The sequence below is a fragment of the Mytilus trossulus genome, chromosome 13, assembly GCF_036588685.1.
Source record: "Mytilus trossulus isolate FHL-02 chromosome 13, PNRI_Mtr1.1.1.hap1, whole genome shotgun sequence".
Taxonomy (NCBI): domain Eukaryota; kingdom Metazoa; phylum Mollusca; class Bivalvia; order Mytilida; family Mytilidae; genus Mytilus; species Mytilus trossulus.
This window is the reverse complement of record NC_086385.1, coordinates 27,631,174-27,703,262: the sequence shown is the minus strand read 5'-3', so window position 1 is coordinate 27,703,262 and position 72,089 is coordinate 27,631,174. Positions and strand designations below refer to the sequence as shown.

Genomic DNA, 72,089 nt, shown 5'->3' with positions numbered 1-72,089 from the left:
CCCCTTCTCAACTTTTTAATAAGGAGATGTGGTATGATTGCAAATGAGTCAACTATCCCCCAAAGTTCAAACGTAGTGGATGTAAGCAATGATATATAGGCAACCATATAACCTTCAACAGTGAGAAAAAAACATACAGTATAGTCGGCTACAATAGTCCATGAAATGAAAAATATGAAACAGTTCAATTGAGAAAATAAAAAAGGACAAAAGGACAAAAGGTAATTGCAGTTACTCACAGCTAAATCATAGCCAATGAAAACTAATACAAAAATCATGGATCTAAGACTGAAATATCAATCAGTGCACATCCAACATCCAATGGATTTAGTGTAAAGACGTTATTAACAGTAAGAGAAAGACACGACCTTGTTCAATGCCAATTCATAGGTATCACCAGATTGTAGTCCCTTGATGTGTATATCAATTATATTTAGTATGGTTTAAAATTACTGATAACAAAATTAACAGTTATACCAATGAGATTTCATTGAGATTTACCAAACCTTCATTTGGTGTCAGCTCATTTTTTATGTTCCATATATGGGCATTATGCTGTTCGTTCTCTGCGTTCGTTTGTTCTTCTGTTGATCCGTCTGTTTCGCTTCAGGTTAAAGTTTTTGGTAAAGTTAGTTTTTGATGAAATTTGAAACTCAGTACACATATTTCATATTATATGATCTTTCTAATTTTAATGCCAAATATAGAGTTCTGACCCTCAATTTCACGGTCCACTAGACATAGAAAATGATAGTGCGAGTGGGGCATTCATGTACCTTTAACACTTGCTTTTAGGTGTGAGCCTAGGCTCCGTGTTGAAGATGGTACTTAGACCTATAATAGATTACTTTTACAAATTGTGACTTGGTTGGAGAGTTGTCGCATTGACACTCACACCAAATCTTCTTATATCTATATTATCTTTCGATCGGTTTAATTCGGTCTGGAGCTGGCATGTCAGTTACTGCAAGTAGTTCTTTGTTCATTTATGAATAATTTTCATTTTGCGTAGTTTCTTTTGTTTCCTATTCTGACATCAAACTCGGATTTCTTTTAAACTGAGTTTTTCTGTGCATATTGCTGTGTATTTTTTTTATTATACATTGATATTCTATAGTTGTATAGCAGAAGGGTTGAGATCTCACAAAGCATGTTTATGCCCCGCCGCAATTTTGCGCCTGTCCGAAGTCAGTTTGACGTCCATTTTCACACAACTAGTATATATTTTTTTTATTTAGGGACCAGATGAAGCCCGCCTCTGGTTGCGGGAATATGTTTGTTATTTTAAAGACCCATTGGTGGCCTTCGACTGTTTTCTGTTTTCTGCTCTTTGGTTGGGTTGTTGTCTCTTTGACACATTCTTTATTTCCATTCTCAATTTTATTGTTTGATTGATTGATTGGTTGGTTGATTGATGGATTGTGGGGTTTGCTCATTTTACTTCAAACAAAAGTCATGATCATTTGCGAATCCTTTATTTATATTGCAGTCTTTATTTCACCATTAACACATGACATGGGCAAAATCTCTTTGTTCTTACTGTACTATAATCTGGGTAATGCACAGCAAAGGTGTGCATTAACTACCTCAGATAGTGCACAGTTCAAATCTATTTTTACCTTTAGGGGCGGTTCCTAGATGTTGACAGGGGCGTTATTCTATCAAATTAAAAAAATATATCACCGAGTGTAGCGAGACTAAAACAATATTTACGATTTTAAGGCAAAACACGATACTTCGTCCAATCCTAGGGTGAACGACATATTCGTCCCCACCCCCGAATCCGACTTCTGCCTTGAAATTGCGGCAAAATTTAACTTTGTACAAACATCGTAGTTTCAAAATAGTAAAAAGAGATTTTTCTCATTCCTTTTTTTCATCTTAGCTTAAACATAAAAATTTTATTATATTTTTCGTACAACATAAATCTTAAGTGTTTTAAAGTCGTTCAGAGAGTTAAAACAATGTTTGGTAATTTCCGCCAAAAAAGAAATGTATCTAAGAATATCCGAATAAAAGAAATCTGATTTGGATTAGTTTTAGACTCAATGGAATTTAATATAACGACTTTTTCAATATCTATTCCTAGCTGGAGATCAATCAGACTTCATTTAGATGGACGTGTCTTAAACATTAATACAGTAGATACAAAGAAATTTGGGGGAGGGGGAGGAAAAGATTGGAAAGAGAAACGTATTTTCTGTTTATTCAACATTTAAAATTTAGGTAATATAACATCTTCCTCGGTTTATCTTTCTCTATTAAAGCACATCATTGATGGAAAGATATCCAAAAGCAATTAATCTAAACTCAAAAACCCTTTCAGTTATGATTTTATTTTCATACAACGATTTGAAGGTACTCAAATTGTCAAAGTCTTAATCGTCACTTATTAAATAAAAAAATGGGAATAGATTAAACAGAAACATTAAGAAAAAATCTACCATTAAATCGCAATTTTACAAAAAGTCTAAACCCCAAAAAAGTTGTCATTTAAAACTCACCAATGAAAGTCGTATTTCCCCCTTTCTTAGGATCCGTGGATTGCGGAAAATCGTCCACATCTAAAACGTTCACGTAAATTAATGACGTCATGTGTTAAAACAGTTATTGGCCAATCAAATCGGTATATAGAATTTAATCTGCACGCGCTCAGGATGACTCTTTAACCCGAACTCCTACGTCGTTCGGGTTAATAAGGGTCACCTAAGCTGTGCAGATTAAATTATATATACCGACTTGCTTGGTCAATAACTATAACTTCATTTCCATTAGCACATGACATGGGTAAAATATCTTTGTTCTTACTGTGCTTTAATCTGAATAATGCACAGCTAAGGTGTGCATTAACTACCTCAGATATACTGCACAGTTCAAATCTATTCTTACCTTTAGGGGCGTTTCATGGATTCTGAAGGGGTTGTTACATATATTCTATAAAATGAAAAAATATCAACGATTGTAGCGAGACTTAAAATGTTGAGTTGTCCAATTCAAGGATGAACAACCTATCGCCCACTCCCCCCCCCCCCCCCTCCCCCCCAAAAAAAAAGAATCCGCCATCTGACTCGAAGTTACAAAAAAGTTGATTAATGAAACATCTTGTACAGACATCGTAGTTTTAAAATAAGAAAAAAAAATGAATTGATGTATCGATTGTTGGTGTGTAATCGTCATTTTTAAGCGCCACATTCCAGCTATTTCGCGGCGCCCATTTTTTATTGGTAGAGGGAGCCGGAATGCCCAGAGAAAACCATACACCTTTGATAGGACAAGTAACAGTTTTAATCAATAAATATTGGAGTACAAAACCCCCGCACGGGCGAAGTTCACCCTCTAACCCTCAGTGTTGACTGTCTAGTGATTACAGTAGAAGAACTACTTCTTGGCAAACGAGGCCCCTGATGAAACAAGAAATGTTTCGCCCTCCTTTTCTATTATATAAACTGGGACATAAATTTTATTTTATTTTGTGTACACAATGTAATAACAGTCTCCGGGACAAGTTTGCAATTCCGCTGAGTGCAAAAGTTGTCACCTTAATTTTTGGAGTTAAGTCAAAACAAAGTTGATAACTTGGTTGGTATTGGTTCCCTGATATTTGTCCTAAAAATTTTTGGCTCTAGCACCACTGTTGAAAAAGTTATGCCCCTTTTTTCAACCATTTCCTCAGAGGAAAAGTACTTTTCCTCAAGGGAAATCAAATTTCCCTGCAGGAAAAAGATTTTTCCTCAAGGGAAATTGTTATTTCCTCAATGGAAAAAGATTTCCCTTAGGGAATTTGCTGCATAATTATTTCCTTCGAGGAAATTCTATTTCCTTAAAGGAAATTATTTTTCCTTAGAGGAAATTCGTTTTCCTCTGAGGAAATTTGCAGCTTCAAATTTTCCTTTGAGGAAATACTTTTTCCTGTGAGGAAATTTGTAGTTTCACATTTTCCTTGGAGGAATACTTTTTCCTGTGAGGAAATTTTTGACAAACACTTTTCCTTGGAGGAAAATTCAAGACAACAAATTTCCTCTAAGGAAATCATTGTTTTCGAGGAAATTTTTGAGCATCAAATTTCCCTTAAGGAAATGTTTTCCCTTATTTTTACTTGTTAAACATTTCTTCATTACACCATGTATACAGACAGTATGAATATAATTATTACAAGACTGTATAATTGATGCAGATAATATTTAAAACTTTAATAAATGTTTGACTCAACATTTTAATGACATTAAAAATAATACAGTTTGACTATTTAGATCTAGGTATTGTTTATACTTTTTACATAAATTTAACTTTGATTTATAATTTTTTTTGGAGCAAATGCTTCTGTTTTCTTTGTAATTGTTTCAATGCAATACATTAATAAGCAACCAATTTGAATGTCATTATATCATTTGTGGTGTTCTAAAGAATTTGTTTATATATTTGCAGATTAAATAATAAAATAAACACTTTTCTTGTTATTTTAAATTAGAACTTCTTCTGTTTCAGCTTGTGTACAGTTATTCAATCCACTACGTAAGAATTCAGTGAATACATTATTCCATTCACTAAACAATTCCCTTCAATTCTAAGAGAAATCATTTTTGCAAATTGTTCTTCACTGATCTTCTTCTGTATATTTGATATGAGGGAGCGATGTAAATGAGTGGATAAAACTTGTGTTCCTTTTTTCAACAACAAAATAGTATTTGTTCTGCATTCTCCTTTCTTTTGATTAAGATATGTTGTTGCTTTTATGCAATAGTGTTTTTGTGTATCTATGATAGAACTCCATTCTGTTTTATATGGTCATTATCATGTGATAATGTTGAAATTTCCTATTTCTTTTTTGCAGGAAAGCACACATTCCATTTCAAATTAATCCAATTATGCACTATGTAAATAAATTTCAACTTTAAGTTTCCTCTTCAGTAATGACCTATTGATCATGAAAACCAAGATGTCTGATCACCTATAAATACACAAAATAAACAAATAAAATGTTATAAATGGATAAATGGAGAGAGAAACAGCAATAAATGTTTTTCATGTGTATCTTTCCTTATTAAAATACATTAAGTAAACTTGAACTTGAGAAAAATAAATAACTGCGATGTAGAATAGAAAGTATAAAATGCCGAATAAAGTATTCACGAAAAATTAGTTGATTTACAGTAGTCAAGTCCATGTTTGCAGGAAATTTACATCATTGGTTGTCTGGTGGAGAGTTGTCTTGTTGGCAATCATACCACATCTTATTTTTATATAACCTTGCCATATTCCTATTGTGCCTGTCCAAAGTTCAGAGCCTGTAGCTTTTGTCAGTTAAGTCTGACACTAAAATTTAGTGGTTGTTGTTGTTGTTTCATACCGGTCATATTTATTTTTTGTAATTTATTTTGTTATAAACTAGGCAATTAGCATGATTAGTTTTACAGTTTGATTGTTTCAATGTTTCATCTTTAGGTCTTTTATAGCTGCCTACTTTGACTATAGTATAGGGTATGGATTTTCTCATTATTGAAGGACGTAACAGGCCTACAATTGCTTTCTCAAAGCCATCATAGTTTTCATATTCAATATACCACATCTTTGAATTTTTATAGTAATCATGATACTAATAATCATCTTTCAAGTTCAATAACTTCTTAAAATTAAAAGGTGCCTTACCATTTAGGTTTAGTTGGCTTCTGCAAATTTTACATTGCCTATCATTTCTGCTGTATATTATTTCTCTGTATCTTCTATAGTTCTTGTCCTATACATAAAAGAGTAAAAGTTGAATGACATCTTGCATCAAATTTTTTTCTGTTTAATGTACATTTATATGTATATTAATGTGTGTTTAATAAAAAACCTAAACCATGAGTGCTTGATAAGCTTCTTGCCCTTATAGGTGGTCTTTAAGCTTTAAATGAATTTTATTGATCGACTAAAAAACTATGAGCACTGTGCAAATAAGACCCCCACCCTCCAAAACAAACAACATGCACAAACAGTGGTATTCATTGACTTAAAACATGTATATAATTTGGTTCAATTTATAGATATCTCAAGTGACTATAAGTTTAAGGCAGCAATTTTTTTAACAAATAGTCAAATACATTTCTAAAACCTTTCAAAGTTTTTGAAAATGGACAAATTTTAAATAACTTTGCAAAACTAAAGTTCCTTAACCATGTTAACTCTGCATCTTATAAAAAAATATACATGATAAATAGGGAATGATACTCCAGCTTGCATATTATTCAAAGTTTTAAAGGAACATAACTGAAGAACGGTAAAAGTTTTACATGTACTACCAAAATTTGAAATTGATCTGATTAAAATTGTGATAAAAAGTATTGTTTTAAAGTTTAATAAAATTTGGTTGAGGGAAACTTAAGTTAGAAGGCTGAAACAATTTTTTCCATTTTTAAAGAACATAACTATAGAATTTAGTAAAAGAGACACTACCAAAATTCAAACTTAATCTGTATTTTGTGGTGATAAGCATTGTGTATTGATTTCATAACATTTGGTTGAGACAAACTAAAGTTTAGAGAACAGGAAACCAAAAATTCAGCATATTTTCCCCATTTCTAAAGGGGCATAACTCTGATACTCTAGTACAGTATAAACACTGACATCACCAAAATTCAAACTTGATCTGAGTATTGCGATAACAAGCTTTTGTAAAAGTTTAATTGAATTTGGTTGAGGCAAACTAAAGTACTGTAAGAGAACAAAAAACAACTTTGGGACAGACGGACAAACGATCAAGTGTTAAACATTATGCCCCCTCCACTTTGGGTCATAATAATAAAAAGGGTGTTTATGTCAAGATATAAAAACAATTCACCAAAGTTTCATAAAAATATCTATAATAACTATCCTAATCCCAAGTCATGATAGTACAATGACATAAATCAGATTTTTTTTTAAATTAAAAAGAATTATCATGTTTATGTTATACAAAAATAATTCACCAAGTTTCATGAAAATTGCTCAAAGCATTATTAATAGTATACGTACTGGAAAATCCCCCCTTTTATGAATAAAATCCCTAACTTTTAATTAAAAATTTAAAATCCCTAAAAATTAAAAAGGAGCTTAATTATCATGATTATATCAATAGATAATTCACCAAAGTATTATGAAAATTTTATGATTAATGTATTCTAATTCCAAGACTATCTAAGACATGGTTTGTTTGAATAAAACAAGTTGGAATAAAGTACCTGCTAGAATTCAGGAGAATTAGACCAAATCAGGCTATCTTCTAGATTATCAGACAATTGACTTTAGAAAAGGAATTTTCTTTTTTCTTATTTAGCTATTTGTTATCTCTGTCCTTAATATATATACTGAACTAAGCCATTTTTTCACATATTTTTTTTTTGTCTTTTCTCTCTTGTGACTTGTTATTTAACATAACAAAAAAACAAAGGCAATGAAAGAGAAACTGACAATGCCAAGGCAAAACATAAGATGCAGAAAAGAAAAACAAAACAAAACACTAAGCAACACCAACATCACCAAAAAACTAGGTGTTGAATTCATGTGCTCAGTCAGTCAGTGAGAGTTCGCAGATCCTGACCTACTACATGTATATCTATGCTTAGAAACCTAAAAATCATATAGTTCTAAACATATTTTGTAAATTTATACTTGATTAACAAGTGAAACTGTGAGCTACTGCTCACTGATGATACCCCGCCGCAAGTGGATAATATAAATAGTGTAAAAATATGCAAGTGTTTGGTAAACAGGAAGTTGTCAAGTGATGAATCTGAAAACGCATCACACGGTATAGCTGACTTATATAAATCCTGAAACCAAATTTCAGAAATCTTTGTATTGTAGTTCCTCAGAAAAATGTGACGAACATTTTCAACTTGGCTATCATGTGTAAAATCATACAAGTGTTTCGGTAAACAGGATGTTGTCAAGTGATCAATCTGAAAACGCATCACATGGAATAAATGACTTAGATAAACCCTGAAACCAAATTTCAGAAATCCTTGTATTGTAGTTCCTGAGAAAAATGCGACGAAAAATATTCATGGGACGGACTGACTGACGGACGGACGGACTGACAGAAAGAGGTAAAACAGTATACCCCCCTTTTTTGAAGGCGGAGGTATAAAAAGTTGTCATAAATAGCATAGACACCTTTGAGTTTTGAGAACCACATGTGTTAAATGTGCGAGTATCAGTGTTTTAAAGTCAGAACAGATAATAACAATTTTCTGTAATTGCCAAAAAGAAATCATGACTGTACTTAAGAATATTCAAATAAATAAAATCTGATTTGAATAAGTTTTAGACTCAATGAAATTCATTACGATTTTTGGCATATTTATTCCTATAAAGGGACTATTTGGGTATCGAATCTAAATTTGGGGTCGGGGTTAAAGATTGGAAAGAGAATCGTTGTGTCTGTTTATTTAACATTTTAAATGTATGTACTAACATCTTCCGCGGTTCATCTTCCTCTAAGCATATTATTAAGGGAAAAAAAGCAATTAATCTTTACTCAATAACACCGATTTGAAAATACAATATCTCGTGAGTATAAATCGTCACTGATTGCAAAAAAAAAATATGAATAAATTTAACAGAAACGATAGAAAAAAGTTACAATTAAATCGCAAATAATATAACAATTTAGGAAGAAGCCTAAATATAAAAAAAATATTTAAAACTTACCAACCTCTTACCACATCAAGGCGTGTTTTCTTTACTCTACAAGAAACTTTACTAGGAGCAGTGGATCGCGGAATATCGTTTGCATATTTCTAAAACGTTCACGTAAATTGATGGCGTCATGTGTTACATGTAACAGTTATCGGCCAATCAAATCGGTATATTGGATTTAATCTGCACGGCTCGTGTGACCCTTTAACACGAACTCCTACGTCGTTCGGGTTAATCAGGGTCACCCAAGCCGTCTGATTACAATAATTTTCCAAACGTTTATTGGAATCCAATAATTTGGCAAGGTGTTGCAACCTGTAATGTAAAGCGTTATGTAAGCCGATTGCATTGAGTGTGTAGGCAAAGGTAGTATCCTTGGTCAGCTTGCTTGCATTATAAGGTTAGGTATACTACCACCCTTTAAGGGCATACGATACAGTTTTGAACCTGTATTTACAAGTTGATGAAAGTTTGCATATAGGCTATTTTTTACCTGATTAAATCAAATATGTAATAAAAAAAAATATACCTTCATGTGCTACTTTTTGAACAAAATGAGGTCGAAATTCTGTATATTTGCTCAAAATTCAGATTTGTGTCCGTATTTTCTTTTTCGAAACAAAGACATATTTATTTTTTTAAAAGATAAACACTTATTGTTTTTTTTTTATTAAATAATCGGTAAATTTCTGTATTTTATAAGTATCATTAAAAATTATACAATTTTTATTCAGAAATAACTCATATTTATCAAATGTTCACGAATAGAGGAAAAAAACGTCATTTTTGTGCTGCATGTTTATCAAAATCAAAAAAAATAGCGCTATTTACAAATTTATAAAATTGGGTCACATAATCTCCTTGGAAAATGAAGCAAATTGCCGTTTTAAAAAATAGGGGTCCATGCACTCGTTTTCAAATTAAATCAGTTTGAATGATAAAACTTGATTTTTTTCTCCAGTAGACATCAGCTATCCAACCCCCTTTACACATTGTGCGGACAAAAGTATTGCCGTAGAAATTTGTTTATTAACTTTTCTGTAATGATGGGGCAGGATGGGTAGCTGAGGTCAACTTGAAAAAAAAAATACAGGGACTCCAATGTGGTTTTAAGCAGAACAATTACCGGAAATCTATATGGTAGTTTGCAAAATAATAGTCTTTTTTATAATGTGATATGTACTATGTTGTCAAATAATGAAAGCTCGCATCTTAATTAATAGACATAGAATTAAAGAGAAACCGTATGATAAACAATAAAAATCTCCCAGAGACAAACTAAACTAGTATGATGGTCTGGATTCGGGGTTCTTAATTTATGTATTCTTTGATATTTTAGGCCATATTTCTCTATTCTTTATACTTTTTGCCAATTATCCTCTTCTCTTTATATTTAAAACACCAATATTCTCGTATTTTATTTATTTCTTGGTCCATTATTTATAGTTTTTGTCCACTATTCTCAATTCCATAATCCCCCATCAACGCCCTAGCTCTAGTTAAAGTCACCATATAGCCTTCACAAATAAGCAAAACTTATACCGAATAGGCTCCGAATGGCAAAATACTTGAACGCTTATCCAAGTTTGAATTGTGAAATTGCAGAAATTTTTTTTTTAATCTATTGATCAAGGAAAATTGTTCGTAAAATACTGGCCATCAATTCTAATAATCTTAGATCAACCTTTCTAAACTTCAAAGTAAAGTTCACGCAAACTCATTGTTCAAATTGTTAAAGATTTTTGCATTCGTCGACATTTTCTTCGATTATTAACAGTAGTTTTGATCTGACAACCGTTGTGCATGTATACTTTAACGACCGGGCTAGTTTTTTTTGTCAGTTTTAATAGTAGTTACCTCCCTTGTTAGTGTGATGTTGTCATCAATCTATTTATTTGTACCATCTTTATATAATATTATATTGTACAATTTAAATTTGTGATTCGTTTAACATCTAAATATAAAAATGTATTCTTTATCAAAGATATAAACAAGGTAATTTGAAAGTCTTTGATTACTTTATCACCGTAGTTCAATTCAGAAGTCATACGGTCTATTTTGTCTACATTATGTTGAAAGAACACCGCGGTGTTTACATTGTCAATATATTAACTATGAATGACCGTGAAACAAGAAAGGAAAACATTTTACATAACACATCAAGATATAATTGAAATTAAATCAAAAACTCTTCTTTATTAAAATTAGTAAAATCAAAAACGAAAAACGGAAAGGTCCGTGTATATCTGCGTCCATTCGTTTTTCGTTTTGAAATATCAAAAACAAAAAACAAAAAACGAAAGTGTTTTCATTTTTCGTTTTTAATTTCATAAAAACCAAAATGAAAAACGAAAGTGTTTTCATTTTTCGTTTTTGATTTCTTAAAAACCAAAATGAAAAACAAAAGTATTTATGTTATCTTTCCAACACAGTTTAATTGTCATTCAAAAAATGACAATGTTGTCATTTGTCATTCATTTAAAGGTCGTTAAAGTATACATGCATAGCGGTTGTCAGATCAATACTACTTTAATCGAAGATAATGTCGACGGATGCAAAAGTCTTTATCAATCTAAACAATAAGCACGGTGGGTATGGTTGTCCTGCGAGAAAACGTTCTGTGCTGGTGATTTGGTCCTGTCAGGTGCTGGTGGGTCATGATTCTGTGCTGCTGGGTTTGTTTACATTGTATCAGAACGGCAATAAAACGACTGTTTTGTTGCTTAATTTTTCTCTGATGCGTCATAAGTACCATGCAAATTATATTACAACAATATTATATTGCACAAGTCGTGCAAGTTCGTTAAACGGAATTGTCCTGACGCTGTGCTGGTGATAAAAAAACGGTCCTGGTTCTGTGCTCCTATGTCCTGGTTCTGTGCCTTTATATTTTAGATAAAAGTGGCATATATATTCAAGATCATTGATGCTGTACTGTTATTGACTAATTAACTGTTGTCTGCTTTCTTGAAATTGACATTGTTGTGAATCTGTTTACTCTTATTATGAGAGAAAAAATACCCCTATCTTTTTTTTTTTTTTTTAAATTAACTGTAATCTTATTTATTGGCCTGTTAATGGAACCCTTCTTGCCCCCTTTTAAGATAAGAAAATATGTTTACGATTTTCGGGATTACGATCATTTTGCAAGATCACCAAAATACGTTGTAATTTATACAATACTTATATAAAGTAGATGATGTGGTATGCTTGTTGTCAATGGACAAATTTCCATAAGAAACCAAAGGAAGTATGTGTTAACAATACGTCATCGTACGACCTTCAACAATAACCCATAAAATATATTAATTTTAATAAGATTGTTGAACGAACGCGTTCAATCTTAGGATTTTATTCTTGTCAATTTTTCCGACCGAGCAGAGCGAGTCGAAAACAATTAAATAGACGTCTTTCAAGCCAAAGTTAATATGTTTGCTATACACACATATGCTTTTATTAAACTTGGTTATCAATTGTTAATAAAAAATACAGTCCTAGATAATAAAAAATCATGAAATATTTGGTCTAGTAATAAATAAAATCACGTAAAAAACAGTAGTTGTCGTTTGTTGGTGTCGTTCTCGCTTCTCGTTTTTTTAGCTCACCTGGCCCGAAGTGTCAAGTGAGCTTTTCTTATATCTTGGCGTCCGTCGTCCGTCGTCGTAACTTTTACAAAAATCTTCTCATCTGAAACTACTCAGCCAAATTCAACCAAACTTAGCCACCATCATCATTGGGATATCTAGTATAACAAATGTGTCCGGTGACCTTGCCAACTAACCAAGATGGTCGCCACGGATAAAAATAGAACAAAGGAGTAAAATGAAGATTTCGGCTTATATCTCAAAGCATTAAGAGCAAATCTGACATGGGGTAACATTGTTTATTAGGTCATTATCTATCTGCCCTGAAATTTTCAGATGAATCAGACAACCTGTTGTTATGTTGCTGCCCCTGAATTGGTAATTTTAAGAAAATTTTGCAGCTTTTGGTTATTTTCTTGAATATTATTATAGATAGAGATAAACTGTAAACATCAATAATGTACAGCAAAGTAAGACCTACAAATAAGTCAACATGACGAAAATGGTCAATTGAACCCTTAAGGAGTAATTGACCTTTATAGTAAATTTTTAACAATTTTCATAAATTTGTACATTTTTACAAAATATTTTCCACTGAAACTACTAAGCTTAGTTCATTATAGATAGAGATAATTGTAAGCATCAACAATTTTTTGTAGAGTAAGATCTACGAACACATCACCATCACCAAAACACATTCTGTCATTTTGGAGGATCCTTATAACTTGCTATTCGGTGTGAGCCAAGGATTCGTGTTGAAGAGGGTACTTTAACCTATAATAGTTTCCTTCTACACACTGTGACTTGGATGGAGAGTTGTCTCATTGGCAGTTATACCATGCACATCTTCTTATATCTATATATTCTTTCGATATTTTTGATTGGGGTCTGGAGCTGGCATGTCAGTTACTGCTAGTAGTTCTTTGTTAATTTATGAATCATATTCGTTTTGTGTAGTTTCTTTTGTTTACTCATGATTTTGTCATCGGACTCGGATTTCTTTTAAACTGAGTTTCTCTGTGCATATTGTTGTGTGTTTGTTTATTCTACATGAACTAGATGTAATTGTATAGCGGGAGGGTTGAGATCTAACAAAGCATGTTTAGCCCCGCCGTATTTTTGCGCCTGTCCCAAGACAGTAGATTCTGATCTTTGTTAGTTTTTTTATGTTTTTTTTTTGTCTAAGTTAAGTGTGACGTCCATTTTCACATTACTAGTATATATTTTTATTTAGTGACCAGCTGAAGCCCGCCTCTGGTTGTGGGATTTTCTCGTTGTGTTGAAGACTCATTGGTGGCCTTCTGTATCTGTATCTGTATATTTTCTGCCAATATAGGCACACCTTCAGTATGAAGTCAATATATCCCTTCACCAATAGAATGTCATACAGTAGTGAATTACAATATCCAATCACCAATAGAATATATATAACGATGTACACTATTTACAAATGTCGGTATATCTTTATACACAAATCACACACGTTCTCGTCTATAAAATCTAAAAATGAGTCCCTAATAGAAAATATGAGATTTGCAGTCCACACACAACCTTTTTTCATTAAATAGGGCTATGATTTTAAATTATTTTTTCTAGATCTTTTCTGATCTAAATTTAAAAGTTTGTATCTGTGTAAATGAAGCTTATATATTAATGTTCTACAAGCAGGCTCTATATGGATGTTAATAAAAGCACAAAGTTCACTGGTTAGAGAGGTACCACAATAATTTACTCGATGATATGGATTGATAATAACATGGATGAAGTCTACATCTATATCATGCATATTAATGTTTAGTAGTTCTAGCACTTTGATATATTGTTCTCGGAGAGATTTCAAGAGAGACATTCTCTCAGCTTCTTAAGGTGTACATGAAATCAGAAAATGTGAAATGGTTTCATCCTCTTTACCGCAAACTCTGCAGACGGCAGATACATCATTTTGATTAAATTTTGCTCTATTTGTCTGTAAGATGTAATTGCCAGTTGCAAATCTGGTCCTAATGGGTAATTTGATTATGTCTCTACAGTTTGATGTATTTGTTGTAAGAATTGGATGTATTCTTTTTGCCATATATTCACCCGATATGTATTTTAAGCTGGAGTATCTCTCTGATTCTTTATTAATTTTGTCATTCCAATAGGTATGTATATTTTTGGTGATTAAACTTTTCCATTGCAATTTTCCTAAAAGGTATTTAAAAAATCCTGACAGTCCAAAATGTCATATTTCAAACATATTTTCTTGATTTGGATGAACCAGCTATTACTTTGGTTTGTCTTTAAATGTAGTTGTCTTTCTGCTAGTCTCCATTCAATGGTAGATCTATCTGCTCTTGTAATATTTCCATATAGAGATAATGCTTTGAGGTGTAGCTCAGCCTCCATAGGTAGAGATCCACTTAAAATGTATACCGCAGGATCAGCTGTATTTTTGGCTAATGACAGTATTTGTTTTATCATTTTCTTATGGAATTGATGTATAGAATCCAAAATACGGCCAGATGGAAGTAAGATTTCAAGGCCATAGGTTAAAATAGGCATGACATAAGTATATAGGATCGTTATAGCTGTTTCAGGATCCAAACCATTCTTTCCATGTAGACCTGTACCCATAAGACTATAGAGTGATCGTCTCGCTTTTTTCATGTTCTCCTCAGCAGTAAGTTTTGCAGATTTTTTTTGACATTTTTGTATTAAAATGTGTGTGGAATGTTCTACAACTGGCATCGGATTTTTATTGATGTTCCAAAAGTTTTCATCGATTTCAATAGATTTAGTAGAGGTACTAATTGGTATGACTACACTTTTTGTTGGTTGCAACGTGTAGCCCTCTCTCTTACTGAAGTTGGCAGCAATGTCTATCAACATTTGAAGTTCCATAGGGTTGTTTGAAATTATGGCTACATCATCAGCACAAGTTGGGGCACAGCATCCAATGTCACCTATATGTCCACCCAGTCCTGTTCCACTTAGAATATTCAATAGCGGATTAACATAAAGTTTATATAAATCAGCACTAATGGCTCCACCCTGTCGTACACCCTGTTCTATCTCAAACATCTGTGAAGTGTTGTTTCTCCATTTAACGCATGAAGTCGCATTTTTATATACGCTATCTATTAATATAATAGATTGGTCTGAAATACCGGCTTGATATAATCTCCGTATTAAATTTGAATGAACAACTACATCAAATGCAGATTTACCATCTAAAAGGGCTATATATGTTGGAAGTTTTAAATCTTTGCTCTCACGTTCAAACTCTTCAATCATAAGTTCACATAATAGAGGGGTGGTGTTTTCTGTAAATCCTCTTTGGAGTGGATTCTGATTTTTCCGGATAACTGGATTCTCCCTTATCTTGATTATTTTCTCTATAAGCTTGGAGTATGTTGGAGTTACGGTAATACCACGGTAGTTTTTAGCACTTTTAATATCACCCTTATTCTTATATACTGGGAACAATATTCCAATTTTGAGAATGTCAGATATGCAGCCACATTCAAATGATTTATCAAAAAGTAATTGTAAATATTGTTGAAGTTGTTTTCCACCATGTATGATGTTTTCTGCATTAATGCCAAAGTAGTCAACTGCTTTATTTCTATTTAAATCAGATATTGCTTTTTCCATTTCTTTGTTTGTTATTGGGCAATGTTTGAAACGCTCTTTGCAAATGTCTATTATAATTTTAGCTTCATTTTCAATCAACTCAAGATATTCATTGTCATGATTTGGATTTGGTATTTTCTTTGCCAGTTGATGGAAATGTGTACTTCAGCCTTCTATTATATCTTCATTATAAAATATTTCATCATCAACAATTAACTGGTCAATAAACTTTGATAATTTTCCTCTTTGATTTTTAATGATCTTGTGGAACATTTTACGATCCGCTGTTCTAGCATCAACCAATTTTTGACGTTCACATAGCCTTCTTTTAGCAACTTCCAGTCTACATTCTTTTCTTAAAGCATGTGTTGTTTGTTTTTTATTTTTCAAATATAAGTTATCAGTCTCTTTCGGTCTACCATTAATTTTCCATTTAAAAAATGCAATCTTTTTGTTTTTGAGAGCGACTTTAATTTCTTCATTCATAACTTGCAGTTTTGGTCTTTTCCTGCCAATTTTTCTAGTTTGGATCAGAGCTTGAGTAGACTGTTTAATGATTTCATTCAGTTGAGTAAATGCATTGGTTATGTCTTCAACAGATTTAATTTCTGAGTTCTTATTTGAGAGTTTGGAGTTGATGTTGTTTTCATACTTTTCCTTATCAATTCTATCCCAGTTAATCTTTGGTTTTAAAAAATCATTCAGCGATTTTTGCTGAATTAAATAACGGCGATGTTGAAGGACCATTTTAATTGGATAATGGTCTGAGACATTAGCACCTATGTCTAGTTTCTTGATTTCAAGAACAGAATGTTTATATGAATTCTGGTATAGAAAATAGTCAATAACAATGGTATCATGGCCATTAGAGTGTATAAATGTGCTGCCAGTAAATTTTGTTTCTAAAGAATGATCTTCCATAAATTCAGTAAAAGAGGCCTTTCTTTGTGAGGATGGACCATTTATGATATCTTCATTAAGATCACCACCTATAATAATTTGATGAGTAAGTTTGTAGGTGCAGACTATTTCATTTAGAAGAGCTATGCAGTCTTGAAATTCATCTATATGGTCAGAAGTACCTTTACAAGGCAAATATACAGAAAGTATGATAAGATTGGGTTCACCAGATATTTCAATTCCTTGTATCCTCTCATTTCCTATGGTTAAAGGTGTTATAAGAGTGTCTAATTCTTTTTTCCATAAAATAGCAGTGCCACCATAGCCCCTTGGCATTTGAATAGGGGGAATCGGGTCCAATGTATCAACAGCTTTGCCAACTTCGGCTGTGTTCTTTGGTTAGACTGACTGTTGTTTCTTTGACACATTTTTTTATTTCCATTCTCAATTTTATTGATTGATCATTTGATTGATTGATTGATTGATTGATTGATTGATTCATTCATTGATCATTTTACTACAAGCACACATTTGTATTGTAGTGTTAATTTCACCAATGAAACTCGTTATTTATGTTTGTCTTAATATTAAATTTCTTTGTAAACTCTAAAATTACCGTCTGATTATAATAAGACACGCAAGAATAAAAATAAATATTTGGCCATCAATGTCTCAACCTTTTTTAATGTGAGTAACTTCATTGTTCACTTAGATTTCGATTTTGATATTGTTTTTGCAAGTTTCCATAATAGATAATTGTTTTGCATTAAACCCTATGGGAAAGCACATTAACTAAATTTTCCAAACGTTTATTGGAACCTAATGATTTGGCAAGGTGTTGCAACCTGTAATGTAAAAAAGTTACAGCCGACTTCACTGAGTGTGTAGGCAAAGGTAGCATATCCTTGGTTAGCTTGCTTGTATTATTAGGTTAGGCAAACTACCCTCCTTTAAGAGTAGACTAGTTCGACAAATAAACAATCAATCTATCTGTAGGACTAGGCTCCTTCTACAGGAGAGTGGTATACCTTACCTAGTTACTTCATAGTTCAGCTAACAAACAAGCGATCCAAAGATATTACCTTTGTCTACACATTCAATGTAATCGGCTGTAATGAAAATGCGGAGTTTGTTGGACCAGGCTCAAGCAACCAGTCGGTAGCAGTCAGTTTTCAAATATATAAAAACAAATATTGCATAAGACTCAAACGTACTTAAAATGTTTTTATTAATATATAACCACTATATCATCAGTTTTTAAAATATAATTAAGCAGTCAAAGACACTTTTCAATGAATTTTAAAATTTCATTTCTGGTTTATTTAAAAATTGAATGCTTTTTTTTGTTACTTCATTGAGGTGTAAAACGATGACCGAAACACATTTTGTATGAAAAGCGGAAGCGCTTCATTCTGAAAATATACGCACGGTCAACGCTTTTACAACCCTATGAAGTTACAAAAAGAAGCATTCAATATTTATAATTACATGTTTTAGCTAGGATCATGAAAACACGATTTTTATCAAGTTTTTATTAAATTCACCTTTGCACTTTATTGTGGGACCTCGTGTCATCATGCATAATGCTTTTTGTTGTGTAATGTAACATGAGATGTGCAGTTAGCCAATCAAAATAACGAATTATAATGAAACATACATCTTATGTTATTATTAGTTATATAAATCCAAAATCAATCGCTTTCGATATATTACACAGCGTACTGCCCGCTTTACATTTTAAATAGTCAACACTTGGAGTGTTTATAGAATCGTAAATAATTATGTTTTTTTTTAATGATGGCAAAATTGCACTATTGGGTGAAACAGCTTTCCTTATTATCGGCACCCTGTCAAATAGTTCATGAAAAGTAATAATAATTCTGCATTAAAAGAAAAGAAAGTTGCACTCGTGCTTAAACTTTTTTTTGCCACACAAAACTTCTACCTCTGAACTAGTGGATTTCGCTTAAATATGACTGGACAAAAGGTTTATTTTTGTATTCAAAGTATGGTGGGAAAGTAAATTATTTATTAGCTTAAAAACGATTGATCCGTGCTATAAATTAACTTGTAATTTTGATCAAGTAGGCCCTAGATCTCTATCTTACGTTCTCACCTAGAGCAGATAAAAGTATTGCCGCAGAATATTTTTATTAACTGTCTGGTAAGGGTTTTTGTAGGGTATACGACCTCAACTTTAGACCTACTTTAGAAAAAAAAACTAAGCAGAACAACACCCTGGATTTTTCTACTGTAGACCCCACCTACCCAGCTTCCCTTTGCACCTAGTGAAAACAATTTTTATTACATTTTTGGTATGAATGGGGTTCGGTGTTCGACCCCAACTTTGGACCTATCTTTGAAAAAAAATAAGCTAAACAGCAACCTTGATTTTTTTCTCCAGCAGACATCAGCTACCAAGCTCCCCTTAACACATTGTTCGGACAGAAGTATTTCCGTAGACATTTGTTTATTAACTTTTATGTAATGATGGGGTAGGGTGGGTACAAATGTAACTGTGGTCCACTTGAAAAATGTTTACAGGGACTCCAATGTGGTGTGGTCTATGCAGAACAATTACCGGAAATCTAACCAGACTCAAGCTAGCGACCAATCCTAGCGACCAATCAAGCTAGCGACCACTTCTAGCGACCACTGAAGAACACAATGAGAATAAACTTGTCAAAGAATCATAATGTGGTATATGAGAAAACCACAAAACGACATAATGAAACAACGTTCTGTTAAAACCAATACGGTTTATATTGTTTTTTAACCTTTAAATAACTAGAGATATCCATCATATCAAGTCAGAAGGGACACTACAACAGCAATGTTGTCTGTAGCCTAATGTACTGACTAGTTTGCTTGCTAAATGACTGCATCAATATAAATTAGTAAAGAGAGAACGTCCCAGAAAATCGTAAAAAGTCAAAATATCGTAATACAATAGAACAACAAAGGAGATAGGGTATCTTTAATCAGCAAATGCACAGCGAAAAATACACAAAAACCAAAGGAACAATCTTTTTTGGCGAACTATTTTTATTCCCCTACACAAACACATACTTTATGTAATTATATATTATGTATTTATAGAATGGAAAGTGCGCTCCTCTACGTATTTTACTCTTTAGAGAAGGGCATATACTATATTTTGAGGTCTTCTTTACGTTATCTCCGTTTTCCAAACTCTTAACCTAGATGGTAAACACAAATCGAGGATTGCAAATAAACTATTAAATACTGATCGTATATCCCTAACTCATAATAGTTATTTAGTAATTTACGGATACGAAATGAGAATAAAAAGTAAACGAATTGAATTAGAAGAAGAAAAAAAAACAGTGTTTGTCTATGATAATTTGCTCGCACAATTGTTTTCCATATTCAGAGAACCGTAAATAATTTTAAAAAGAACATATTTTAATAAACATGTGTACTTAGTTTCAACTTGATCTGACTACAATGTCGTCTTAGATTCAATCTAATACAGTATAAATGGATGGATACACGGACAAACGAACGAACGAACAAACCTACAGATCAGATAACATTACGGTCTTTACTGTTGTAGGCGTAGCATAGAATAACTATTTAATGTGAGTTGACTTAAACTCGTTCCTGTGTACAATGTATTAGCTTTCAAATAAACGAAATAAGAAATATGTTATGTTCGAAAGAATTACTATATACTGCCTTTTTATGCATTCGGCCGCCTCAAATGGTCCGAGTACGATACACAGTTATCGTATAAGCTTTCAAATAAACGAAATAAGAAATATCTTATGTTCGAAAGAATTACTATATACTGCCTTTCTATACATTCGGCCGCCTCAAATGGTCCAAGTACGATACCCAGTTATCGACGAATATAGTCCTTAATGTGGACAGTGTGTTACTTGCCATTTTTTTGTATACCCCTTCCAAATGTATTTCTTCATGTTCTATGCCTCAAATAGCAAGTAAGGGGGATTAAAGCATACTGTAAAAAAAAATCAATTTTAAAGTAATTTAAAAGTAGTGATTTGGTCCGATTAATTAGAAAAGGTTAAAAAATAGCACATCGGAAGCTTTCAAAAGACTTCAGAACCCCCTTAACATAAAATAGTCCATATTTGGAGTTAGAGCCAAGGATTTTTCTTTAATATTTGGATGTTATTGAAAAAGTGTAGGTGGGATTCAATTCCCAGAATGGTTTTAACCCCAAAAAACTCATTTCAGTGGGCCCTGCTCTGATTTATTACCTTTCATTTGAGCCATATCCGCTAGCAAACTTTAACGTATGGAGCTTGCGAGGCTTGCCGAAAGAATGTACGTTGGACATGAAAAAAACAACATCGCCACGTGTGGGAAAAAAAACTTTGCCGTAGGAAACTGAACAGAAAGACTGAAAAATGAGCCCATACCATAACTGTATAGGTACCTCAGACTTTGGATGGCCAGTGAAATCTTCAGGTGCACTTTCCCACCGTGGGATTGATACGAGTTGAAGATATGGATAATAGCTTTCTATCTAACCAACTGCGGTCAAGAACTTTGCCGTAGGGGGGTGGGAGTAAAGCGACTGCTGCCACCACCCATAATGGACCAAAATGAGAAATTGAGTATGTTGTTGTCAGCTTCCGGTGCACTTTCCCACTTGCGCATTTTCATGAATAAAAGGGTCTGGGACAAGCTTTCAATCCCACTAGGTGTGGGACAAACTATGCCGTAGGGAACTGTACAGAAAGACTGAAAAATGAGCCCATTTTTGTCCATTACGGGTGGTGGCAGCAGTGGCTTTACTGCCATCCCCCTACGGCAAAGTTCTTGAACGCAGGTGGTTAGATTGATAGCTTTTATCCATATCTTCAACTCGTATCAATTCCAGGGTGGGAAAGTGCACCTGAAGACGTCACTGTCCATCCAAAGTCTGATTTACCTATACAGTAATGGGTATGGGCTCATTTTTTCACTCTTTCTGTACAGTTTCATACGGCAAAGTTTTTACCCACACCTAGTGGGATTGAAAGCTTGTCCCAGACCCTTTTATTCATGAAAATGTCCGGGTGGGAAAGTGCACCAGAAGCTGACAACCCCATACCCAATTTCTCATTTTTGTCCATTACGGGTGGTGGCAGCAGTGGCTTTACTGCCATCCCCCTACGGTAATGTTCTTGACCGCAGGTGGTTAGATTGATAGCTTTTATCCATATATTCAACTCGTATCAATTCCAGGGTGGGAAAGTGCACCCGAAGACGTCACTGTCCATCTAAAGTCTGATGTTCCTATACAGTAATGGGTATGGGCTCATTTTTTCACTCTTTCTGTACAGTTTCCTACGGCAAAGTTTTTACCCACACCTAGTGGGATTGAAAGCTTGTCCCAGACCCTTTTATTCATAAAAATGACCGGGTGGGAAAGTGCACCAGAAGCTGACAACCCCATACCCAATTTCTCATTTTTGTCCATTACGGATGGTGGCAGCAGTGGCTTTACTGCCATCCCCCTACGGCAAAGTTCTTGAACGCAGGTGGTTAGATTGATAGCTTTCATCCGTATCTTCAACTCGTATCAATTACAGGGTGGGAAAGTACACCTGAAGACGTCACTGTCCATCCAAAGTCTGATGTACCTATACAGTTATGGGTATGGGCTCATTTTTTCACCATTTCTGTACAGTTTCCTACGGCAAAGTTTTTACCCACACCTAGTGGGATTGAAAGCTTGTGCCAGACCCTTTTATTCATGAAAATGCCCGGGCGGGTGGGAAAGTGCACCAGAAGCTGACAACCCCATACCCAATTTCTCATTTTTGTCCATTACGGGTGGTGGCAGCAGTGGCTTTACTGCCATCCCCCTACGGCAAAGTTCTTGAACGCAGGTGGTTAGATTGATAGCTTTTATCCATATCTTAAACTCGTATCAATTCCAGGGTTGGAAAGTGCACCTGAAGACGTCACTGTCCATCCAAAGTCTGATGTACCTATACAGTAATGGATATGGGCTCATTTTTTCACTCTTTCTGTACAGTTTCCTACGGCAAAGTTTTTACCCACACCTAGTGGGATTGAAAGCTTGTCCCAGACCCTTTTATTCATGAAAATACCCGGCTGGGAAAGTGCACCAGAAGCTGACAACCCCATACCCAATTTCTCATTTTTGTCCATTACGGGTGGTGGCAGCAGTGGCTTTACTGCCATCCCCCTACGGCAAAGTTCTTGAACGCAGGTGGTTAGATTGATAGCTTTTATCCATATCTTCAACTCGTATCAATTCCAGGGTGGGAAAGTGCACCTGAAGACGTCACTGTCCATCCAAAGTCTGATTTACCTATACAGTAATGGGTATGGGCTCATTTTTTCACTCTTTCTGTACAGTTTCATACGGCAAAGTTTTTACCCACACCTAGTGGGATTGAAAGCTTGTCCCAGACCCTTTTATTCATGAAAATGTCCGGGTGGGAAAGTGCACCAGAAGCTGACAACCCCATACCCAATTTCTCATTTTTGTCCATTACGGGTGGTGGCAGCAGTGGCTTTACTGCCATCCCCCTACGGCAATGTTCTTGACCGCAGGTGGTTAGATTGATAGCTTTTATCCATATATTCAACTCGTATCAATTCCAGGGTGGGAAAGTCCACCTGAAGACGTCACTGTCCATCTAAAGTCTGATGTACCTATACAGTAATGGGTATGGGCTCATTTTTTCACTCTTTCTGTACAGTTTCCTACGGCAAAGTTTTTACCCACACCTAGTGGAATTGAAAGCTTGTCCCAGACCCTTTTATTCATGAAAATGCCCGGGTGGGAAAGTGCACCAGAAGCTGACAACCCCATACCCAATTTCTCATTTTTGTCCATTACGGGTGGTGGCAGCAGTGGCTTTACTGCCATCCCCCTACGGCAAAGTTCTTGAACGCAGGTGGTTAGATTGATAGCATTTATCCATATCTTCAACTCGTATCAATTCCAGGGTGGGAAAGTGCACCTGAAGACGTCACTGTCCATCCAAAGTCTGATGTACATATACAGTAATGGGTATGGGCTCATTTTTTCACTCTTTCTGTACAGTTTCCTACGGCAAAGTTTTTACCCACACCTAGTGGGATTGAAAGCTTGTCCCAGACCCTTTTTTTCATGAAAATGCCCGGCGGGTGGGAAAGTGCACCAGAAGCTGACAACCTCATACCCAATTTCTCATTTTTGTCCATTACGAGTGGTGGCAGAAGTGGCTTTACTGCCATCCCCCTACGGCAAAGTTATTGACCGCAGGTGGTTAGATTGATAGCTTTTATCCATATCTTCAACTCGTATCAATTCCAGGGTGGGAAAGTGCACCTGAAGACGTCACTGTCCATCCAAAGTCTGATGTACCTATACAGTAATGGGTATGGGCTCATTTTTTCACTCTTTCTGTACAGTTTCCTACGGGTGGTGGCAGCAGTGGCTTTACTGCCATCCCCCTACGGCAATGTATGTGCCTGTCCCAAATCAGGAGCCTGTAATTCAGTAGTTGTTTGTTTATGTGTTACATATTTGTTTTTCGCTTATATTTTGTACATAAATTAGACCGTTAGTTTTCTCATATGAATTTTTTTACATTGTCATTTCTAGGCCTTTTTCAGCTGACGATGTGGCATGGGCCTTGCTCATTATTGAAGGCTGTGAAGTGACCTATAGATGTTAATGTCTGTGTCTTTTGGTCTCTTGTGGAGAGTTGTCTCATTGGCAATCATACCACATCTTCTTTTTATATCTACTGTTTTTGGTATGACACTGGTGCTTCTTGAGAATTTTTAAATTTTATTGTTGTTTTACAATTGGCTTCAGGTGCTGCATGTGTATAATTCTTTACTTGTCCACCACAATGTTACATGACTCATCAGTTATATATTTGCAACTAATCAATTTGAGATTCTGAGTCCTGAATGAAAGTTGTCTCATTAATATGACTCCCATATACAATTTAAACTAAAGGTGAATAATTTGACAATTATGAACATAGTGAATGATTTGTTTGAAGTATTATACCATCAAATCATGCATATTAACTGTGTTCCAGGTAACTGCTCTGACCATTACAAGTTTTCCTCTGGCTGTAGCCAAGGGGTGGGGCATTAAGTTCTACCGTTATAACGTATAACTATAATACATCATAAAATTGGTTTCTGTCCCCTTACTCTAGATTGCCTATACCAAATCTTATGAAACTTATACACCATGCTTATTACCTCACAGACAGATCTATCAAGTTGAAATTTGGGTGGTGTGACTGTCATTTGATTCTTATACACAAAGCTTGTTACCACAAATTAAATATCAAGTACGAATTTTTGTGATGTCACTAACTATTGATTTTCACTTTTGCTGCACATACACTTTAAAACAGACATTTATAGTATCAATTGATATCAAAGTTTTAAAAAATGTATATGTAAAGCTAAGTTTTCCTACCCTCCGTTTTGATAGCAGAGTAATCTTAAAGGCTACACAAAACAGTTGGTGGACATATTTTCTATTTTTAATTGTTAAAAATGTGTAACAAAAATACCAAACTGCATGACATAATGAAAGCTATCAATAAAGGCAACAAGTTTAAAAAATCTGCTACACAAAATGTATATTCTTGACTAAGTACATGTATTTTCTGATGAAAGTAATGAGTTAAACCTTGTTTTATAGCTACATTTGTAGCTAAACCTTCAGCTTGTATGCCAGTTGTTTATATTGACAATATTCAGTGAGCAATACATTTTAATAAAATTGCATGGATAAAAATAAAACATGTTTTTTTTAAATTTTACAGGATAGATTTTGATGGCAAGAAGTCAGTTTCATATTTTATACCCTTCCATGATAAAATAGCACCACCTGTAAGTCACAGTACTATTTTGAAGTGAAAAATCATTTATATAGATACAAGAAGATGTGGTATGAGTGCCAATGAGACAACTCTCCATCCAAGTTACAATTTATAAAAGTAAATTATTATAGGTCAAGGTACGGTCTTCAACACAGAGCCTAATTAAGGCTCACACCCAACAGCCACCTATAAAGGCCCCCAAAAATTACTAGTGTAAAACCATCCAAACAGGCAAACCAATGGTCTAATCTATATAAAAAAACGAGAAACACTTATGAACCACATAAATATGGACTAAATTTTCAGTATATTCATTTTCCTGTTTAATTTCTAGAAGATCTCTTACCTATAGAGTATTTAAAGGAGTAAACTTCAAATTATTCAACTAGATTAGGTCACGTTACTTAATTTAAAAAAATCCTATCCATCTATTTTCTGCTAAAACTTAAAAATGTGTTACATGGTGCTTGTTTTCAAGTAGACACTTATACTTTGTATTGTTTAATAAGAACATCAGCAGTAGGTACTTATGTATAAAATAGATATACACTGTATTTAGATTATTGAAATCTTGAAAAACAAGGAAGAGGGAAGAGATTTATACATACACACATTATGTGTGAGTATAACTTGCCGTTTAGTGTGAGACAAGGCTCAGCTGTACTTTGACCTACAATGGTTTACTTTTTAGATATTGTGACTTGGATGGAGTGAGGTCTCATAAGCACTCATCCAACATCTTCTTGTTTCTATTTGTATCTAATTTCAGTTTTAATATTTTCTTAGAATGTGTCTTATAAGTTTCATAATATCAAAGCTTAAAGTGCAAGTGATTTATTGCAAAGACCTTGACTGTTGCTCCATTTTCCTGTACCTAACAATTATATAATGTTTATTTATATATTTATAGTCTACTACCCATTTCCATATTTTCAAATCAGTTATTTTCTCATTGATGCAACTTTGAAAATGTAGTATGCCCCTTTGAACATGACAAATTTCGTTGCACATTGCTTTTTAAGGAGAAATAGATATTGGGGGTTTATACCAACTGCCACCACCTTATGACTCCCTTAAAAATAAAATACAAACATGCCTGTGATAAGAGTTGGGTTGTAAAAACATGATGTTATATTGATTTGACCTTTACAACTACAACTAGTGTTGTTAGACATGTTAGAGGTTGATAATTTTAGCATTGATGTACTATTCATATATTTTGTTCTTGTGCAGCCATTACTAGCTGATGATGATATCCCACCTCCACCACTTCCTAGAAAACCTTTACCAGGGAGACGAACACCATCCGTTCCATCAGGTCCTCCAGCGGTACCAACATCTAGTAGACCTTCTCAACGAAAACAACAACCTCAAAAGGTAATGAAGGACAAACCAATGAACATGTAACATATTGAAACTTTGGCTATTGATAAATAATACTTGGTGAAGTTCTGATGGACAATTTGTTTTAATATTTTCACTCTTTCATTTATTCGATTAACAGTTTAATCTCATCTAATCCAATGGATTTAGTAAGCTATTCTTAGCACTTGGTGTCCGTCGTAATTTTTTCTCCCTACTCAAATATTTTTTTTTAATGGTTTTGCAAAAGTCTGCTTATACATGTTATAAGACATTTTTAATTTGTTGAACACTTAATTTCATGGTTCAGCTGTACTGACGAAATCCATTAAAATTAGTATTCAATGAACGATAATGAATCTAAAGTATCTAGCCAATACGTATCTATTTCAAAACAGTGTTTCTCCCTTCATTATTCCCCCACAATAGTGGAGGGGGCATTAAGTCTCACCCTTGTCAGTCTGTACGTACAAATGAACGTCCATCCGTATGTCCCAAATTTGGTTTCTGTTCTCTAAATTTAGCTTGGCTCAACAAAATGTAATGAAACTGAAACAACATTGATTATTATCACAATATACAGATCAAGTTTGAATGTTGGTTCCGTCATTGTAACTGTTCTAGAGTTATGCTCTTTACAAATGGAAAACTTGCTTAATTTTTCATTTTTTCCCCAAAAATATCAATCAAGTAATTTTTAGAATTGGAGTTATCTTTGTTTGTCCATGATTATAGAGGAATCAACTAAAATCAATGCTTTATACAATGCAATGTTTCATTTTGCCTTCCACTGAAAAATTAAAGCAAATTCTACCCTTCATTTCTAAAAGTATTTTAAAGTCTTCTTTCAAAATTAGAGTTATCTTTCTTTGTCTAGAATGGTAGTTGAATCATTGAATCAACTACAACCAATGCTTTATACAATTCAATATTCAATTTTACTTCCTACTGATAAATCAAAGCAATCTTTATCATTCAGTGATTACAAACACTTTGATTCACTGCCCTTGCTGAAATAAATCCTGACAATTTTTTTAATCAGGATATCTCAAGATTATCCTGGGAAATCCTGAAAATATCCTGTAAAGCATTTAGCCCTTTTTTTTAGGGAAAAAGTTGATAAGAAAATTTCAGGAAATGCCAAATCAAGCAGCGTTAAACTAAGAGAAATCTCAGGATATCTCAAGACTTTCATAAATAAATATAATATAGACCAGGATATGTCAGGACTTTTCCTTCAACAGTATCCTACTTTCGAAACTTTACAAATTATTTCATCCATCTGTTTTCTGCTAAAACTTAAAAATGTGTTACATGGTGCTTGTTTTCAAGTAGACACTTATACTTTGTATTGTTTAATAAGAACATCAGCAGTAGGTACTTATGTATAAAATAGATATACACTGTATTTAGATTATTGAAATCTTGAAAAACAAGGAAGAGATTTATACATACACACATTATGTGTGAGTATAACTTGCCGTTTAGTGTGAGACCAGGTTCAGCTGTACTTTGACCTATAATGGTTTACTTTTTACACATTGTGACTTGGATGGAGTGAGGTCTCATAAGCACTCATCCAACATCTTCTTGTTTCTATTTGTATCTAATTTCAGTTTTAATATTTTCTTACCATGTGTCTTATAAGTTTCATAATATCAAAGTTTAAAGTGCTAGTGATTAATTGCCAAGACCTTGACTGTTGCTCCATTTATCTGGATGGATAGAGGTCTCATTGGCACTCATCCCACATCTTCTTGTTTCTATTTGTATCTTATTCAGTTTTAAAATTTTCTTAGAATGTGTCTTATAAGTTTCATAATATCAAAGCTTAAAGTGCAAGTGATTTATTGCAAAGACCTTGACTGTTGCTCCATTTTCATATACCTAACAATTAGAGAATGTGTATTTATACATTTATAGTGTATTACCTATTTCCATATTTTCAAATCAGTTATTTTTTAATTGATGCAACTTTGAAAATGTAGTATGCCCCTTTGAAAATGACTAATTTCGTTGCACATTGCTTTTTAAGGAGAAATAGATATTGGGGGTTTATACCAACTGCCACCACCTGATGACTCCCTTAAAAATAAAATATAAACATGCCTGTGATAAGGGTTGGGTTGTAAAAACATGATGTTATATTGATTTGACCTTTACAACTACAACTAGTGTTGTTAGACATGTTAGAGGTTGATAATTTCAGCATTGATGTACTATTTATATATTTTTTTTCATGTGCAGACATTACTAGCTGATGATGATATCCCACCTCCTACAGTTCCTAGAAAACCTTTACAAGGGAGACCAACTACATCCGTTCCATCAGGTCCTCCAGCGGTACCAACATCTAGCAGACCTTCTCAACCAAAACCACAACCTCAAAAGGTAATGAAGGACAAACCAATGAACATGTAGTATATTGAAACTTTGGCTATTGATAAATAATACTTGGTGAAGTTCTGATGGACAATTTGTTTTAATATTTTCACTCTTTCATTCATTCGATTAACAGTTGAATCTCATCTAATCCAAGGGATTAAGTGATCTATTCTTAGCACTTGGTGTCCGTCCTTATTTTTTTTATGGTTTTGCAAAAGTCTGCAAAAAAAAAATTCTAGCTAAAATACACCAAACGCAAATTCACTTTTTATATACGGAGAGCAAACCCATATTAAGAATAAGGTACTATATTTTAGATCTTTAAAAAATTCCCAGTGAAGATTTTTTTTTCTTTTTTATAATTGCTTCTTATAAGTGAAATTACAATCAACACAAACAGATTCCACCGTTTACAATATTAGCGGGAGTTTGACGTTGCAAAGCATACGTAACCAAGCAGAGTAGTCAATGACATCATTATCGTCCAATGAAAAATAAGCATGAAAAGTACGGGAAAGATGATTATGAAACTATTAACCGGTGTAATAGTCTTTGAAACTGTTGACTGGCAAATGGTTCTGTGGAATGAAATAGCACAACTATTTCATTACTTTTTATATAGAAAAACCACACTGAAGTATAATAATCAATTTTCCTTCCTACTGATAAATTAAAGCAATCTTTACCATTCAGTGATTACAAGCACTTTGATTCACTGCCCTTGCTGAAATAAATCCTGACAAATATTTTAATCAGGATATCTCAAGATTATCCTGGGAAATCCTGAAAATATCCTTTAAAGCGTTTAGCCCTTTTTTTAGGGAAAAAGTTGATGGGAAAATTTCAGGAAATGTCAAATCAAGCAGCGTTAAACTAAGAGAAATCTCAGGATATCTCAAGACTTTCATAAATAAATATAATAGAGAGCAGGATATGTCAGGACTTTTCCTTCAACAGTATCCTACTTTCAGAAACTTAACAAATTATTTCATCCATCTATTTTCTGCTAAAACTTAAAAATGTGTAACATGGTGCTTGTTTTCAAGTAGACACGTATACTTTGTATTGTTAAATAAGAACATCAGCAGTAGGTACGTATGTATAGAATAGATATACACTGTATTTAGATTATTGAAATCTTGAAAAACAAGGAAGAGATTTATACATACACACATTATGTGTGAATATAACTTGCCGTTTAGTGTGAGACAAGGCTCAGCTGTACTTTGACCTATAATGGTTTACTTTTGAGACATTGTGACCTGGATGGAGTGAGGTCTCATAAGCACTCATCCAACATCTTCTTGTTTCTATTTGTATCTAATTTCAGTTTTAATATTTTCTTACCATGTGTCGTATTAGTTTCATAATATCAAAGCTTAAAGTGCTAGTGATTTATTGCAAAGACCTTGACTGTTGCTTCATTTTCCTGGATGGAGAGAGGTCTCATTGGCACTCATGCAATTATTATTTATACATTTATAGTGTATTACCCATTTCCATATTTTCAAATCAGTTATTTTCTAATTGATACAACTTTGAAAATGTAGTATGCCCCTTTGAAAATGACTAATTTCGTTGCACATTGCTTTTTAAGGAGAAATAGATATTGGGGGTTTATACCAACTGCCACCACCTGATGAATCCCTTAGAAATAAAATATAAACATGCCTGTGATAAGGGTTGGGTTGTTAAAACATGATGTTATATTGATTTGACCTTTACAACTACAACTAGTGTTGTAAGAGGTTGATAATTTCAGCATTGATGTACTGTTTATATATTTTTTTTTCATGTGCAGCCATTACCAGCTGATGATGATATCCCACCTCCTACAGTTCCCAGAAAACCTTTACAAGGGAGACCAACACCATCCGTTCCATCAGGTCCTCCAGCAAAACCAACATCTAGCAGACCTTCTCAACCAAAACCACAACCTCAAAAGGTAATGAAGGACAAACCAATGAACATGTAACATATTGAAACTTTGGCTATTGATAAATAATACTTGGTGAAGTTCTGATGGACAATTTGTTTTAATATTTTCACTATTTCATTCATTCGATTAACAGTTGAATCTCATCTAATCCAAGGGATTAAGTGACCTTTTCTTAGCACTTGGTGCCAGTCCTCATTTTTTCTCCCTACTCAACTACTTTTTTTTTTTTTTTTTTTTTATAGTTTTGCAAAAGTCTGCTTATACATGTTATAAGACATTTTTAATTTGTTGAACATTTAATTTCATGGTTCAGCTGTACTGACGCAATCCATTAAAATTAGTAATCAATGAATGATAATGAATCTAAAGTATCTAGCCAATACGTATCTATTTCAAAACAGTGTTTCTCCCTTCATTATTCCCCCACAATAGTGGAGGGGGCATTAAGTTTCACCCATGTCAGTCTGTACGTACGTCCATCCGTATGTCCCAAATTTGGTGTCCGTTCTCTAAATTTAGCTTGGCTCAACAAAATGTAATGAAACTGAAACAACATTGCTCATTATCACAATATACAGATCAAGTTTGAATTTTGGTGCCGTCACTGTTACTGTTTTAGAGTTATGCTCTTTACAAATGGAAAACTTTCTTAATTTTTCATTTTTTTTCTAAAATGTCAATCAAGTAATTTTTAGAATTGGAGATATCTTTGTTTGTCCATGATTATAGATGAATCAAATAAAATCAATCCTTTATACAATCCAATATTCAATTTTACTGATAAATTAAAGCAATCTTTACCATTCAGTGATTACATATATCCTGACAATTTTTTTAATCCTGAAATCCTGAAAATATCCCGTAAAGCATTTAGCCCTTTTTTTAGGGAAAAAGTTGATGGGAAAATTTCAGGAAATGTCAAATCAAGCAGCGTTAAACTAAGAGAAATCTCAGGATATCTCAAGACTTTCATAAATAAATACAATATAGACCAGGATATGTCAGGACTTTCCTTCAACATTATCCTACTATCAGAAACTTTACAAATTATTCATGTTATTTCTGAATGAAAAAAACGAAATAAAGTCCTTGATGATCCCTGGTATTGGGACTTTAAGAGATAATATAATCTGTATCACAAATTCAACTAAATAAGATAGAAAATCTTTGTGACTGAAATTAACTGTTGTTTGTTTAAGTAAATATTCACATGAAGATAGTGTTTTAGCCAGGAATTGTGAAGGGTGATAGAATAGGGGGAAAACTAAAATTATTTTGTCAAATATTTTTGAAATACACAAATTATTAAGGACATACATAAAGCCAAGGTTATTGATGTAAATTAAAAAAATATTAAACATATTTTGAAAATGACAGTAAATTTATTAACACAGTTACTGCAGATCTTCCTTTTCATGGAAGCATAAAGAGTTGCAGTTTGACAGTATTTTGACAGCAGGGTGTCCGAGAAACTCCAAAGCTTGTCTGATATAACAGCCGTTTTACATGTTTACCTCAGAGTAATTTTGGACTAAGCCTAAGCAGGTTAAGATCATAATTTAATTAACACATCAATAATAAATCGCATTCCGAACTATTTTGGAAGTGTGCATATAGATTTGTCATTGCCGGATATGCAGAATTGATTGGTTTTATTTACAGTGCCGGTGATACATTTTTTAAAACTGGTAAAACCACAGGAGTTTGAAATCCTATCAATAAGGGGCTAAAAATATACCAAAGTCGACTATCATAGTAGAGTAGCCATTTGTACCCAGTTGTACCCATTTTTCAGAACACTGTGTGCTAAATATTTAAGGAATGACTGTAATATTTTTTCTGTCTATGAATAAATAACATAAAATAATGTGATGCACACTGAATAACGCGTGCACCACATTTTTATGTTCTTTTGAATAGACAGAAAAAATATTACAGTCATTTCTTATAATTTAATTCTAAATCCATTTGAAACCGTAGAAAACCATGAAAACACGTTGATGACGTCACGGTCACATGCCTAAATTATGTATATGGACTGATAACAAAATAATGTCAGCTAATCAGAAGACGCGTTACATCCAAAATTAAATTATGTAACTATACTAAATATCCCCAATAAGAGTAATCATTTGTACCCAGTTGTAACCAGTTACAAAATGTATCTGCTATATTATCTGCAATCATGTATCGTTGTACCCATTCGTAACTCGTTACTGTTAAAACAAAAATATTGAGTAAATTCACCATGTACCATTTGTACCTGGTTACAAATGTAAGGGGGAAATATTCAGCACTAATATTTTGACATATATGCTCTCTTAACTCCTGTGGTAAAACTGTCACTGCCGTGAATGGTACGTTAGACTCTTCCTTTCCCTAAAGATGTAAATTTCTGATTTTCTCCAAGTTCACATATGTGCCTTTCTATTAATTGTCGTCCATTATAAAAATAACTTAAAAAAATATTAGATCAATGATAGACAGGCCAACGACAGACGTTTCTGGACGTATGTAAAATGTAAACAAATCTTAACTTTGACCTTGAACACGTGGTTTTTAGTAATTGTACTGAACAGTTCGGCCCTAAAAATACCATCCTTGATAGTCCACTTGTTCATTCGCATGAACCAAGTGCCGTTTAAACTATAAAAGGTTATTTTTATTACACTTAATAGAAACTGCATATTAAAAAATATTTGTTTGCGACACCCTTGATTAATTTCATAATACCGTTACGGGGAGGTCAACCTTTGGCCGATATAATTTGGGGCGAGATTGTCACCTCAATGTGAGCGTAATGTAATTGATAAAGGTTGCAGTCCTGTAATTGATTGCTCCATAGGCTTACATGCAAAACAGCTGATCTTTGAAAATAAAACAATTAAAAATGCTACATAGAACATTTTTTTCATGTTCATATCATGAATGTACTAATGTGAAGTTGTGATTTAATCGAAAAAAAAGATGGTCATGCCACGAAGAATAAAAAGTAACGTAATCCTGAAGTCAAATCATTTTTTTCTTCTTTCTGTTTGCTGTTTTTACTAGGCCGCACCACTTCAAGTAAACATGATATCCTTCCACTTTCCTGGATTGATATCCTCCAAAAGATGCAAGATTTTTTTAAAAGTCTATATATATATGTTTTAATTCAGCATAAACCTATAATCAAACAGAAAAAAATGAGTTCAGAAAAAAAATTCAGAAAAAAATGCACTATTTTGTTTCCCTCCATGTTTTGACATGCACCGAAAACTGGAGTTGTAATACAAGTCTGGTACCTATGACAATAATTACTTGTCTTAAAAAAATAAATCATTTACTTAGTTTCATTAAGTAGCCATATTTGAACAAAAAAGTGCTATTAAAAGATATGTTTGGCTGTATTAATAAAAACAACCCCACTATTAAAGCAGTACCCCTTTCTGAAAACAGGCAAAATTTGGAAATCAGTCATGTCTATCGAATGATCTGTAAATCTCATTCTAGTCTATATTTATGAATGTTTTCTTATTATTTGGATACTGTGAAACGAGAAGAGTATTCTTATCTATTATATATTTTTACCCCTCTGTTTGATCGAAGCACATTCAATAGTTTACCCCTCCCCCTTTTTAGCTCACCTGGCCTCAAGGGTAAACATGGTCTGATACAATTAAGGCAGATGGGGTGTCTAAATTATAATCCATAGAATTTTTTGATAATTTGCCAAAATGTTGTTTATACAAAATGTAACCTGCTTGTTTCAAAACATTAATTAAAAGAATGGGTCACCGAACTTATTTTCACACTACAGGTTGTGCAAAATTGTCAGATTTAGTATAGAATATGCATGGAAAACCCAATTTTCCTCATTAAAACGAAAACTACACCATAGAATTTTTAGATAAAATACGAGAAGATGGCTGCAATATTATTCTTTCAGATAAGAAAAAAAAATGGTAGTCACCGAAATCGTTTTCTTGCTAAATTATAAAATGGGTAAATTCCTAACACATTCTATTGTAAAAATAACACAATCTGAATTATCTGCCATTGCATTTGAGTTATCTCCCCTTATTTGGCAAAGTTGGAAAAAATTGAATCAAGCAAAAGTATTCGGTTAATGGTAAAAAACAACCATGAATATGATAAAACATTGCATTTTCTATATCATAATGAAAAATCTTACACATGAATTACCTTCTTATCTCAAAATTTGCACATTTTATCAAAGATATAGACCTTGTTTTCTGGTATTTCAAAATCCAAGATGGAGGAAGACACCCTATCTATCTGAAATAGCATCTTTCAGTTTATATCTTCAACTAAGTTAATTATAAAGCCATATGATCTTGTACAAAAGGTTAGGGGACATACGACCTTGAAAAATGGCAACTGGAAGTGACATTGAGAAAACCGGAAGTAGCTATTTTTGGCACTTTTCTCATATCAAAGTACTCAGAATCCATATATTATGTAATTTAAATACATTTACTTATCACTAAAGACTATGGGTGACTTTCTTTCAACCGGAAGTGGTCAATTATATCCCGGTTTACAGGCAAAAGTATATAGAAACTTATATTTTTTGGAATCAGTGTGAAAGAATCTATCATATGAGACCAAAAGTAACATTTACTTAACCGGAAGAAGCATATGATCTCCTTTAGTTTACTTTCAAGCATATCAAAACCATTATTTATAGCATCAGTCTGAAGAAACTACATGTAGCTTTTTTCAAAAATTCTTTGATTTGGAAAGACTTTCAATTGTTCTCTGAACAATTAGTTCTTAATTAAAAGACCTATTGTATTTGTTCTGATTATTATTTTTTTTTCCGCCTCATTTTCACTGCATGAAATGATGCATTTATTAGAAAATTATATCCATATAAAAGCTAATATATATTTAAAATTTCAAAATTTATCATTAGTATAATCCATTTGAAAATATCTTATTTATACCGTTTTTACTTTAATTAAATATTACCAATAAACTTTTAAGAATGAAGCCAATTTACATATACTTTTAAGGTTGTTTAAATGTAAAATTTATTTTCTTTTAAATTGCAGAACCTATTTAAATGAGAAATTTAAATTAGGGAAAATTTAAGTAAATTTAATCAAATTAGAAATTTAAAGCAGAACAAATGTCTTTATTTTTCTGATTTAAACCATTTACTGTGAATTAAATTTAAAGTTTACAAATGCAATAATTAAAATAAACTTTTTATATACTAAATTAAACATTGTTAAATTTTCGTAAATTTGAAAATTATTCATATGTAATTGCCATTCAATTTAATATTTAATATCAATTTATTACCCGCAATAAACTGTTCATAATGTTCTAAGAAACTTCTTTCTTCCTTTTTGTTTGTTTGTTTGTTTGTTCGTTTTTTTTTTCGATTGTTATAAGCGTTAAAAAGGGGAAAGGGTGTGTGCAAATATGTTGATAGTTTGATGATATACAAATCTACAAGATTCACAATTAACAAGAGTGTTTGTATTTTTATAAAGATGGTTAAGTGAGACTTAGGCCATAACCTTATGCACAAATTCGCTGTACCATATGGCTGTAAAAGTTTCAAGCTTTCAAGTATCTTGACTTGCTACATGCCTTTATCATGTTTATGTCATTTATCGTTTTTTGTTCCGTAATGAGGTAACAAAGAAAAAAAAGAGCTGCATTTTGCTTCACATATTCTAAACGCTAAAAAACGTTAAAAAAGACACCAACACTTTGACTCAGCAAAAGGTAATTCGATCAATCAGTAATCAGAAGACTCTGGACTATGAATCTTAGAAAAGACTGCCCTAACAACAGGGTTTCCCATGGGTCAATTATTTTTTTCGCCACCTCTTTCGCCAAAACAATATATTTTTCGCCACTTTATTATTTTTTTCGCCATGTGACACAAATATATCTTTCTTTTGAATCCCCCCTCAAACCTAAATAAGATTACTTTGTCCCATTGCTGTCTAAGATTATTCTCTAAAACTATTCTTACAGTCGGTATTGTAATAAATAAATACTAAACATTTACCTTATAAAAAAACCTTTAGAGGGAAAATTGATTATATTTTGAACAACTTAAAAAAAAAGGGGGACCACTTACTTTTGAAATTAAAGAAGATATAAATCCTGGAATATAAAATAATCTTGGTTACCTGAAAGATGTCACAGTTCTTTGGGAAAGTTTTTTTTCAAAAATATTAATATGTGTCCTTTTGTACTAAGAAGTGTTTTTTACAACAACAAAAAAGTTTTTTATCACTTGACATTGATCCCTCGTGTAAGGTGTAGTCATACCATTGAAGGGTTATTTTCATTTGAGGGATTGTTCCCAATCTTTTGAATAAGTTTCCTCATAACGACAGTTTTTTTTTCTAGACAATTGTAAATGTATACATATGTATTAAAACTATGTTTGAAACACGTGTGTCACTGAAACGACTTTAAAGTACCCACTCAAATCAATTATCGATATCAAAGTTAAATAATACACTTTTAAATTAGAGACCTTTCTTGCTTTTGAACATTTTTCTTCATAGCAAGTTGTATTCTTTTCTGGACTATCATTAAAGGGAAAATTCACGATTGTTTACTTATGGTTTAAATATGTTCATTATGACATAATATATATATTCACAAAGTGTTATCGCTATATGTGCAGTAATAAAGGAGAAATTCAATAATTAATGAAAACATATTAACTACTTCCTCTAGGTCGTGACGTTTTCTCCTGGTTTTTGCATGCCGGGATTTAAAATACAATCATTAAAAGTCTTGATTTTTAACTATATTTTAACGTAATCGTAAGCGCGCCGATGACTAATGCTATATCTAATAACCATCCGATAATAAGAAAATAAAACGCACAGACGTGCAGTTGTACACATTCATGAGATAATTTCTATATTTCCCTAAATATTTCGATTTATTTTTGTAGACAGCACAAGAAATTTTTATTATTATTATTTTGATTTAACATGTTTAATATATGCTTTTTCTTACTGATAAAGTGAATAAATTGAAGTATATAACTTTAAACTGTTAAGACAATATATAGGTTTACGCTTATTGACCTTTTACTATCTACGTTATTACTAAGTTGATGCGATGTGTGTATTATTCTCCGACAAGACTTGTGAAGGTAAAATGTTATTTGAAGATTGGTAATTAGCTTGGCCTCTAGGGCATTCCGTGCCAGGTGCGACTGTCTATTCGGATCAGTGGATTATAAGACAGGAGGTCGCGTTTAATACACAAATTTAAAATACATGTTCAAGGTGTTGACAAATACAAGTGAATCGCCGTGGAATTATTTAATTATATTTGATGCTATTATTTTATTTGAATTCAAATTAGTAACTAAACTAAAAAATGAACCGGTTAAAGTATGGAAATTAAATTTAGTTTTCGGAATGAAATGATATACACTCTTATGATTTATTTATGTTTTTTAAAAAGGGAAAATAGAACTAGTTTTACAAAAGCATTTTGATGGTCTTATAAAGGCAAAAAATGTACGGGAACACTTAAATGTAGACATTTGAAAGCCATGATCAAAGAAAGGTGTACCTGTATTACATTTTTACTTCTAGCGTTTGGCATTAGATTTTATAACACAGTTTCAGATTTAAGTGAGGTCGGAAGGGTTAATCTTATGAAAAATAATTATCTGATATCATTTGGATTATGGAAGGAGCTATACTATAAAAATACATAAATTTATTACCAATACACTCGAGATCAAAGGTTGTTAATTTTGCTGTTCAAGTTAACTTTTACTCACATATTTTTATATTTTGATTTGAGCGTGCTTGTTTTTATATGACAGTTTTTTTCAGTTCTCTTATCTCGTTAGACGAAAGCAAACCTGCACAGTATATTCTGCATTTGTATAGTCCGAAGATTACAAATTGATATTCTTATTTCACATGTAAAATGAATGAACAGTTATTAAAATAAACCACTGTTTTCTATAGTGAAAATGAAGTCACATATGTGAGGATAAAAATTAGACGAATTACTTGTATGAAATAACGGGACTAAAAATTATATATAAAAACGGAAGAGTAGGTGCTGAAATATATATAAATAAAAGTAAAATTGAAATTAGATAATAGTGGGATAATCTATACGTATTCTTGCGATCACTCTTAACAAAATTGTTAGATTTTGTACACAGGCCGTATATCACGGACAGTTTTATATTGGTATGGTATATTTTATAAATTTTACCTGTGTACACCTGGTTCACTCGCGATCATTGCGTATTAAATTAAACAAGCCTGCCAGGAAGTCGACCGTTAGAATACCCGAATATGTCACATTAATTACCTGTATTAAGCCATGCTGATTACAAGAAGACAAGTTTTTGAACGTGGGTCAAGTAAGGTAAAAACCCAAAATAAGCTAAAAATATACGTTAGAAAAAAAAGCATTTAAAAAAACTTTTACATACCAAATAAATCTGTTTATAATAAGTATCTCCGGACTTTTTTTCACTTTATTGAGACATACTTTAACATTATTATAGCATAATTCATACAATTGATACTGTATCGGGGTGCCAAAATGTAAATTTATTGACCAGCTAAAACCATTGTACGATATTATGTCATTTACAGCTTTTAACCTGACCTGAGTATTGTACGTTGAATATTTAACCCTCTTAAAAAATTAAGATGTTCTTTAAAGTATTTTTTAATATTATTCTTATCAATCTTAGTGAATCATTACTTGATTTGATGATCTTGAAAACTATGTAGACTTCTTCAGCTTCCTTTACTTGGTCGGGTAGAAAATCCATCAGCTTGACAAGTCATATTAACACTGATTGACGGACATGTCATGCCGTGTACAAGGACTTTGTGGTAATAAGATATCCGTGGTCATTAGTTTTCAAGATGGCGTCTTGCCGAGAATTTAGAGTCGATTTTAAAAATCTAATAACTCACTTATCTAGACAAATAAAGCTTTAATATTTTGAGAATTTTCTTATTTATTTAGGATGGACATAATATCAAATTTTTATTTTTTTGCGAATTTTCCCTTTAAAAGAAGGAGAGGAGTCGTCAAAATTTTGCTTCAAACACGTGCGTCGCAAAGTGGTTAATAGATCCTTTTTAAAAGTGACATGTAACGAACGCCTTTCAACCATATCATTTTCTCATTACAATAAAAACCTTTATTAATTAGTCCTTTGATGTCGATAGGCATACAATGCAATCAGCCGATTATTGATTTTCTGTCGAAATCTTAACGAATTCAAGGTGAATTCCGAGTATTGTCTAACCAGGTAAAGACCGAGAAATCCGAAAAAATTAAACAAACAAGATGGCTGAAAATAAATTGTTATATATATTTCTTTCGCCAAATTCTTTCGCCAATGACGAATTTTAATCGCCAAAATTCTCATTTTTTCGCAAATTGCGAAAATGGCGACCGCCATTGGAAACCCTGCCTGAGAACATTTTCACATCAAACAATTAGAATCACGAAATTGCAACAATAAACACCAAAATCGAGCAGCACACCTATACCATATTTCCGATACTCAAGAAGTATATATATTTTGCAATATAAAACTCTGAAATTATATTTTTCTTATTTACACAAGAAGCCCCGGAACAAGCTATTTACAAGTATAAATAATAAAGTAAATACATTTTATGTGGTCATATTCTTTATTATACACATTCAAATAGCTACATGTTTGAAGAAGTGTTACATATTTGGCATTACATTCTGATCAAACCTTATTTTGATAAATACAAATCTAGACAAACTGAAAACGTGTTCTTTATATTTATATATTCATTTTTTACATTAAATTTATGGTTTCTTTTTTTTCGAGAAGTCAGCGTATTGATGACGTGTATATATATGTTCATTATTCGCCATACCCTGTTCCTCGTGAGAAGGGGCAACCTGCAGGATAAGCAAATCTATTTATAAAAACCACAAAAATAAATGTATTGAATTTTGTAAATTGATTAATAGTTTTAGTGGACAAAAATAATAAGACAAAACAAATGAATAACAAATAATAATCAATGACAAACACATGCTACATTTCATTTAAAAATAAACATGTACATTATTGAAAGAATAAGCGAACAAAAGTTTACAAAAAATAAACAATTGTGTACAAAAGTGAAAATATGTTTGTGTGCGGCGCGTACGTGCCAATCCGCCGCTTCCCTATCCCACCAAGCATATCAAATGGTTTTAAGTTAAGGGAGAATAACCCGTGGTTCTTACATGTTTAACTGAAACTGAATATAAACACAATTAAACAAAATAAAACGAGACGGCAACATTAGTTCAAATTAATTCGTCGTAATAAGTTAAACAAGACCATGTATGTATGCCAAAATGTTCATTAGTACACGTATCTGAAATGACTGATGGTCAAAACTCCATATCACCTTATAGCCAAACATCCACTCCAGTCCCTTGGGCTTTTTGAGACACGGTCTATCTGATGGCTCCCCGACTGTTCTTTTGGATTTTAATCTCTTCCCCTGAACATTTAACGTACGATCGTATTTTCTATCCAAACGCTGTATCAGCTGTTTGAACTCTGTCGACACCAACGACAGAGGACGTGTAACGAAGATAGAATCGTCCTCAGAATCGGAATCTTCTGAGGACATGGTTTCAATCTCCAATGCTTGCATGAACCTTTCTTCCTCCTTTGGATCATTTTTTCTTTCTTTTAGGGTTTTTCTTCTGTTGACAAGTTTCTGTAAAAAAAGACACATATGTACAGTATACCCAGAAGATGGTGAAATAAGAATTTAAGTAAATACCACATGATGTATAATTTGGATTATTTCCCTTGCATTACTATCAACAAGCGAAATTGAAATCGCTATAAATAATGAATAATTAAGTATTGGTACCTTGTACAGTTGTTGTTGTATATATCATAGGCGTAACACGGGGTCCCTTAACTCGGATTAAAGAATACAGTGGGATTTTAGGGAAAATGAGTCCGCCCTCTTTAACAGATTTTAAAAAAGGCGCTCTCCTTTTATTCCGAAAAATCCGGACCCGTCTCTGAATAAGCGATTTGTTAAAAGGGTAATTTTCTCATTTACCAAAAAATATATACAGATGAAAACCATGAATTAACCATAATATACGGAAAAGTTACATGAACCTTCAAATCTCTTAATCAAACTGCCTACAACAAATTGATTACGTTTAATTCATTTGAATTCATCAAAAGCATCAAACATATAAGTTTCAATGTGTCTTTAATCAATCTTTATTGAAATTCCTATCTTAAGAATAATGATCACCGATGTTTATTCCTAATCCAGATGACTAAAACTGTCTCAAGTGTTAATTTAGCACATACCCTGCCATAGAGAAACCATTTTTCTATTATGTTCTTCCTTTTTCCCTGTTAACTCCATTATCTCTTTCTGTTTAACAGAATTGAAATATGTTTCAATCCTACCTAGAAAAAAAAAGAACTATGTGAAAATATCAAACCAAAAATTAATACTTCACTGCCAAAGCCTAAATGAAATAATAAAAAAAAACCAGAATAACGCCTCGAAAACCTGTACAGTTTGAATGATAGGTCCATACATGTTACTCATTGATAAACAAACTGAGGAGGGTTGGGATCCCGCCAACATTTCAGGAGTCAGTGATTCATTGGTTTTTATTTGTGTATATGTTACATATTTGTTTTTCGTTCATTTTCTGTTCATAAATTAGGCTGTTAGTTTTCTCGTTTGAATTGTTATACATTGTCATTTCGGGGCCTTTTATTGCTGATTATGCGGTATGGGCTTTGCCCATGGTTGAAGTCCGTACGGTAACCTATAGTTGTTAATTTCTGTGTCATTTTTGTCTCTAGTGGAAAGTTGTCTCATTTGCAATACCACATCTTCTTTTTTATATGAAAATACATTTTGACTTTAATTCTAAAATATGTAGATATAACCAACAATAAAATGATATCAGATATAAATTATATACATATATATGGTGTTTACAATTGTTTCGAATAAATACACTGCAAACCTTTAGAAGAATAATAGAAGATTTTTTTAAAGTTAAGACGCAAACAAAAAACAAACGCTTTCAACGACATCTTTGGAAAAATTCTCAATTATATTCGAACATGCATATACTGATTAAAAAGTGAGTACATGAATTAATAAATAAAAGGAAAGGAACTGCGCTTCTATTGCTGTTTACCATCTCGACATCAAAGTGATGCCTTCAAGACATAGCTAGCCAAATCTGAGGCAAAATCTTACTTCAAGTTTGAAACGGACCTTTTTTTTAACCAAATGACGGTCACGTGCCACATCTCAGAATTAAAAAAAGCAATGTAGTAATGCCAATTAATCAATTAGGGTAAAGAAAGAAAGAAATCGGATACTGTCATAAATTGACGGCCATATGATATTCATGGAGGAATTTGGGGATGATCGAATCATTCTTTTTACTTTTTACTAAGCGCGTTTATTTGATATTGTTTTTTTTTGTTTTTGTTGCTTTGTTTATTTTGGTGTTTTTTTGGTGTTTGGTTGGATTTTTTTTCTTTTTTTGGGGGGGGGGGGGTCGTTTGAAAAAACGTTATTCCCAATCCACCATACAATCATAAGTTTAAGAAAACAAGTGATAAAACGCATTTAATAGGTAACTTTGATCGTCTAACGACTGTTACAAAATATTAGAAGTATAAGTGCTGCAGCTATAGATGTACTTACACCTGATCACGCCCTCTTCAACAGTTTGATGCTGACCCTTCACATAGATCAAAATCGCCTCTGTCATTGCTTTATTTTTTTCAGAATTGCATCTATGAATATAAGAATATGTTCATCATCAATTTCCTTATTTTGAAACTATACTCATATAGTTCGTTTATTATTACTTTAAACATACTTGTAACAGAAAGAAAAAATGTGGACTAGTCTTCCTTGTCCTTAATATTAAAAAAAAGAAATTGTCACTATAGGTGCATTTACGTTGCATACAGGGGACACTTAATTAAAAGGCGGGCTATACAGTTCATAAAAGGCAGAAACGTTTTGATTTGATAACAAAATATTTAAAAAAATTAATAAATAAAAAAAATAACATCCATCCGGACATTGCTATACTTTTGTTTGGTTTGGCAACATATATATGTACAGCGACTCCTTGGACGCAATATAACGACCATAAACAATCGGTATCAACATCATTGAATGAGGAATGATAAAACTACATTTGGTTTCATTTTGCAGGGAGATTATGGGAACCAAATTTTATAAAACTGTAAATAGTGCAATTTTTTTAATGTTGATAAGTATGCAGTAAAAAAATACGTTTTTTTTTCTCAATTTATGACCATTTAATAAATATGCGTTATTTCTGAATAAAAAATGCATAAGTTTTTAGGTTACTTATAAATTACAGAAATAACGAAATATTTAACAAAAAACAATTTGTGTTTATCTTTTAAAACAAAAATAGTTATGGCCTTCTTTCGAAAGGAAAAATATGGCCTCAAGTCCGATTTTTGAGCAAATATACAAAATTTCAACCTCCTTTAACTCAAAAAGTAGCACATGAAGGTATTTCTTTTATGACATATTTGATTTAATCAGGCAAAAAATAGCCTATATAGAAATTTTCATCAAACTGTAAATACAGGATCAAAACTGTATTGTATGCCCTTAAAGTGAAAGTTGTCTAAAGTTGAAATGAAGATTTTTTCAAACAAAATGTGACATCTGACCGCGTGAGACAGGTACACGTAACCGCTGATTTGAGTTAGAATATATAAAGAGAAAAAGCGTTTGAGATGGCATGAAAGTGACAGTTATAGCCAGTTGACTGCTAAAACTAGTTGACCGGTAATGCAGGTTTTACTATATATAGTTTTTTCCTCTTTCAACTAAGATGAATTATTTAACAATAAAAAAACACAAGTCACTTTTGAGCTGAATTGATTTACCAAACAGTGTTGCGTGATTTTGGTTTCTTGGATTTTGGATATAATATAACTTATACTATCAGATAAATCTTTTATAAATCATGTGAATATTACATCTATGTTTTAGTTCCTTCACACCTATGACAAATTGGCAGGTCAGAGAGGACTTTTACTAGTGATTAATTTCAAATTTGCTGGTCAAAATGAACGTACAGGTAACCATAAAAAACAGTAATTATAGTAAAGGAGCTTGTGTGATCTCTTACGATTCAATCAAGATATAAAGCCAGACATCTCTATGTTAAAGTGTTCATATCAAAATGTGTGTAAACTGTAAAACTAGAAAAAAGTAAAAACACAAAAATACTGAACTCAGAGGAAAATTCAAAAAGGAAAATCAAAAATCAAAAGGCAAAATCAAAAGTCCAAACACATCAAACGAATGGATAACAACTGTCATATTCCTGACTTGGTACAGGCATTTTTGTCGAGCCTTCGACTTTAGTCGAAAAAGCGAGACTAAGCGATCCTACTTTCCGTCGGCGTCGGCGTCGTCGTCGGCGGCGTCCACAAATATTCACTCTGTGGTTAAACTTTTTGAAATTTTAATAACTTTCTCAAACTATACTGGATTTCTACCAAACTTGGACAGAAGCTTGTTTATGATCATAAGATAGTATCCAGAAGTAAATTTTGTAAAAATAAAATTCCATTTTTTCCGTATTTTACTTATAAATGGACTTAGTTTTTTCTGCGGGGAAACATTACATTCACTCTGTGGTTAAAGTTTTTAGAATTTTAATAACTTTCTTAAACTATCCTTGGTCTGAACCAAATTTTGACAGAAACTTGTTTATGATCATAAGATAGTATCCAGAAGTAAATTTTGTAAAAAAATAAATCCATTTTTTCCGTATTTAACTTTTAAATGGACTTAGTTTTTCTGCGGGGAAACATTACATTCACTCTGTGGTTAAAGTTTTTAGAATTTTAATAACTTTCTTAAACTATCCTTGGTCTGAACCAAATTTTGACAGAAGCTTGTTTATGATCATAAGATAGTATCCAGAAGTAAATATTGTAAAAAGATAACTCCATTTTTTCTGTATTTTACTTTTAAATGGACTTAGATTTTCTTCCAGTTAACATTACATACAGTCGGCAGTTTAAGTTTTCAAACATTAATTAGATTCATTAACTATCCTAGATTTTTACCAAACTTGGACAGAAGCTTCTTACAATCAAAAGATAGTATCAAGAGGAATTTTTTTATTGATTTTTTTTCCTCATTTTTTGTTGAGCCTGCGATTTACAGCAAAAGTAGGCGAGACACTGGGTTTCGCGGAACCCTTTCAAATTTTCTAATGTAGAAAATGGTGGATTGAACCTTGTTTTATAGCTAGCTAAACCTCTCACTTGTATGACAGTCGCATCAAATTCCATTACATTGTCAACGATGCATGAACAAAACAAACATACTCAAAGAGTAAAAATGTCAAAAATAGGGGTACAACAGTCAATATTGTGTTATCATCTTAATATCACTACATAAACAACAAATGTAACAAAGTAGCACAAAAAGGCATACATCAAAATTAACATTCTCATTTTGCTTTTCTTATACGGCTGAATTTATCTATGTAAAGTCTACCCATAAATGAAAGAAGGTTTTCATTACTGGTGTAAAATTGCGCGTTTGGAAATTCGCACAGGTAGACATAAAAATAATTTTGTCGTATACATAAATGCAGACTCACGTAAAGTAGATATAACAAAAAACAGACTTACAGTAAAAATAATAAATAAAATAATGGTGTGGTTCAAAGTATGACGGGACACATAAGTACAGTTTCACGTCAAATGTATATCATAAAAAACAAACTAAACAGAAAAAGTAGTCTTATAGAATAAAATAGTTTAGTCATTCATAGTATGTCAAGATCCTTAAGTAAAAGTAATATCAATAAATGAAATAATTTTGCCGTTCAAAGTATGTGGTTTTACGTAACCACAGAGTCACTTCTAATGAATATCTAAAAAAGACATATAAAAGAATACTATAATACGTAATTAAGATGATAACAAACGTCAGTACGCAAAATCTATACTTCAAGACCATCTTGTATTATTTGTGAAGTTGATACGGAATATTTATCAACAAGTTCTGGGTATCTTCCGATGAACTTTTTTAGAAAAAGGACGAGACGTTCTTTGACATACCCCTGGTTCATCAATTTTCTGCTCAGACACTGGTGACGTTTTACAAAGTCTGAATAGGAGCTGCAAGCTCTTGAATACCTAATAAGTTGGGAAATGTATATTCCATATGCAGGTGAAGTTGGTATATTACTACTAAGGTGGGGGAAATTGATAATTTCAAAATTAAAATCGTCTCGTTTGTCATAGATTCTGGTACTGAGATGACTGTGTATGTCAAATTCGAGGTACAAGTCTAAAAATGAGGCAGAGGAAGCCGTGTCTGTGGTCTCTTTAATTTCTAGTTCTGGTGGGTATATTAATGGAATCCAATCAGAAAAGTTCGGATTGTTAATGGAAAGAACATCATCAATATATCTGAAAGTGAAATTAAATAACCTGGCTTCTTTGATCTTCTTGTTTTTGACAAGTGTCTGAAGGAACTCCGAGTCATATGAAAATAAGAAGAGATCGGCAAGGAGAGGCGCACAGTTCGTTCCCATAGGAATGCCGACAATTTGTTGAAAAAGTCTACCTCCAAATTCAACAAATATGTTGTCAATAAGAAACTCCAGCATACTGATCACTTGTTCCTCTGTGTAGTATGTTTTACCCTTTTGTTCCTTATTAACAAAATATGCCTTATGCTTTCCTAGAACTGTTCTAGCTCAAAGTCAATTTTTAGTCACCACTTTAGTTAACGATCTAGAACTTTTTAACATAGACCAAGCATATTGCCATATTTTTTTTATATTTGCTAAACACATTGCATTTACAATTTTCACACAGGTTAGTAACATGGGTTTTCTGAAAGTATTGATTGATCAGTAGACTGTGGTTAGTCCAAATTTGTGATTCTTAGGAATGAAGAATTTGGTATTTCATATAGATATTAAGTATTCAATTATATATAACTATCTGAAAAGGTGATGCTCATAAATATACGTTCTTATCTTCCGTAAACACATTTGTATGGAATTCTTTTTTTCTTTAAGCAGTTTATATTTTGTTTCTTTTCCTACTTTCAGCATCAGAGGACGATGTTCGGAAATTACATACATTTTTCTCTGAGCTCGACTATGACATTGTTTGTCAGTCTGATATGACTACAAATGAATTGAAAAGAAGCTTAGAAAAAATTAGATACGAGTACTTGACAAGGCAATCACACAAGTATCACTGTTTCATTTGTGTTATTATGAGTCATGGCAGCGAGGTGAGTAGTAATTTACAGTATTCGTCATAATTATTGTAAGAATATTGCTATTTGTTCAAATGCTAGAATATATAGAATAGATAACATTTCAAGTGTCTATTAAATTTCAACAGAAAAAGACATTGGCATATCGAAAAAAAGGTAATCAAAATTGTTCAGAAAAGGTACATAGAAAATGAACAAATACTGTACATGCTGTAACCTGCCTAATCCAACACCTGAGTATTCCAACATCCTGCGTAAACCGACACATTTTCTTGGTCTCAAAATTTGCCTATTCTTGCAAAAAACTCATGAGTATTCAGACACCCTGCTTAAACCTTGCATTCACATGGCTTATTGAAAGTGGTCATAAGTTTAAGCTAGACAATCTGGTGAATTCACTAAGGTGAACAACTCTACAAAAGAGTAAATAAAGGTAAAAGTAGTATACCGCTGTTAAAAATTCATAAATCGATAGAAAAATATATTCCACGACATTTTAAATGAAGAATTCACAGATCTTAATGCAGATTGTTACATTTATATAGTTATATGTCCAATGATGATAGAAATACATGCTAAATATAGATTTGCAGATATCATCATGTAATTTGAATGAAATAAAACTAGTAAAATGCATAAACTGTCTTTTCCTTGTTGTATGATTAAATCTTTGAAATAGTTAAGGTATATCAATTCAGTGCGATATGTTGACACTATAGAATAATTGAAAGGCATGCAACTTAAATTTCAGCTTGGAATAGCCACCCAGGATGGTACTATTAAAGTAGATGATTTAGTCCGACCGTTTAAAAATGATAATGCATTCAGTTTCATTGGTACGTATACAGCAAAGAATAGGTTCGTCGGAACTTATGCTTTCACATGTTTTATATCAGGTTAAAAGTAGATTTCAAATTACTTACATGACCAACTCATTTCAGAAATTCTCAACATTTTATTTATCCAACAATATAAGAAAGAGAGCGTTTTGTATCGTATCTTGCCTTTGATTGTTATTTATTCGATAATGAAGTAACGGAAGGCGTGTTGTCTATTTAAAGACATAATCCGTTAAAATTCCGTTCTAGAAATAAGCAAATCTGGAATAGGATTCAATTTATAGAATACAAGTTCAGTACCCACGAATGACTTCACTTCATAAATCTACCATCTTTTAAATGAGATTATGTACCGAGATAAAAAATATGTAAATATGCTTACATTTGCAGTATTTCTAAATGGTATTCATTCAAATCTTATATTGTGCTACTTTTTAAATGATTCTGAAATGGTTATAGTGGATGATTGTCTTAATAAATTGTTCAAATTTTATTTTCGATTTTAACCATTAAGTTTATAGAATTATCCTTCTAGACCTTTTCAACATCTCTCGACACCGACTAATGACACCTACAGTTTACAGGTAAAATGGATGGGTCGTCTCAAAGACAAAAACCATCATGATTATCATTACGAAACATACTGGATTGGCGGTTATATACTGTTTTGACTATATAGCTTAAGAATATCTATCAACCAAACAAATAAATAAATATATGTCTCTGTCATATAATATTCTTATTTCGTATGTATTTGAACGACATTTCATGTTGAATTGATTAAAAAATACTGCAATCATTCTGCATCCTAACCCACTTTCTCTTTATTTTTTATGATTATGTGAGTCTTTCACCAAATATTTACCGCATGCAAATAACAAGTAATTTGTTGGTGTAAAAGCTTTTATGAATTTTTTCAAAATTAATGAAAAATAATAACTGGACCGTCCGTCCGTATCACACTTGTGAACACGACCAACTTGGTGTTTTTCCACCGATCTTCACCTAAGTTGATGTACATATTCAATTTCTGGAGGGATAATCACATATTGATTTTTAAGGTCGAAGGAAAATTTCACATTTTTTTTTTATCAACGACGGACTTCTCAGCTGCAAGATATCTTGTTAGAGATGATGTTTTTCCTAGATGAATATTGAAAAAAAAATATAATTGATCCCTCGTTTCAATGTTACAACATTTAAGCAGTGATTGGTGAATACAGAATTAAAGTAGAACACCAAATTGGTGAATTTAAAAGATACAAAGTATTGAGTACATTACGGAGGCACCAAGGACAAAACTAGCAGACACTGTGGAAACATGTGCCGCCCTTGTCAACATACATAATCATTGTTTAATCAAATATCAACTGAAATAAAACATGCTTTGGTTTTTGTTTTTTTCTCCAAATTCCACCAGGACAGCTAGAAACTAAACGTCTAAAAAGATGAAATGTGACTTAAAGTCCATCATTTTCTTTATAATAAATTAAAAAATCCATGTCATTTGGACTCTGTAGGAAAGTTGTATCATTGTCAATGAAAGCAATAAAATCAATAGTGATCTAAAAAAAAATATTTTTGAGACGACCATTCACATTTTACCTGTCGTAGTCGTTCTCAACTGTAGGTGCCGAGAGTTGTTGAAAAGGTCTATTAGTAGCCACGACAGTATTGCTCTCTTAAATGCCTGTCATGACCCCCAAACATTTTCTTAGGAACCACAATGGGGGCTACTAGTATGAGAAAGTAACTTAAATTTTGCAGTCGGATATAGGAAAAACAAACATCAGCCCGTGAATTTTAGATAAAATTGCAATGAAACAATGGTGGAAATTACTGGGTCCCCGTGTTATTTTTTTTTCAAGCTTGTTGTTTAGCTTGTAAATAGACGATATTAAAAATGTTGGTGTGTTTTAAAGTAGTAATTACTGTTCCATTCGAACAATATTATACAAATAATCGACTCGAAAGAAAAAAAATGCGTACATTTACAAAACTGAAGTAAAAGTCAAAATACAAACTTAAATATTATTATAAGCATGACAAGTACATGTAAGGCCGTTATTTTTTCTAGATTTTTTTTATTTTTTTTATTTTTCATTTCTGCGCCTTTTTTTAGCTGTCTTTGTGATATAGGTTTTCTCATTATTGAAGGCTGTACGGTTGCCTATAATTGCTAAAAATGTATATTAACTTAATTTGAACATAGGTGAATAGTTGTATAATAATGTGATCAGCTATTTAAAAAGGTTAAAAATTCTTTTAACAATTTATCGCAAAGGCTTTATTGCTAAATTAAACAAATATCGATGCCAGTACACCGTACATTCTGAGATTAGCATACTTTTGAAATATTGTCAAAAGTTTGTGAATTTTTCATGAAATTTTTTGTCTGAACCTACATTTTTAAATGTAGTGCATTCTGAGGGTGTCATTGGACATACTAAATGTCATGAATCTAGATGAGCTGCTAGATAAAACATGTCTAACAACATTTACACAGTATAACAAAAGTGGACCATAACTGATAATTTTAGATAATGTGTATTAAAGAAGTCATTTTATTTTCGTTATAAAAACAGCAATGAGCCAAACAATTATAAATAATCTTTAACATATTTATGTTTTGTTTATTGTTTTGTACACGAGTCAGACAGTCAGCTCTCGTTTGCATTGTTTGCCTTTTTCATTTCGGGACCTTTTAAAGATAACCACTAATCAAGGGTTTTGCTAATTGTTGAAAGCTGTATGGTGATCTACAGTTTTAAATTTTTAAATGTCTGCATCATTTGGTCCTTCGGGTCGAGTTGTCTCATTGACAGTTATTCCACTTTTTCTTTATATTTATGCATATATTTATATATTAAGTGCCTATAAAATCAATCTAACAAATTTAGAGTAGATTTAAGTCTTGTTTCCTCCCCGACCGGGGCTAGAACTTGTACTTTTCAACACACGCATACGTAAAGGATTTTTTTATTTGATGTGAAAATCCGTAATAATATTCTTTATTTAGTTCTCAGACATGGTAAATATTGTGAAGGCGAAGGGGATATAAACCCTTGAATATAAACCCTGTCGATGACCCGAATTTTTACATATTTTACGGAATACCCCAAAGTTTATGTTTTTTTTCCAGCACCAGATATTTGTTTAACATTCATAATGCAATAAATGTATCCATGACAAGTTTTTTGTTCTTAACGTTTATTCATATAAATGTACCTTTTAATCATCTTGACAAGCATTTTTCTTTCGTTCAGATTATATTTTCAACAAAGTTTTCAAATTTCATTTTTACTGTTTTTATGTTAGTTTTTCAAATTATTTACAACAAAGACAGTGAAACCCAAATCATGATATTTTCTGCATACGTGAAGTATTTTGAAGTTTTTATCGTGTATGTAATAATTATAATAACACGTTACAACATTATATCTAAGAATTTGAAGTGTGTGTGCATTGCATGATTTCAAATAAAAAAAACAACGTATTATTGACGAATGAACGTCATTATTTTCAATCTGTCAGCCTCGTATATGTTTTACATTTCTTTGTAGTTTAGACTACAATGTACGTCACATAGTAATACGTGTTATGATGCCGTTGATGGGATTTCAATTTGTAGGAAAACGTCGTATATACTCCGGCAGTTTCTTAAATATATACTGACTTCCCTGTTTCGGTAGGTGTTATCTTCTCGTAGGCATATAACAAGGTCATCTGATACAAAACGCAAAATATTCTTAAGTGAACAGAAATTATCAATGTGCAAATATTTATTTTGAAATTAAGTGTTGGTCAATCTTAGATATGATATGGTTTTGTCAAATGAATAGCTAAAGAATAAATGCATTTTTTAAAATCAAATTTGAACTCGTCACATGCTTTTTTGAACAGATACTACCGGTCTGATTCAGACGGTTTGAAAAGAGAGAGGAAGCCAATAACAGTTCACAAGTAGCCTTAAAAGTACCTTCATTATTAGGGATCAGAACTACAAAACTTTATTTGTCAACAAAACGTAGAATACAATATAGATAAGACGAATCTGACCTTACATGACCCCCATATTAGTGTTTATCAATCGTTGCAGGCCAACTTATAACCGGTGGAGATGTTGCAAAGCGTAATTGGAAAATGACAGTCATTACCACTAAAACCTTTATTTACTGATCGTTTTGATAATTTTGAAATTATCAAATAAATTTACCATTCCGAATCATAGGATCGAAAAGTTCACATTGATCATATTCAAAGACCGAGTTTCAATTTGGGCAAAATATAGCCCTGAATTTCAATTCCATCGTAGCATATAACACAACGCTACAACTTACTTAAAACATTGACGTCCTTCAAAAACCTTCATGCAATGTATAACAAATGACTTCATACTTATATACGCTCCAAAATCAGTTGACTTTTTGGATAAAGTATAAATACAATGATTTGTTTTGTGTTGTCCAATTTCGATAATTTTGTAAAGTTTTGGCCGCAACAAACGATCCGAAATGTTCCGCCACCAAAAGATTCAAAGATGTAAAGTATATCCCTTGACACAAAACTTTTTTGGATAAGGGACTACGACTAGAACATATAATGCGAAACATGGTTAGGGGTTAGGGGACGACCATTTGATATTCTGGGGGGGGGGGGGCAGGAGGATTTTGAAAATTAATAACTCAGCCTTGATAATCACAAAAATAAATGGTTTGTTCTTTGGTAGTTTGAAAATAAATAACCTGACTTGCAATGTATTGAAAATAAATAACTCAGCAGGCCTATAGCTTATTGGGCCTTCAGCGGTTCCAAAACCCTTCAAAAAAATTTTGCCTCGCTCCGCTCCGCGAAATATGTTTGACAAGACTTTGCATTTTAAGAGGCTAGGTAAAACCAAACTAAATTAACTTTAATACTATGTATGTATGCAATATGTGTATATTGCTTGGGAATATAAATGGTTCAGTTCGTTAAGAAAATTATAAGATACTTAATCTAATTATACTAATTGTCTTTTATAATATACTTATTACTATGTATTTGTGTTTCGTTTGTCCTTTCTCGCTATGTATTATCTTAAAATGTTTGTATAAATTGTCCTCTTGTACACAAGTATGTGTCTGAGGTTATGAATGAAATCTTGAATCTTAAAATTTCTGAAGGGGATCATGATCTACTAGTATTCTGATAAGGGAGCTACCATTTGATTTTTATGGGGGGGGGGGGGGGGGGGGCTAGGATGAAAAATTTTGTCCTGCCTTTTTTTTTAGTTGTAATCTCTGTCCTGCCTTTTTATTTTTCACTCTACCCGGTCCTGCCTTTTTTTTTTTTTTTAGTTTATCCTGACTTTTTTTTTACATAAATTGTCATCCTGACTTCTTTTTTTTGCAAGTGTCTCATCCTGCCTTTTTTTTTACTCAAAACTCCTGTCCTGCCTATTTTTTTCAAATTTCATCCTAGCCCCCCCCCCCCCCCCCCCCCCCCATAAAAATCAAATGGTAGCCCCCTTAGATGGTACACAATGACTTGACTATACATGTATTAATGGTTTACCTTTTTTTAAATGGTTATTTGGATGGAGAGTTGTCTGACATTGGCACTCACACCACAACTTCCTATATCTTATTATTCATAATTAACAAATATTTAAAAAATTGTATGTTTTCGAATATCGCAAATCAGGGACGTATATATCTATATAAGTCCTTGCTTAAATATAGTGGTAAAAAATGAATAATCAGTCCCTTGCTTTAATGAAAATGAAAAATCTTGCTTAAATAGTGCAGAAAATGAATAATCTGTCCTCTCAGTTTACAAAAATAAATAACCGATCAAACACAAATCCTCCTGGCCTCCCCCAGAATATCAAATGGTCGTCCCCTTATAAACTTTTCAACAATTTAACTTCAATCTGACATTATGAAATAAACATTCAAAGGTAACGAGTCATGACTGGATACTATATAATATGATGCGATGGGCTAATCTAGTTTGTATTTGTTTATTGGTAGTAATATTTTTCTATGTGAGATTTTTAAATGGTCTTTACCTGACCAAAAACTTTTAAAACATTTACATGATTAAGGAAGCATTTGGTACGTATTCTAAAATAATTTCTCTATTTGAATTTAATTGTGATCAAAAAGGTTATTTGTACCTGTACTGGTCAGTAATTATCAAAAATTAATGCTTTGCATGTATGAAATAGTTCGGTATATGTCTAGGGTAACTTGGTGTCACGAAATCACTGCCCGAATTAACTACCAGTAAGTCTGTTTGGGTGACAAATTTATGTGTAAAAATCTATGCGAAATGTTAAGAGAATGCCAAAGAAGAAACGTTTTGAAAATTTATATCATATTTAAATATTTACATGATTTCTACACTATAGCAACTCATGACTTTTTATCTATCTTTAGAATAAAAAAAGTAAATTATATTTGATCAGCAAAGAGCAATGACTGTAGGCGAGCAAAGTATTATAAAACACATATTTTCTGAAGTTCCGTTCATCACTATTTTCAAAATTACAATGGCACTTTAGAATTATGATACGCCAGACAAGCAATCCTTCGCGTCTATCAAAAAAGTATAAAAGTAAAACTGTGTGTGTTATACTATACAGAACAGTAGATTTTTTTAACAACGTCTCGAGGTCTGATTGGCCAACAGACTAGTGGATGACCTTATATACTCTTATTTTGTGTAATCAAATTAAGTTTTACAAATAAATTTGTACCTTGGGTATATCTGAATCTGAATCAATTAAAATCTTATACAATCATTCAGAGACTTTATATATATGCACATGTATAACACACACATTCCATGTATTTTAACACCATTTGTACTTATATTTGTTTTATGTTTGCCTTTTTCTACAATATCTTCTTGAGCAGTTTTTAATCAGTGAAACACAAAAATACAGGCATAGTTAAGATAAAATCATTCCAAAATTCAGTATTTCATATAAAAATGTTTCAAAATGCCAATGCTATATATACAGGAAAACCAAAGATTTTCATTATCCAGTCATGCCGTGGAGGTCGATCCCAAGTCAAAGAACAGTATATAGAACCAAACATAATTAACGAAGCAGATAGCACAGTTTGTGCAAGATTGCCGACAGACGCTGACATAATTAAGATATTTGCAACTACCCCAGGTATAAATTTAAACTGCATTTTTAGAATATAAAGCCCGCCTCCGGGAGAGTTATACTCTCGCTGTTTTGAGAATCCATGGCTGGCATTCGACTGTTAGCTACTTTTTTGTTGGCTTGTTCACATGTCATATTCCCCATTTCCATTCTCAATTTTACAAATGAACTGATTATATAAAGATTCATTTCTAACCTTTACAGAGATTTAACAGGCATTTTGAATGGCGAAAGTTTACTTTTGACATGTTGTAGGACTGTTCCGACTGGTTCTATAAACCAAAAATCTTAACAAATATAATTTTAGAAAATATTGTTCTAATGACTACCGAAAAAGTTCATTTGAAACAGGTCAGGTACTGATATTAACTTCGAAACCAGTTCGATACAAAGTTAATGTCAAATCTAGTCCTATCCAAATTTTAACATTAACAAACAAACTAGTAAAACGTATATATGTTTTAAAGATGTCGGTCTGTTCAGCTTATCACCAAGTTAATATGTGCATGTAGTCTTGACCACTGTTCACTGATTGATAATTAGGAACACATTATTCATACAAATACATTCCGATCGGTCTTGTTTGTTAAAAGACATTGCATATTCAGAGAAAGAAATTTATTAAGTCAAGATTAAAAGTAAAACCAAAAATGACGAACTTAAAAGGTGAATTTACAAAGGGGAAGTAGAAAAACGGACAGAACCACACGTTATACTTTATCAATCATTGGGAGAAATTGAAATCAACAGGCATTTTTTGACCGAAAGGTATTTTTAACCAGTTTTTGTAGCTAACCAATTCCCACATTTGTACTACAATTGATTTATTGACAAAATATTTGATTGAGAGATAAAAGTTCTAACTGTTGCAATATGCAAAACATAGGTACCGTAAACTTAAACACATTTATGTTGAAATTTTGAATAAGAACTATAGGAAGATTAAGTAATACATTGACAGACATATAATTACGAAACAAAATCACTGTACAATTTTGTGGGTTTACATTCCGTATTTTATTCAAAATACTTGCTTGAACTGCAATCAGTCGTTTTATGGTCAAGGAGTGATTTTGTAACAACCATAAGTGTTGGTCTGAATCAATTAACACTGCTCATGGTTGTACTTTGTTATAAAAGTATATGACTGTACAAACACTAAGTTTTTTTTAGAATTAGTGTTTGATTTTATAATATAAATGATAGCAAACATGTGTTGGTTTTTATTTAGATGCCTTTATGTTTTCATTTGTTGAAAATGCAGAATTGTCACTGAAAATCAGTAGATTTGATATCTGAAGATGTTTTTATAACAATAAAAGAATATTGAAGCTTTAATCAGAACTTCCATTATTTATTGGTACTTTATAATAAAAAATAAATGTCAGTATCGTAAATCAGTAAATTTGGAAAGTCGTGAAGGACTGTGTAATATAAATGACAGCAATAATGATACAAATTGACTACACAAATGTGGTATAATTGAGTTAAACACTTTGCAAACGTATTTCATTTTGTTTATCAACAAATGTCTGAAAGAAATGCATTGTATATATACTTAACTAAAACCGCTTTCCTATGTTTTCTTTTTTTAGGATATTATAGCTACAGAAAAGTCGATTCAACTTCATGGAGAGGAGCTTGGTTTATACAAGCTTTCATAGCTGTTGCAAGAGAGCTTCCAAAAAGCCATATTCAGGAGATATTAACGGCTGTTACGCATGAATTAGCGATAAATCCTGAATATGAAATAGATGGCGAAAAGTGTCAACTTCCAATGTTCGAAGCTGCTCTATCAAAATTATTTTATCTTAAATAAATCTGCAAACATTGCTGGAACATAAGAATATCTGAAAATTTGACACTTAGATATCAAATAGTTTGTGAAAAACTTATATCGTTTACATCCCATCAGTATTTTCATATTAATCCCTAGGAGACATAAAATTTACAAAGATTTCAATAATAATATGCGTATCATTATTACTAAATTTTACATACACCAAACCAGGGACTTCATATCTGAAAAAAACAATATATGCTCTTAATTTTAGAATTCATTCATTTCTGTTTGTATTATTCAAAATTAAAAGTCCATATGCGTTCTACAAGGATCAACAGTCCTTCACATTTAATCTGCTACCTTAATTATTTAAACATATTGTAAAAAGTTTTTAATTTACATGTATATATATATGCGTAAGACTATTTTGTTTTACATATTTATATTGAATTACTTCTTTACGATACGTTATTTTTACCCAGCCCAATTTTGTGCTGTTACATCTTAAAAATTCTATCCAAATTTGTTTTGCGTAGATTTCCGCGCAGTGCAGTGTGGTAGTTTTTTTTTGTTTTTCTCCATGTCGTATGGCTTTGGACAGAGCTGTTTCTTTGAATTTGCTCTGTTTTGCTGTGCATGTACTGATTTTACGTCATGGATGTATACCCTGTAGTCTTTGTATTCCTATCATATTAACGGAGTGTGTCTATCGTGATGTTTAAAGTAAAAAAAAACAGCATTTGCCAGTGTTTGATGTGTATGCTCTTCTGTATTTTTAAATATTATTGTGTATTTATTCTTTGACTTTTCTTTGTCTGTCAACTCATTCTTTCAATTTTATTTTTTCAAATTTTGATTAGACACAAATCACCTATTCTTTGTAATAATTCCCATGAACTTTACATGTTAAACTTCAGTAAATTGATGGGGTGTGGGATATTAGCAAAACTATGATAAATATTCAAAGGAAAGTTCTTGAAGAAGAAAAAATTGCATCAGCAAATATACAAATTTTACATTGTTTGTGATAATATTTAAAGTCGTTATGAATATAATATGTGTTTTCAGCCGTGTATAAACTTCACTTGTGATTTAATGGATAGAGCTGTCCTAGAGTTGTCACTTGTTTAGTTAGATGTACTTAATCATCAAAAGAACTATTTCCTTCACTGAATCTCAAAATCCTTTTAGAAAGATATATTGGGATTATGTGCAATCAATTCTATCTTCATTGCTAATAGATATAAAATTTTCTTATTTGCGTATTTTCTTACAACGCAGGATTTGTCTAAAAAAGGTAATTTTTCTTGATATAACTTAAACGTTGTTTATAATAATATTATTTCATTATTAAACTGTCCAGACAAAAGCATGTGAAGTATACTTGAAGAGATATGTTTAAATTAATATTAAGATTGTGACATTTTATTTGTCGTGCAGCATACCTTTTGCAAGTTTTGAACATTCGAACTAGTGAGCCTGTCTTCAGACTAAGATTCTCTTTCAGCCGCCTTGTTCACGTTGTTACCTATGATTTGCTTCCCGACTTAGATTTACACATTTGTGTGACATTCATCTCCGATGCTTAAAACTGTTCCAGGCTAGAATGGTTCGTTTCATCCTGCTGCCTTTCCTGTGTACGCATTCAACTTTTATCTTCAAATCTAATTCTTCTGCCTGCGAATCCATTTGTTTTAAAAAATGTTGTATTTGAAAACGTCACGCTAAACCATCGCATTTCAGCGAAAGAACCATCACACTTCAGCGTAAACCATCGAACTTCAGCGTCCACATCACACTTCAGCGTCCCCATCGCACTTTCGAGTCCTTCTCTAGTTTAGTGTGTTTTTTTAAATGAAATGTTTTCTAAGTTGATCGACATATTGTTAGAATGAGAAAATATTGTACGTCGGTAATGTTGTTGGCTATAAATAAAATTGTTCAGTAATTTAAATTATCCTAGTTTATGTATGTCGGATTTGTTGGCGGTGAACTGTAAATATTTGGCCTAATTGCTTACTAGTTTTTTCCAAAATATTTTTTTTGGAACCGATTACATTTTTAGCTCACATGGCTCAAAGGGCCAAATGAGCTTTTCCCATCACTTTGCGTCCGGCTTCCGTGGTCCGTCGTCCGTCGTCCGTCGTCGTTAACTTTTACAAAAATCTTCCCCTTTGAAACCAGTGGGCCAATTTAAACCAAACTTGGCCACAATCATTATTAGGGTATCGAGTTTAAAAAATGTGTCCAGGGACCCGGCTAACCATCCAGTTTTTGGCTTATAACTCCAAAACCAAATCATGTAGCGCAAATCTGACGGATGTAAAATTGTTAATCAGGTCCAGATCTATCTGCCCTGAAATTTTCAGATGAATCGGAAAACCCGTTGATGGGTTGCTGCCCCTAGATTGGTAATTTTAAGGAAATTTTACTGTTTTTGGTTATTATCTTGAATATTATTATAGATAGAGATAAACTGTAACAGCAATAATGTTCAGCAAAGTAAGATTTACAAATAAGTCAACATGACCGAAATGGTCAGTTGACCCCTTTAGGAGTTATTGCCCTTTATAGTAAATTTTTAACCATTTTTCGTAAATCTTAATAATCTTTTACAAAACTCTTCTCCTCTGAAACTACTGGGCCAAATTATTCCAAACTTTGCCACAATCATCTTTGGGGTATCTAGTTTAGAAAATGTGTCCAGTGACCTGGCCATCTAACCAAGATGGCCGCCATGGCTAAAAATAGAACATAGGGGTAAAATGCAGTTTTTGGCTTATAACTCAAAAACCAAAGCATTTAGAGCAAATCTGACATGGGTAAAATTAATCATCAGGTCAAAATCTATCTGCCCTGAAATTTTCAGATGAATCGAACAGCCCTTTGTTGGGTTGCTGCCCCTACATTGGTAATTTTAAGGAAATTTTAGTTTTGGGTTATTATCTTGAATATTATTATAGATAGAGATAAACTGTAAACAGCAATAATGTACAGCAAAGTAAGATTTACAAATAAGTCAACATGACTGAAATGGTCAGTTGACCCCTTTAGGAGTTATTGCCCTTTATAGTAAATGTTTAGCTCACCTGGCCCAAAGGGCCAAGTGAGCTTTTCCCATTTCTTTCCGCCCGTCGTCCGTCGTCCGTGGTCGTTAACTTTTACAAAAAACTTCCCCTCTGAAACTGCTAGACCAAATTAAACCAAACTTGGCCGCAATCATCATTGGGGTATCTAGTTTAAAAAATGTGTCCGATGACCCAGCCAACCACCCAAGATGGCCGCCATGCTCAAAATAGAACATAGGGGTAAAATGCAGTTTTTGGCTTATAACTCCAAAACCAAAGCATTTAGAGCAAATCTGACAAGAAGTAAAATTGTTCATCAGGTGAACATCTATCTGCCGTAAAATTTTCAGATGAATCGGACAACATGTTGTTGGGTTGCTGCCCCTGAATTGGTAATTTTAAGGAAATTTTACAGTTTTTGGTTATTATCTTGAATATTATTATAGATAGAGATAAACTGTAAACAGCAATAATGTTCAGCAAAGTATGATTTACTAATAAGTCAACATGACCGAAATGGTCAGTTGACCCCTTTAGGAGTTATTGCCCTTTATAGTAAATATTTAACCATTTTTCATCAATTTTAGTAATCTTTTACAAAAATCTTCTCCTCTGAAACTACTGGGCCAAATTAAACCAAACTTACTCACAATCATCATTGGGGTATCTAGTTTTAAAAGTGTGTGGCATGACCCTGTCAACCAACCAAGATGGCCGCCATGGCTAAAAGTAAAACAGATGGGTAAAATGTAGATTTGGCTTATAACTCTAAAACCAAAGCATTTAGAGCAGTCTGACATTGGGTAAAATAATTTATTAGGTCAAGATCTATCTGCCCTGAAATTTTCAGACAAATTGGACAACCCGTTGTTTGGTTGCTGCCCCTGAATTAGTAATTTTAAGGAAATTTCTCAGTTCTTGCTTATTATCTTGAATATTATTATAGATAGAGATAAACTGTAAAACAGCGATAACGTTAAGCAAAGTGAGATTTACAAATAAGTCAACATGATCAAAATGGTCAGTTGACTCCTTAAGGAGTTATTGCCATTTATAGTCATTTTTTACCACTTTTTCATAGTATTTAGTAATCTTTTACAAAAATCTTCTCCTCTGAAACTACTGGACCAAGTTTAACCAAACTTGGCCACAATTATCATTGAAGTATTTAGTTTAAAAAATGTGAGGGGTGACTCGGCCAACCAATCAAGATGGTGGCTATGGCTAAACATAGAACATAGGGATAAAAGGTAGATTTTGGCTTATAATTCTAAAACCAAAGCATTTAGAGCAAATCTGACTGGGTTAAATTGTTAATCAAGACAAGATCTATCTGCCCTAAAATTTTCAGACGAATCAGACAACCGGTTGTTGGATTGCTGCCCCTCAATTGGTATTTTTAAAAGAAATTTTACCGTTTTTGCTTATTATCTTGACTATTTTTATAGATAGAGATAAACTGTTAACATCAATAAAGTTCAGCAGAGTCAGATCTACAAATAGGTCAACATGACCAAAATTGTCAGTTGAATCCTTAAGGAGTTATTGCCCTTTATAGTCAATTTACCAAATATTTTCCTCTGTTACTAATGGGCCAAGTTCATTGTAGATAGAGATAATTGTAAGTAGCAAGAACGTTCAGTAAAGTAAGAACTTCAAACACATCACCATCTGACACCAAAACACAATTTTGTCATGAATCCATCTGTGTCCTTTGTTTAATATGGACAAACACCAAGGTGAGCGACACATACTCTTTAGAGCCTCTAGTTAACAATTTTTATAAAATTTGTAAATTTTTACTAACATTTTCCACTGAAACTACTGGGCCAAGTTCATTATAGATAGAGATAACTGTAAGCAGCAAGAATATTCAGTAAAGTAAGATGTACAAACACATCACTATCACCAAAACACAATTGTGTAATGAATCCATCTGCTTCCTTTGTTTAATATTCACATAGACCAAGGTGAACGACACAGGCTCTTTATAGCCTCTAGTTTCATTTTCTGATTCACATGTAAAAGATATCTTAATATTGAAAACATCTCCCGGTTGATTGAGCTTTATCGGAAACGTTCACAACTGAATATTCGGAAGCGAAGGATAAATTAGAACGAACATAATTGGTTTATGTAATATATCCGGTTTTTTTTCTTGTTTTTTTCACTTTAATTAGTTAAAACTTCAGTTTTATCATGTATATCTATTATATAGTCATTTTATAAAATTTACTGTTAGCAGAAAAAATAAATTATCCTAAAGAATAAGGATGTTCTTATCCAATTCAGAAAACCCTAGCCGTATTGTGGACAATGTTTTGGAAATTTTGGTCCTCACTGCTGTTCAACTTTGTACCTGTTTTGGTTTTCGAACTTAAGTATCTGGGCGTCACTGGTTATTCTTGTGTGGACGAAGCGCACTTCTGGAGTATTGAATTTCAAACATGGTGCAAATATAGCAAAAAAAATCAACATTAAAAAATATATAGATTCACATAATTAAAAGTCTATTCTACTTAGGCTTTGTTCGACAAAAGAATTTTTTTTTCTCGCTTTCTATTGTTCACGGTAGGAAAGTATCAAATCGAAGGATTTAATTCTGCCCGTATCAATTCAATCTGTTAATTATCTAATTATAGTATTTTATTGATTCGTTGTTTACACTTTGTTTGACTACTACTTACATTTTTGTTTATATCTTACTTTACCGTTCATCAATCTGGTCACCTGACCTAATAAAAAATACCACGGTTCAATAATTTAAGTTGTACTGACAATTTAAGTACAAATCTCTCTCTGGAGTTGTGTATTCGAACTCGCCAACATTAAGTGTGTAAATATGTTTGTTTTTGTTTGTAGTTATTTTGTTATAGTTGATGGAAATGTAAATAGCACTGGTGACAATTGTATAAATATATTAAAGCTGAAAATGATGAATGTAGAAGAAATGGCCACTGTGACTCGCTGTTACGCTTCTTGGGATACCAAAGTTACTTGATGGGTATTTCCAGCGTACTCTACAAAGTCAGAGTGGGACTCTTCTACAATCGAGCCACAAGAGTAAAAGAAAATAAGTTGTTAAACTTGGATGATATTGTTTTTGCAAATTTATTTATGCAGTATAGTTTGGGTGCCATACCTGTAATATTATTGTTAATCATATGTAAATCTGAATTTAAAACCAAAATTAATCTAAAAGAAAACCCATCATTTAATAATGAAATATTTTGTCAAAAGGAAGCCAAATACAGTCGGGCTTGGATACTAAATGTTTTACCAAAGTGTTGTATCATATATTGTGTAATAATGAAAATTGTATTATGTATTATGCTATTTATATTGTTATTAGTTTTGCTTTTGTCTGGGGACATAGAAAAAAATCCTGGTCCATCATCGCTATATTCTTCAGATAAATCTACGTTATCATCCGTATCCGACCTCTCATTTGATGAATTCAAGCATTGTCTCTCTAAATTTATATCATTTGTACATCTAAATGTTCAGAGTTTAGAGCCTAAACTAGATTTAATAAATGTCGAACTTCAGCACTTGGATATACTCTGCTTTACGGAAACTTGGTTAAAGCCAGATGTACTCGAAAATGATGTTCTGTTAGACAATTTTGTAAAGCCGTTCCGGCACGACAGAGTAGATCGTATGGGTGGTGGGGTGGCTGTTTATTTGAAAAGTTGTCTTTCTGCAAAACGGAGATGTGACTTAGAAGTAAACGGGGTAGAAAGTGTTTGGCTAGAACTAAAGTTAAAACAGAATCGACCCTTTTTGCTCGGTACTTTCTATAGGCCTCCAAACTCACCACAGCATTTGTTGAATCTTATAGAGCACTCTTTTGATCTCGCTACAGATACCGGCATTGAGACCATCGTAATTGTAGGCGATTTTAATGACGACCAAATGAATCCGAGGCAATCTAAGATGAAGGAAATTTTCACAAGATATGGCATGACCCAATTTGTAGAGGAACCTACAAATTTTTGTGAAAATTCAGCATCCATTATTGATTTGGTATTAAGTAACAAATTAAACGTAGTAGATTTGGTCCACGTAGGCCAACCGTTTCTTCCCGCTAATATCCGATTTCACTCTCCTGTTTACGGTATACTAAAATTTCAAAAATCGTCAAATACTTGTTTCAAACGCAAAATATGGTTGTACGACAGAGGCGACTACGACCTTTTCCGTAGGATGCTTTCAGATGTTAACTGGAACGATTTTATTGAATCTAGCAATAACGTCGATGTGCTCGTCGAGAGATTTTCCGAATTATTAATAGATTTTGCTTCGAAAGCTATTCCAAATAAAAATATCACTGTTAGGAAAACCGAACCTCCGTGGATGAATAATTACATACGCAGGACTATTAGAAAAAGGAACCGTATTTATAAGAAGGCGAAAAAGGCAAATAGTCCCGAAAACTGGCTACAATTTCGGAGGAGTCGTAACAAAACTGTGAACGTAATACGGAATGAGAAGACAAAATTCTATGACAAACTGATCGGAAAGCTTAGAACGACCATGTCTTCAACCAAAATTTGGTGGAATTTAGCCTACCGCATAACCAACCTAAAATCTCGAGACATGAATATCCCGCCTATCCATTTAAACAGCTCTATTATTGAGGACGATAAACAAAAGACCGAGGCATTTAATGACTATTTTGCGTCGCAGTCTAATATTGACGATAGCAACAAACTACTGCCTAGGGACGACACCCCTCCAGATAGACGATTAAGTAGTATCGTTTTCGAAACGTACGAAGTTAAAGACATTCTTCAAACTTTAAATGTCAACAAGGCTTCGGGGCCTGATGCTATAAGCGGTCGTATTCTCAAGCCGGTTGCCGATATTATAGCAAAACCACTACGCGCTATTTTCAACTTAAGTCTTAGAACGAAGTTGTTCCCGTCCGCATGGAAGCTAGCTTATGTAATTCCTTGTTTCAAGAATGACGATAAAAGCATACTTAGTAATTATCGACCAATATCTCTTCTATCGGTGATGAGTAAAGTTTTCGAGCGTTGTGTATATAAGCACGTATTTAACTTTATACGAGTTTTGATTTCCGAACACCAGTCTGGTTTCATGCCTAACGATTCGACCAGAAATCAGCTTTTATACATTTGTAACGTTCTTAGCAAAGCCTTAGACGAAGGCAAAGATATCAGGTTCATATTTTTCGATATAAGTAAAGCCTTCGACCGTGTGTGGCATAAGGGATTGCTCTATAAGTTGCAAATGATGGGGATTGTTGGTGACCTTCTCCTGTGGCTTAAAGATTACTTGTCGAACAGAAAACAAAGGGTGGTCATAAACGGAGTAGAATCTTCCTGGGCTGATGTAAATGCTGGAGTACCCCAGGGGTCAATTCTCGGGCCCTTGCTGTTCCTTATTTATATTAATGACATTATTAACGAAGTAAGCTGTAAGATTAAACTATTTGCGGATGATACATGTATTTATGCTGTTGTAGATAATCCACTGGTTTCGTCGATTTCTTTAAACAACAACTTGTGTAAAATAAATAGCTGGGCGGATAAATGGTTAGTAAATTTTAACCCGTCTAAGACAGAATCCATCGTATTCTCACGCAAAAGCGAACCAGATTATCACCCCCCTTTGAATATGAATGGCGTCATTATAAAAAGAGTTCAAACTCATAAGCACTTGGGATTAACTTTCTCGAGTGATGGGACATGGAATCATCACATTGAAAAAATTATTTCAAAGACGTTACCTCGACTAAACTTACTGCGTCGCCTAAAATTTAGGCTAGACAGAAGATCTCTTGAAAATATGTATTTTAGCTGTGTTCGCCCATTACTTGAATATGTTGATGTTGTCTGGGATAACTGTCCCGAATACTTAAAAGCAAAGCTTGAACATGTAAATTACGATGCTGCACGCATCGTTACTGGTGCAACAAAACTCACCAGTCTACGCTTACTTTTGGCTGAATGCGGATGGGAGACTCTTCAACAGCGAAGAGATAAGCATAAACTTTTACTTTTTCATAATATGGTGAATGGAAAGACCCCATGTTATCTAAATGATATCCTTCCCGATCAGTTTAGAAACATTCATCAGTATAGAACCCGTTCTGCAAATAATTTTCCATCAGTACCCTGTCGAACTACTTATCATATGAAAAGTTTCCTTCCATCAACAGTTCGACTATGGAATAGCCTCCCCCCAGATATAAAAAATGCTGGTTCTATCGCGCCACTTAAAGCATTTCGAAAGATAAATCATTCGATACCAAATTATTATTATGCAGGCAGTAGACTAGGCCAAATATATCATGCCCGAATCCGTACCGAGAGCAGTAGTCTTAGGGATCACTTGTATCAGAAAAATTTGGAATCAGACCCATTTTGTAAATGTAAACAGATAGAAACCTCAGAACACTTCCTTCTAAACTGTCCCAATTATCATCGAACTCGTGAAGCCCTTTTTGTTAACCTAGTTGGTACACTTAACATAGATACGTTACTATATGGGGATCCGAACATTACCGATATAGACAATAAAAAGAACTTTCTTATTGTCCAAGACTATATATTGAAAACTAAGAGATTCACATAATTATTCTTGTTGGCCCAACAACATGTCACCCAATATTAAAAATACTATCTGCATTATATTTTAATTTCCATTACATTTGATTTCTTTTTCCATGATATTATATTATATAATTGTACATTTTCTGTCTATTGTAATTGATTTTGCCATTTAAAAGGAGAGGAATTTGTATAAGTGACTTGTCACTTGTTTTCCAATCCATTGTATTGTATTTATGTTCGCATTTATTTATCTGTTTCTGAATAAAATATTGTTTACACTAAACATGGTGCCTTTTTTAGCTACATGTATAATTCATGTGTCTCTTTGTCCAATATGTTCTCCTATTTATTTGTATCGTAGTCCTGACATGTTATGTTGTCATTTTAATGTTATATTTAACATTGCCCTTAAAGCGGGAGATTTGGCATGCCACAAAACCAGGTTCAACCCACAATTCTGTTCTTTAAATAATGTCCTGTACCAAGTCAGGAATATGGCCATTGTTATATTATGGTTTCTGTGTGTGTAACATTTTAACGTTGTGTTTCTTTTGTGTCGTTTGTTTCCTCTCATATTTGAGTGTGAATTCACATTACTATATAAGACATGTCACGGTACTTTTCTATCCCAAATTCATGTATTGAGCGTTGAAGTTATATTTGTTATTCTCATCAGATTTTGTTTAATGATTAGTTCCTTTCTTGTGTGTTACATTTTAATGTTGTGTCGTTGTTCTCCTGTTAAATTTAATGAGTTTCCCTCAGTTTAAGTTTGTAACCCGGATTTTTTTTTCTTTTTTCTATCGATTTATGAGTTTCGCACAGCGGTATACTACTCTTGCCTTTATTTAAGTTCCTATTTTATTGAAAATATCTAGCCATGATACTTAATGAACAGTTTAATATATTATTTTATAATTATTATAATATTATTGAACAATATGACGTGAGAAATTTATTTTTTTAAATTTACATATTCATTCGTTTGTTGTAAGATTGATAGCTACACACATGTATATAGTGTATAAATTAAAACCTTTGGTGCCTTAATGAAATAATAAAAAGTGCATCTAGACTAAACATGCTAAAGCCAGAATCCAAATAATTAAGTAGTTATTTTTTACGCAAACTGTTGTTTTTGTTTGTTTTTTTTTTAATTTACTTTTCAGATCTTATTACCAAAATCGTAAATTATTGTCATTACTTATATTGGTAGTAAAAACTGTCATATGTTATTGAAAGTAGAAAACAATATAATACGTGATGACATCTCTGACTGATGAGTTGTATATTATATGACCTACAATCTAATGAAGAAATAGTAAATGGCTTTTAGTAACTCAAATAGTAAACTGAAACTCCCAATTTCATAGAAATTGGTCGTATCAAGCTGTCAGTTGTTGTAAATTTGTGATTTTTTCTCAGTTTTAAGAACAAAATGCATATTATTTCATCTTTTTTGTTTTAAATGATTGAAAAATACATATCTGAGAAATTTGAAAAGACAATAATGATATTGAATGTACATGATTCTTTTCAAATCCTTTTTTGTACCCCTCACCCTTTTCTCAAAATTATGGCTAAAAAGACTGACTTGATTGATCAACAATTATAAACTGGAGAACCCAAACACTATTCATTGTAAATACACATTTTTTTCTGAAATACATCGACATTTATATTTTTTATTTGAAATGTGAGTACACTTGTGGATGGAAAATGTAATGAGTGTTAACAAAACATTTATACAGATCTCTATCATATTGACTGGTGTCACAGATTTTATATCCTACTATGAGATTTCTGTTGTTAAGGATATGATGACCAATTTTAATTTTCTTTAATAGAATTTTGATCTTTTCCCAAACAGCTTTTAAGTATTGACATGCAAGGAAAAAATATGATTCTAGTCTTTTTTTTCATTACTTAAGTCGCATTTACTGTCTTCTTTTATCTTCCATTGAAAAAAAATAGTTGATTACAAGAAAGGATATGATGCAACAAATTTCATTTGAATAATTTTAATCTGTTATTCTATTAAATAAGTAAATACAAATTTTAGCATTGATTAAATTGGGATTAGAGAATCTAAATTAAGTACAAAGTCATTTTTCCATTTTAAGAAACCTGAAGGCATGTCTTCATTTCCACTATTATTGTATGTGTATATCTGTTTTGTTTCCATTGCTTGTAAACTTTTTATCTTTTATTTTTATTTTGTCTTAATGCAATGATTAAGTTTATTTTTTACTTGCGAGGTTATTGATTTATCTGATGCAAGTGCCTTGAACTATTCATTTGGTATACATATTTAATTTATGAAATTATAATCATTAAATTGGATATGTTTTTAGATATTATATCTTGCGAAATGTTTCCATTCTCGTTAGTAATATCATTAACATATATATATATGATCTTTATGAAAACAAGGTAGATGAAAATATATAAATATAAAACAAAACATGGTTCACGGACACCCTTCAAATGCATGATTATTTTTATTGACATCATAATGTTCAACGTTTAAGTGACGGCCTTTTTTTCAAATAAAAAAAACAAAACAATTGGCAATCATATTGGAGTCCAGTTGTGCTCCTCTTCTCTTCTAATTGAAACAATATCCGTGTGTTGTGTTATCCTATCAAGAGTGTAGGATATTGCTAAATGAACATGATAAAAAGACTATCCAATAAACTCATCTTTATGTACTAGAACTAACATTGTGTACGCAAGGCGCGTTGCATCTACATCATCGTTGCTAAAGTTAAACTTAAAAATCAAGTGTAATTTAACCCATTGAAAAATTTCGAATTGATTGACTATCATGTGATATACTTGTAACAATTAGCCAGATTCCAATTCTACTCTTTGACGGTAAATAAGGCAAAAAGAGATGGCATGTCGTTTAAATTGTATATTCAAAATAAAGTTAGTCCCTGGTAAATAGCACTATTTTTCTTTTAAAAATACAAAGTATACGTATGATTATTCAATCACAGTCTTATCAACAATAAAAAACACTTTCCCATGTTTACCAAAGCAGTAATCTTAAACCAATTTAAATTTAAAATTTCTGAAATGTAAACAAGCATTTATAAAGGTGCAATGTACTTTTTTTGTACTGTTTTAACATATATACAAAATACAGAGCTATAATTATTGATTTCTAAATTAGCATGTGTTTTTATATATATCCTCAAATATCTGCCGTTTTAAATTTCACATAATGGCGCTGTGTCTTGATCTTTAAAGCCCGTAACAGTTTCTGCCTTGACGGGTTTCCATTTGGTCTCTGAATCAGTTGAAAGGCAATCAATGTCCATAGTAACTATTAAGATAAACAAGATGATAATTTTGCAAAACAACACAGAAAAGTAGGGCAAAAAATATAAATGTATATACAAACTTTTGCTGTTGACTAAGTCGCTATTTAAGGGAAAATTGCGTTTACCACATTGCAGTTGTACGCACAATATTGCAGAAAAAAACGTATCGTTTACATTATAACAATATAGTGTCATGTATTGTGTAATCTGCATTCGATTGTGTTCTAATTATATGTTATATTTAAATTACTATTGTTGTATCTCAACAATATGTATATAACAACAGTCAATTTTAAACAATTAAAGCTTCCTATGGTATTTTTTTTTCTTATATCTTTAGAAACATAAATCGACTAAACACATTTTGTAGGTCTCTGTTATCTGATGTAACCTTGTATAGGTTTATGGAAATGGTAAAAACACAAACACATTTTCATGAAACCCATTTCTTATAACGTATAATAACAATTCTTAAGACTTTATGCGTATTACCGCCATTATTTGCTTTTCAAAGATACTTGATGCCAAATAATTTTGAAATTTAAGTCCTTGTACATACACGTACAAAATATCCAACATTCTTGTTAGTTTGTACTTATATCTTTCAGCAAACTGAAGTTTGAAAGAATTGTGTTTGATATCAGAGTCAAAATAACATATCCCGTCATATCATTATTCATGTTATTCTCTAAT

The 72,089-nt window shown here is 32.5% G+C and overlaps 3 protein-coding genes across 3 annotated transcripts in view; 1 reads left to right on the top strand and 2 right to left on the bottom strand.

The window, feature by feature from the left end:
- Positions 1–14,426: 14,426 nt before the first annotated feature.
- On the bottom strand, positions 14,427–15,875 carry LOC134694211 (uncharacterized). Its single transcript, XM_063555207.1, has one exon. It carries the CDS (start codon positions 15,873–15,875, stop codon positions 14,427–14,429), a length of 1,449 nt encoding a protein of 482 aa, XP_063411277.1.
- A 6,339-nt stretch (positions 15,876–22,214) lies between these two features.
- On the top strand, positions 22,215–60,341 carry LOC134694210 (caspase-3-like). The gene is made up of 10 exons (XM_063555206.1): positions 22,215–22,273; positions 25,547–25,613; positions 26,837–26,980; positions 29,213–29,356; positions 31,152–31,295; positions 45,365–45,452; positions 48,462–48,649; positions 49,386–49,470; positions 56,483–56,641; positions 58,231–60,341. Exons 1-10 carry the CDS (start codon positions 22,215–22,217, stop codon positions 58,452–58,454), a joined length of 1,302 nt encoding a protein of 433 aa, XP_063411276.1. The 3' UTR covers positions 58,455–60,341.
- Positions 60,342–70,714: 10,373 nt separating this feature from the next.
- Positions 70,715–72,089, bottom strand: part of LOC134695510 (uncharacterized) — a 21,639-nt gene continuing 20,264 nt past the window's right edge. Inside the window, exon 7 of the mRNA XM_063556787.1 lies at positions 70,715–71,398. Coding sequence (XP_063412857.1) covers positions 71,283–71,398 — 116 coding nt within the window. The 3' untranslated portion in view covers positions 70,715–71,282. The remainder of the gene's footprint in view (positions 71,399–72,089) is intronic.

Bases quoted from the DNA above. Each gene is read 5' to 3' on its own strand.
- LOC134694211 (XM_063555207.1), bottom strand. From the start codon at position 15,875: ATGGAAAAAGCAATATCTGATTTAAATAGAAATAAAGCAGTTGACTAC.
- LOC134694210 (XM_063555206.1), top strand. From the start codon at position 22,215: ATGGTGGCAGCAGTGGCTTTACTGCCATCCCCCTACGGCAAAGTTCTT. The intron at 26,981-29,212 runs GTAATGAAGGAC...TTTCATGTGCAG, and splicing joins GAAAACAACAACCTCAAAAG to ACATTACTAGCTGATGATGA. The intron at 31,296-45,364 runs GTAATGAAGGAC...TCTATGTTTTAG, and splicing joins CAAAACCACAACCTCAAAAG to TTCCTTCACACCTATGACAA.